Source organism: Vigna angularis, chromosome 3 (genome assembly GCF_016808095.1).
Source record: "Vigna angularis cultivar LongXiaoDou No.4 chromosome 3, ASM1680809v1, whole genome shotgun sequence".
Lineage (NCBI taxonomy): Eukaryota > Viridiplantae > Streptophyta > Magnoliopsida > Fabales > Fabaceae > Vigna > Vigna angularis.
This window is the reverse complement of record NC_068972.1, coordinates 38549564-38621652: the sequence shown is the minus strand read 5'-3', so window position 1 is coordinate 38621652 and position 72089 is coordinate 38549564. Positions and strand designations below refer to the sequence as shown.

At 31.8% G+C, this 72089-nt stretch overlaps 3 protein-coding genes, 1 non-coding gene and 1 pseudogene across 4 annotated transcripts; all 5 read left to right on the top strand.

Annotated features, from left to right (window-relative positions):
* Positions 1 to 25656: 25656 nt before the first annotated feature.
* On the top strand, positions 25657 to 28495 carry LOC108324417 (putative disease resistance protein RGA3). The gene is made up of 2 exons (XR_008247662.1): positions 25657 to 28293; positions 28462 to 28495. It is a non-coding gene; the product is annotated as a putative disease resistance protein RGA3 (transcript).
* Positions 28496 to 37699: 9204 nt separating this feature from the next.
* On the top strand, positions 37700 to 40515 carry LOC108324418 (disease resistance protein RGA2-like). The gene is made up of 2 exons (XM_017557367.2): positions 37700 to 40353; positions 40463 to 40515. The coding sequence occupies exon 1, from the start codon at positions 37733 to 37735 to the stop codon at positions 40289 to 40291; it is 2559 nt and encodes an 852-aa protein (XP_017412856.1). The 5' UTR covers positions 37700 to 37732; the 3' UTR covers positions 40292 to 40353; positions 40463 to 40515.
* A 7768-nt stretch (positions 40516 to 48283) lies between these two features.
* On the top strand, positions 48284 to 50736 carry LOC108324419 (putative disease resistance protein RGA4). Its single transcript, XM_017557368.1, has 3 exons — positions 48284 to 48614; positions 49722 to 49933; positions 50032 to 50736. The coding sequence occupies exons 1-3, from the start codon at positions 48284 to 48286 to the stop codon at positions 50734 to 50736; spliced, it is 1248 nt and encodes a 415-aa protein (XP_017412857.1).
* A 2684-nt stretch (positions 50737 to 53420) lies between these two features.
* LOC108324421 (disease resistance protein RGA2-like) lies at positions 53421 to 55952 on the top strand. Its single transcript, XM_017557370.1, has one exon. The coding sequence runs from the start codon at positions 53421 to 53423 to the stop codon at positions 55950 to 55952; it is 2532 nt and encodes an 843-aa protein (XP_017412859.1).
* A 2513-nt stretch (positions 55953 to 58465) lies between these two features.
* Positions 58466 to 66763, top strand: LOC108324422 (disease resistance protein RGA2-like; annotated as a pseudogene).
* Positions 66764 to 72089: the final 5326 nt, after the last annotated feature.

Below are 72089 nucleotides of genomic sequence, written 5' to 3'. Positions count from 1 at the left end.
TTTAGGCCAAATTTACATGTTCAAGATGAATTAAACTGCAGATACATTGTCCATTGTATTCATATATGTATGATATTTTATGGTTGTGTATATAGCAGTCAGAAGTTAATACTTAGAAAAGTATCACTAGCTTACTTATAGACTACTTAAATGAAAGGTAATAATTTTAGGAAAACATTTCTTTAACAACTAATTTTTACCAACTTTTTTACAACGCCACATGGTACGTATTGATTGGTCATTTTGAAAGGTTTTTTTAAAAAGATATAATGTGTCGTTGAGAGCATTTTAGGAAGGGAAAAAGGGTTTTGTGATTTCATTTGAGAAAACCCTATGTGTTTTGTATCTTCTTTCCTCTCGCGCTCTTACTCTCTCTTCACCATTGCTTTCACGGGTCTCTCTACTGAAGTTCTCTCTCTGTCTTGCTCTTCCTCTCCCCATCGCCAACGAAGTTGGTCTAATAAGCACAGTTCTGGCTCTTTTCTTCTGCCATTTCCCCCCTTCATGCTCTCTCTCTCTCTCTCTCTCTCTCTCTCTCTTTGTTTTCATTGCAGCAATTTTCTCCTCTCCCTCTTGCGATTTTGACCTCCCCCAATGTGTCAAGGTTGGTAGCACCATGAGAAAGTGTGAAGAGAACAAGTGTTGCAGGACTTAGGATTATTATAGGTTTTCAATTTATGTTAATTACATGTGTAGAGATTTTCATTGTATGAGCCTTGTACATGTTTTTAGTATACAAAAGATTATTATTATAGATGTTGGATAATATGTACTTATCTGATATTATATGAATAAAATTTCAATTTTGATATATTTTGTCTGTGTTTTTAGGTGACCTTTTCCACTTTTTCGGATGGATGATTGAGTTTATTGGTCATGGGTGGAGTTTACTTAACCAATGAACAACATAAGTCATTCAATTGTTGAGAAAAATGCCCATTTAGGTGGTTTGCACCAAGTTAGGTGAAGTCCATGACTATTAGTGCCCATGTCATGCCCTCGTAATCGATTACAGGGGTCTTGTAATCGATTACCAGAGACTTGGGGGACAATTGTACAGAAAGTTCAATGTGACTCCCTAGTTGGAACAACAACACTCCCCATGATGGTTTTTGCTTTGTTTTTGTTGAATGTTTCCATTTTTTGAGATGGGTGAGTGAGTTCAATGCTATTGGGTATGTTTCTTGCATCAATGATGATGTTAGGCCATTTATTTCTTCAAAAACAAAGTTCCATTTAGGTGGTTTTCACCAACTGAGGTGAGGTGCATGACCATTGTTGTAACACCCCTTCTCGGAGTGTCACAGAAATTTTTTTTATTTTATTAATTAAGAAACATGTCATCTAATGTTGTTACAGTGCATAAATTTTAAAAGAAAATTTCAATAAGTAATAGATCTATGAACAAGAGGGAAAAATATACGTATAAGATAACGTGTTGTCAACTTTGACCTTTGTTGACTATTTTAATCATAACTTTTCTCATAGACCTCCAAATGATGTGATTCTTTTTTTATTAGAACCTAGACTCAAAATGCTTTCCAATGACTACTAATTTGTAATTTTTGGACATCTGAGTAGGTACAGTTAATTCCTTAAAGTTAACGTTTTACATATTCCTGTCAACTCTCACCTTTGTTGGTTGTTTTGCTCTTAACTTTCTCCACCGAACTCCAAATGAGTATATTCTTTTTTGTTGGAATCTAGACTCAAAGAGCTTTCAAATGACTACTAACTCATAAATTTTAGACCACTGTACTAGGTGCAGTTAATTTCCCAAAATCGTTGTTTTTGTAAGCTTCCTAAATGGTCAAAGACTTCACCTACCTTGGTTCAAACACCTATATGCATTGTTTTGTCCCCAATTGAGTAGGGAAAACTGTGTTTTGATATACTTGACACCATCAATGATAAGAAACAAGAGGTATCCGTGAAAAAATTGGAAAAAATCACCCATAGGAACACAAAAATGACCTTGGGGAGTCAAGTTCTCCCAACTGGGAGTAACGTGTAAATTTTCGTACAAATAAGCAATTGGCCCCTGATAATTGATTACCAGGGGCTGAAAATTTACACGTTACTCCCCAGTTGGGAGAACTTGACTCCCCAAAGTCATTTTTGTGTCCCTATAACTGATTTTTTCTATTTTTTTGCATGGATGACGCACGTTGCTCAACATTGATGGTATCAAGTGTATCAAAACACAGTTTGGCTCACTCAATTGTGGATGAAACACATGTTGCTCATCATTGATGGTGTCAAGTGTATCAAAACACAATTTTCCCCACTCAATTGTGAAGGAAAAAACTCCTATAGGTGTTTGAACCAAGGTAGTTCAAGTTCATGACAATTTTTGCACAACTCATGTCCTGGTATGCCATCTAATGTTGTTACAGTGCACAAAATTTAAAAGGAATTTTCAATAAGTAATAGATCTGTGAACAAGAGAGAAAGATATACGTATAAGATAACGTGTTGTCAACTTTGACCTTTGCTGACTATTTTAATCATAACTTTTCCCACAGACCTCCAAATGATGTGATTCTTTTTTTATTAGAACCTAGACTCAAAAAGCTTTTTAATGACTACCAATTTGTAATTTTTGGACATCTGAGTAGGTACAGTTAATTCATGAAAGTTAACGTTTTATATATTATTGTCAACTCTCACCTTTGTTGGTTGTTTTGCTCTTAAGTTTCTCCATCGGACTCCAAATGAGTTGATTCTTGTTTTGTTGGAATCTAGACTTAAAACTCATAATTTTTAGACCATTGTACTAGATGCAGTTAATTTCCCAAAAACAACGTTTGTTTAAGCTTCCTAAATGAGTTTACTTTCAAGTTATTGTTTCATGTTTCTTATTTTATTTTATTTCTTTATAAACTTGCAACCATCAACCATGACCAACACGAGTCATCCATTGAAAAAAATGGACAAAAATACTTAAGCAAAGAAAAATCATCATGGGGAGTCACGTTCTTCCAACTGGGGAGTGACTTGCAAGTTTTTGTACAAATAATCGTTAAGCCACTAGTAATCAATTACAGACACCATGTAATCGATTACCAAGGCATGTATCGGCTTCAAGTGTTGAGGGACTTTAACTACCTTACTGAAATACTCACATGGGATCTTTGCTCCATAATAGGCTAGACAAAGATGAGTTTTGATGCACTTATAACCATCAACCATGACCAACAGGAGTCATCCATTGAAAACAATGGACAAAGGCAGCCTTAAGCACAGAAAAATCACCATAGGGGGTCACGTTCTCCCAATTGGGGTACCTATTAAGCCACTAGTAATCGGTTGCAAGCACCATGTAATCAATTACTAGAGCATCTCTTGGCTTCAAATGCTGAGGTACTTGAACTACCTTGCTGAAACACCCACATGGGTCTTTGCTCAACAATGAGTTGAGCAAAGTATAGTTTTAATGGAGGTTGGAGAAAGGACCGAAATGAAGGGGGAAAGAGGAATGAAATCTGAGTTGAAAATGGAGGGTGCATAGAGGGATAATTTCGGAATCTCAAAAAGGTAAATCTACATCTCTTTTCATCACAGCGACCTGCAAAAAAAAAAAGAAATCCTACGATTCAATGAGAAGCTAACACGTGACCTTTGTTAAATTGTTGTCAAATTTTAGTTGTTAACATATTGCGATCCATAATTTTAATCCTTTCACTTTTCTATTAGATTATTATTTTTGACGAGTTATCTTTCTTTTTTTTTATATATTTTTAAGGAAAGAATTTTTTATTTTTCTTTTACACAGGCTATACCACTTTCTCGGTCTCTCCACCTCATAAGGGACCAATCTAGCAGCTGTAAAATATCTTATTTACATATAAATTTTATAAACGTGTACAATTTCTTTTTTCACTTATAAACTTTCAAAACAATGTTTTTTTTTTTATTCATAAAGGGTTGATAAGGTCAATATTTTGTAATAGTAGTGCAAACATCTACTGTGTATCAAATAAAGAACAATATTATATGTCTCTTTTAGATGTTTCTTGAGATCCTAGTTGCTGAAAATGTGAACATTCGGAGACTCAAACAAAACTTTGGAAATACCCTTTCATTTGAGATCTTTTAAATTAGTTTTTATAAACCAATTTTAATAAATCAAGTCATATAACCCTTTATCTAAACTAGTTTAAGACACCAAAGAAATATATAATACAATTTGTTTATAATATGTGAATTGAATTTGACATCATCATAAATAAAATTATTCAACCCAATTTCATAAACATTCCTATTCTTATATAATTTATATTAAAGGTGATTAAAAAATATTTTTAAATATTTTTCTAGACTAATCAAATAAAAAAGTTTCATTTTTAAGTTGATTTTCGAAATAACCAATTTAAAATATAAAATTTTTCTTTTAATTATGTTTAATTATTATTTTGTTCATATTTTCAGAATCTGTAAAATGCAATTATTTTTCTATACATTTTTCTAAAATTTTAGTTATTTATAAATTGAATAAAATTTATAAATATAAAATTAAAACATGTTCAACTTCTACATAATTTCATCTTTTCATATCAAATACACCAAAATCATTATTTTTAAAATGAAAATAAAAATTAAAACAAAATGATTATAATCAAACAATATGATAATATTATTATCGTAACCGAAATTGTGACGATACGGTAAAGAAAAAAAAACCTATATACAAAAAAAATTGAAGAGGAGTCTCTTCTATATTTTATTAAGAAAAAATATGTAAAAACCTAAAATAAGAATGGTTTTAAAACCGGAACTAGTCTATAAGTCAAATTATGTATGAGATGGTATAAGCACCGACCACATTCTTTCGAACACAATTCCCTTTAATTAGGTATAAAAAAATTAATTTAATTTTTAAAATATTTTTCTTTTTCAAAAATCAAACTAAACAAAAAAAAATTTAAGCTGGTTGTTGGTTGAAAATTTTTTAATTTTTTAATTTTAATATTTTTAGATTTTTTTACTTAAGAATTTTAATTGTTGAACTGAAATGATAATTAATTTTTAAAATTTTAAATATATAAAAGTTTTCATTATCAATTAAATCCCAAACTTAATATGATAATTAATTTTTTTAATTTTAAATGAATACAGATGTTACTTATTCAATAAATCCAAAATTTAATATGATAACTAATATTTTTTAAAATTTTAAATGAATAAAATTTTAATTATCAAGTAAATCTAAAATTTAACATGATAATTAAAATTATTAAATTTTAAATAAATAAAAATTTTAATCATCAAAGTCCAATAATTGACACTGATAATTTTCAATATTATTATAAAATTTTGTAATTTATAATTTTAATTTTTAAAAAATTGTGTAAAATATAGATTGTAATTAAAAAATAGGGGTAATAATGGAATAGAATGTATGTAGAGTGGGTAAAAACGGAACAAGGGATGAATGTATGAATAATAACGTAGGGGTGCATAAAGTATATTGGGTGTCAACAATCTTTGGTGTACAAGGTAAATGTGAGGTGTAAGGAGAAAAGTGAAATGTGCTTAGCCCATATCCCATCTATTCTTCTCGATAAACTATTTTCTATTATTATTTTGTTTTATTATCAATTTTTTTATATTTTTTATTTTTCTTAGAAGATTCATCTTTATTAGAGCTGTCAAAATAGGTAATCTGTCTCGACCCGGCTTGACCCACCACGGGTTGGTCACTTAGTGAGCCAACTCGATCTGACTCACTTATTAGCATGCTGAAAAAATTCAAACGCGACTAGACCCACCACGGATTGGTAGGTTAAACAGGTTGACTCATTGGCTAACTTAATTATAAGTTTTTTTTTTAAATAAAAAAAATTATAATTTTTTTCATTCAAATCTAAATAAATTTCACTCTACCCAAAGACAATTCAAAATAAAAAAAATATCATACAATCCAAGCATAATCCAAAAAATAAGCACAAAAGACGAACAAATAAATTTTTATTGATAATTTTTGTATCACTTGTCCATCTATAATATTAGAGTCTTAAATAGAAAAATCTATAATATTTTTCTCTCTTGAAACATATATTTTTTTCATCTACAATATAATAAAAAAAACCCTTACTAATAATATTGAAACAAAATGATAAATAATTAAATTAAATTATGTGGGTTGGTGAGCCAACTCGGCTCACCACGGGTTCAACCCGGATGAGCCGGATTCTAAGTGAGCTGGGTTGAAAACTAACCCCAATAAAAAAAATTACATTTTTTTCAAATCCAACCCGGCTCAAACTCGTGGTGGACCGAGTTGGCTCACGGGTTACAACCGAATTTGACGCACTAATCTCCATCATGGATTCTCTGTTGAGCACACCAACATGTTAGATCTTGCATTGTTTTGCCATGTTCAAACGGTTGGATACTAAAGTAATATTACAAGTACTCAACAAAAATAAAAAATAAAAATAAAAGGAACAAAGCATATAATAGGTAAATAATGTAATTTTTTTTAAAAAATATTACAAATCTTTTTCTCTAGTCCTAAAGATAAAACAATGACAACTTTTCTCTTAAAAATAGAAAAAACAATTACAAGGAGAACATTAAAAGAGAAACTAACTTTCTCTCTCTTAAAGGAGAAACTAATATTCTCTCTTAAATTTTCTCTCAAGCAATAATAGCAAAAGGAAAGACAAGGAAAAGACTTTGGAATATGTTCCTAAGGAAACATTGGGCTCCTTTTATAACATGAAAGTAAGTCCACAGGTAAGTTCCCATCGATGTAGGGCTTCTTTTCTCACATTTTTCGACTTGAAGATTTTGATGAAATTAATCAAATATTCAAATTATGTTTAATTTTTTGTCATCATGTTTCAGCACTTTAATGTTCTTCCCTCGAATTTGTCATGAACCTACTAATGACTCTCAATGCTTGTGTAATGTTTGGTCTTATGCGAATCATAACATACACATAAGGCTACCTGTCGTCGATGCATACGATACTTGAGATATCTTCATCCTCCTTCCTTCATTGCTAGGACTCATACGTGAGGATAACATACAATTGATAAAAAATGAGGTAGAAATTGGTTTCAATCTTGCATGTTAAAGTGTCGTAAGATTTTCAATAAGTAATTCTTCTAAAAAAGACAAATCTTCCTATCTTTTCTATCTAGCATCAATAAAGAGGTCGATGGTAAAGAATGGAAGCTATAAAAAATAGTGTCAGCCAATGATGGATGCAAAGTTGCATCACTATCTGTATCCACTACATTAACGCTAAGATATAAAAGAAAATAATAATTCTTTACAGCGGCATTGGCTAAGCTGACGCAACCTACAAAAATAAAAAATTATTATATTATTTTTAATTTAGCATTGGTGTAGCATTGGCTTAGCCGACACTATTTTGCCTCATATTGAAAAGGTAGAATATGAATGTTTTGAGTCATCTTAGTACCTGCCTCAGTCATCCTAGTATATGTTAATTCACAATTCAAGGTGTTCATTCATAATTCAAATTGCAAACAACAAATAATTAAATCACACTATTACTTGAAAACTAATTAAAGGATCAAATTACAATGTAGGCACACACAATTCCCAAACTTTAATACAATTTAATCCCCAAACTTTAAAGTAAATGGATATGGTCTTTGTAACTTAACGACATTAAATTTGTGTTGATGTGGCAAATGGCACTCCGAGTTGGTGTTTGGGTTATAAAATTATATCCATTCATGTGATGATAAGTGTCACACCAATTTTCTCTCTCCCAACCAATCATTCCCTTCTTCTACAAGCTCACTTCAATTCATCTATTTTCACTCATAGAGCCTCTTGTAAGGCATTCCAGCCATTGACGTGTGTAGTGGAAGACAACTAGGTTTCGCCAGCATTGATGGCCCTAATTTTTGGCAATTAGTGGTGGATGTTGATGCCCTTTCTATTGCCATTCATTTGCTTCCAAACAATGCGTATGAGTGATTATTGGTGGAAGAGGAAGATGAAGTGTAGAGAGAACAATGAAGTGCCCCTAGTGTAGAGAGAAGGTGAACATGAAGTTACTAGTGTAGTGGTGGAGGGCATTGATTTTTGTGAGGTCATAGGAGAAAGATGAAGATGATGAATGACCTTAAGGATGGAGAGGAATGAAGAGGAATAATAGAGTTTTCGTGAGTGTGATTGTTGAGTGTAGATTCTGGAATAGAGATAAAGATGGAGTTGGAGAGGAAGAGGGAGTTGATGGAGGTGGAGTGGGTTCTATGAATGGAGATGTGTAGATTTTAAGAGAAGATAAAGATGAAAGTTTGAGAGCCTAAGGGAAGAAAAATGGAGACGTTGATGGCTTATGAAGATGGTGAGAGAGGAAAGATGTTAGGTGTGTAGATTGAGGAAGATGGAGTAGAAAAATGTGTGTGGGTGGAGCGGCAAAACTTGGACAAAAACTTAAAGGATGCCAAATAAGATTTTTTATAAATAAATTATTTTTTCTAATTAAAGAAAAAAAATCTTTATTTCCTTTCTTATTTTTTAAAATAAGAACACATGATAATAGAATCCAAAAAAATATTACTATCATTCACTATCATATCATAAAATAACCATAGAAACTAACATTAAATGTCATATTAAATAGCATGAAGCGAACTAAAGTAGTTGAAGTAATCTCCAAGATAAGTTGTAAACTTGTCTTCTCCTATATCCAAAATAATACTGACATATGTCAAGCTACTTGTATTGTGTAGTATCACCTGCATGCTAAGAAATTGTGCAATGCAAGTCAAGAAAAAAATCATTTAAAAGTCAATAATTGTTCATAGGTGAGCCAAATTTCAAGAACAACTACTTAAATTAAATGTGACATTATTATATACCTCTAAAATTTTATATGAAAGTGTAACATAAAGTTTATCATCAAAATAATATATAAAAAAAACAAAAGTTACCTTTAGTCAAAGTGTTGTTTTATGCACTTTTAATGACTTGAAATCTTCAATCATTAAATTAGAACTAAAGCTTATGGCAATATCCCTTTCAATATAGACTATCATACTACTTGCTAAAACCACCTTGGTTCCTCGATTAAGTAGTTTCATCATCATGACCTTTAAAAGCACAAACTTGAAGTGATAAAAAAAAGAGTCATGTCAATTGAAGTCTTGAGACAAAACTGATTTTTCGTAATTTGATTTGAGATTTTTATTTCAAAAACATTCCAAATATGGAAATTTTAATTTAAAAAGTCTTGGCACTCTCATTGCAATATTGTGTGGCAAGCAAGGATCATTTCCTACGTGTTTAAGAAAAGTACAATTTTTTTTTATTAACTTTCCTTCGACTTTTAAAACCTATAAAAAACATTCAAGAAAGTTAAAACATGTTGATGACAGTGAACTCATTGCCAATTAGAAGTCAAATTCAATTACTTGTGATATTGAAAACATTTAAACTAAGATGCCTGATTGGTTTTTTACTAAAATGTGTTAAGATCTCGGCAAGCGTACCGAATCGTATCAAGTAATAGACTGGTAAGACCGGATATCGTATCCCAAGAGACTCGTGTGATACTAAACAATCGTATAATTACTTAACTAATTTAGATTAAAGAATGACTCCATTTAATGTGATTTCGGTGCAATAAAAAATAAACATAGTTCACAAGTTGTAAATTGAACTTTTTGGGGTTAAACCACTTGGAAATTGAATGATTAAAGATGATATGAAATGGAAATGTTGGAGAATGATTTTACCTACTACACTCTCATGCAAATGCATATCACTTCTTCTTCATTTAAGTGTTCATGTCAACCTACTAAGTTACTCAAACCCAATCCCTTGGTAGAGAGAGCCTAGACTTACTCATTAAACTCCAATCCCTTGGAAACCTAACAAGTTCATTTGCATTAAGAAATTAGGTTTAAGACAACTAAAGGTCCAAGCTTTATCCCTAGATACAATTTCCTTTAGGTGTTTAGTCCAGTTCAAGGTTCACACAATATTTCCCAACATTAAGCAAACCAAAGAATCATGTTATGGTTGTTCAAGTCACAACAAGCTTTAAGCAAAGGAAATAAACATTAACAATCAATGAAAGAAGCTTGTATTCATTCAAGACAAATGCATTTACAAGAGAGTTTCATAGTTACATCATTCCCCAACAAAATGAACTTAGCTCTCCATTGTCATGGAGAGCTTGAGCTTACAATGGAAGAAAATGGAAGAGATGGAGACCCAAGGAAGATGAATGGAGAGCTCCGCTGCCCAAAACTAGCTTCCAGAGGTCCAAAATGGTGTTTTCGTGCTTCAGCCGCCAAGAAGATCCCACCTTCGTTGCATGGTAGCTTTAAATAGGTCTAGGGTGCCACATCAGCAAGTGTCGCGCTCAGCCCCCTTTTTTGGGGCGCCCAGGCGCGAGGGTTGCGAACCAAATGGGGCTTAGTCCCTCTTTTTAGGGCGTGCGGGCGTGAGAACTGCCTTTGTGTGTCTTCTAAACAGTTGCTTTTGCAGCTTTTCCCCAGGTTTCATTTCTTGATGGTTTTGATACTCTTCCAATGCACACAATTTGCCTACAAAAATTTGAGGGAATTAGTGATGAAAACCCCTCAGTGTAACCTAAACTAAACTTATTCACAAAGTTAGATAAAAGAGAGGATTAAGCAGATTTCAAGCTTCAAGAGAGTTGATTTGGTATAAAAATGCACCACAGATAATGGTAAGAATTACCGTTATCAAAATGATAAAAAGGTAAGCAATATACAATATGCAATATGCAATATTGTTTAATAGCGAATACTCTAGCCATGAAGGAAATAAGCTAAACCAAGTGTATTGGAATCTTCTTGGATGATCATCTTACCAGACCATAAATAATTTTCTAAATGCATTTGATATGGATCCCTTTTTAGTTAAGTCCTTCGTACCTCATCAATTTGATGTGGTAGGTATTGTCCAATTGATAATGCTAATTCTTACCATTATCTAAGCATCATTTTAGTAGCAAAATCAACTATTCTTTAGCTTATTACTTGCTTAAATCCTCTCTTTTATTTTGTTTTAGTATTTATCTATATTTTGAGCTACATTACGTAAATAATACTCTAATCCCTTATTTTTTTGATCTATTTCGATGTTAGGAAGATCTTCCATTACATTGAAGAGCCTCGGTGATCCAGGAAGTCATTGATTTAAAAGTCATTTTCGCTTAAGCGAGAATGACTATCTTCTCCAAGAAGTTTATTCTCGCTTAAGCGAGAATAATTTAGCTTAAGCGAGAATTCGGACAGTATATATACTCACGAGGCAGAAAGAAAAATGGTCTTTGGTTCTTTGGGGGCGCGATTTCACGTCTGGAGCTCACAGAGGGCGCGAGGAGCTTGTGGGAACATCTCCTCCTCTTCCTTTGGGTCTCCTTCTTCTTCCATCTTCCATGTTTGTAAGCTTTAGGGTTCTCCATGGAAATGGAGAACCAGATTCATCTTGTTAGGGTTAGATGTAGCCTATGAACTCTTGTGTAATAAATGATTGTTTCGTATTTATAAATGCCTTTTCTATCTATTACTAATATTCTTGTTTCTGATCCTAAAACTTGCATGTAATGGGGACGTTCATGACTTGATTTTGGGGTTTCACTGAGCCAGGGATGGGATATGAAATCTTGAACTGAAATAAGAGTCCTTGTGGGTCATTGAGTCAGGGATAGGATATGATTCACATGTTGTCTTAGATCCTAGTTCTTAATGCGAGTTTGCTTGTTAGATTGTCCAAGGGATTGGAGTTTGATAAGGAAAACCTAGGCTCTTTCACCTAAGAGATTAGGGCTAGAGTGTTTTAGTGGATTCACTTTAGTAAATTGATAGAGAGGAGATGAAATTGGTTATACACAAGAGTGCATTGGTGAAAACTAACCTTAACAATGTCATTTCATACCATTTCTAGTCTTTTCCATTTCCAAGTGCCTTCAATACCAAAGTTCAACCTTGTAATTACTTGTGAATTTATCTTTTTGCACATATTCTTAAATGATGAGTTGTTCTTAAGTCTAGATGAGTTGTTAATTGTACAATTTTCTAGTATTCTGAGTCTCTTGGGAAAACGATACATGATCTTACCACGGTTTATTACTTGAACGATTTGGTGCACTTGCCAAAGAGATTAACACCAATTTTAAGACATTTTCCTCAATCACGTTCTAAAGAATTTTCAAATTCATTATATGTAATTTTGTTTTTCATTTTCTTCAATTCTTGGATTCTTAGTTAATGTAGATGCATTTTTTTCATCTTTGTCACAAGCCTTCATCTTGAAAAAAGATTCAATTCTTTTACTCTTTATCATAATGTTTCTAATATAAATTTATCAGTTCTCACCTATTTAGAAAAAGATAAATTTATCACCACATGTGTTCTCTTTCATGCAATTGAAGAATTTGTCAACACTCCAAATTAAATCTTAAAACCAAGACTCATTATTTCAAGAAAATTAATAACTTCTAAATTATTATTTTCTACCTTAAGGTAGATTCTGATACTGTTTTTTCATTACACAACTTCAAAGTCTAAAATAGCTCTATCTATACAATGAGTTCGATCAATCATTAGAGCATGATTTTATAAGATTTAACAAATAGAGATTTGCTAAAATATGGAAAAGCCACGTGCAAAAGAAGAAATTGTCTAATCCAAAATATTTCTTAACTCCTCAATTTCATCGTGGTGCAATTTAATTTCATAACCTTCAGGTTACGGGTTCAAATTTCATGTCTCCGCAACTTTTTGAATTTTATAAAAACAAGGTTTCAAGAAAGGTATTATATGTAGTAAATTCTATGGGATTTTTTAAAATATAACTATTAAATACATAGGGTAGATAGCGGGAATCGAATCGCACTTTCAGAGGAATTTTACCATTCAACTATATCTGTATTTTCATTATACTTGATATATGATTTTATTTGTACATAGATGAACCTAATACTCTATTAGGGATAATTAGAAAGAAATATATATAATAAATATTGTCTCTTGTCTCCAAAATAAAATATTTTATATTATTATTCATAATTCTCATTTCTATTATTATATTTTTATTATTATATTTTTTTCTATATATCTATAGAATTTAAAATGATGAGAGATTAATAGTGAAAATTGAGATAGAAAAAAAAATATTAGAAAATGATGGATGTAGACAAGAAAGAAACCAAATAAAGAGGAAAAAAATACAAAAGGACTCCGTAGTTTTATAGGTTTTAAGAAAACTTTTTTAAACTTACTATAAATAATATAATAATATATAAATATGATTTTAAAATATATATAAAAATGTAAAATGAGAAAACTTTGGGAAGCATGACTCCTCCTTTCATAACGAAGTACTGTCCTTGTGTGGATGGAATATCTATTTACATTTAATTATTTAAAAACAATAAAAAAATCAAATTTATTTCAAATGTTTTATTTACAAAATTACAACTAATCATATTACTAAATAATAATATTTCAAAAATAACGCATTTTTTTAAAATGAATTCCCTTAAATCATCTTATTCTTCATTCTTATTTTATTTAACATTTACTACTAACTTATTCTAAAAAAAATAATAGAACTACATAAAAGCATCTTCCTAATTTTTAATTTTACGTTAAATTTCTTTTGAAATAATTTCACCTCCTATCATAATATTATTTAATTTTATTTTTCTAACTTATTACACCTAAATTTCTATTAAAAAAATCATCTTAACTAAATAAATATACATTTATCAAATTTAATTTATAAAAAACCAACCATAATTATAATATATTATTATCTTAATTTTCCTATTACCATTCAAATCATCTTATTTATTACTTTTATTCTTCTAAATTTTTTACTTCTAACTGAATTTTTAATATTAATTAAATTTATTTATCGATTTTAAATTTATATTTACTATCGAAATTTTAAATCTATCACTTTTTTTATAAATGAATATATAATTTAAAATTTTCATTCCAAAATAAAAACGTAAAATCGAATTTCATAGCTAGACGCCTGCTGTGAAAATAAACATAAAAAAGCGTGTTACGTCAGGAAAAAGAAAATTCGGTAAAATCTGCAAACAATAGAAAAGCGGTTTCGCGACCACATGGTTAGACACGGTACTTTTGGGTAGAAAGAAAAAGTTTAATCATGGATAATTTCAATTTCAGTGACTTTATATAAATAGGTTTCTCATTTTTTTGTCTTTATTTTAAAAAAATTAAAATAATGAGGTTCTTGCAGTTAGTTTCTTATGAATACGTTAAAGAGATGTGACGTGCTTATAATTTTTTTAATTTTTTAAATACTTTTATTTTTATTTTTTATTTTTTCAATTGTTTTTTAAAATAAAGAATTTGTCACGTATTATTGTCAGATTGTTATTTATCTCAATTTTATTTCTGTATTTTTATTTTGTTTTAATTTAGTCCATGCATTTTTATTTTATCACAATTTAATCCCTCTTCAAATTCAAACAAAATTTAATTTTATATAAATATATAAATATTTTTAATAAAATTGATTGTTTACGTTTTTATATAGTTTTGTCTTAAAACTTAAATAATTAAAAAATTAAATTAAATATAGTTTTTGTTAGAAAGGATTTCGAGAAAGTTGACACACAAATAATTTTAAAAGATTTAACTAAATGAAATAACGATATTTATGTTTTTCAAATTATTGTCTTTAAATCTGTTTATGTTAAGTCAATTTTTAGTGATGATGTATTTCAAGTCTTAATGTTTAATTTTATAAACTTTTTGTGAATTGTTGAGGTAGTAATGAAATAATTTTTTTCTAGATCGCCTTCACACAAATATTTATTATTAAAATGTTAATTTTTATAGTTTGATCATTCAGATTATTTAGGTTAAATGATTTCATTTGTTGTTTAATTTTGTAGAAAAATTTTAAATGAGTTTTTTTTATTTGTCTCAATTTAGTTTTTGTTTTGAAAACTTTAATGAAATTAATTTATTTTGGTTAATACTATATAAATAAAATTGTGTCATATGTTAGCTCATAATTTTTTTTAATAAAAAAATATCAATTTATATAAAAAATTTTGTAAAAGATTTATATAGAAATTAAATTTTGTTTGCATTTGGGGAGGAATAAAATGGTTTAATTTTTTTAAAATATTAGGACTAAATTTAGAAAAAATAAAAATATAGGGATCAAATTGGGAAAACATAAAAATATAAGATCAAATCGAGACAAATGTAATGATATATGGTATGATAGTGACACATGACACTGTTAGTGCTACATCACACTATCATTTCCACCTGACAAAATTTTAGTTTGACAAGTGACAACTTTTTTTATTTTAAAAAAATAAATAAAAATAAAAATTATTAAAAAATATTTAAAAAATTAAAATAAAAATTACAAACTGACATATGACATCTCTTTATGGTGTTAATATGAAACTAACGACAAAGACCTAATTGTTTCAATTTTTTAAAAATAAAAACTCAATTGAGAAAAAAAAGTAAAGAACTATTTGAGAAAAATCATAAAAAATAATAACTGAATGATTAAACCTATAAATAAATTATTTGTTCTGAATGATTAAACCTATAAATAAAATAATCGTGAAACATAATTTATGAAAAAAAGAAATTTACTCATAGAAAAAATCTATCAACTTTTTTTATTGTATGTATCACCTATAATAACCAGTGTTATATAGGAATAAAAACTAAAAATCTAATGAATTTTTTATCAAAATTTGTTTGTTCTTTTGTAAATTTTACCATAAAATTTATTAATTGAAATTAAGAATCATTTAAATATTGAGTGACACTGTGATAAAAGAAAAAGATAAAGCCTGCAAAAAGGTAAACTCTCCACATTAATGTAAAAAGAGTTTATAATGTGAACATCTCGGGTAAGTTTTGGTATTAAAAATGTTTGATGGTATTTTTGAAAAACAATTATCTAAATTGATTTTGGTCCTATTTATAACGGATATCAATTAGTTATTATCAATTAGCCATTTGATTCAGTTATAAGACTAACAAATGTTAAATCATGTGAGACTATGGTACGACGTCATTTAACGTAGGCTGATTTTAAAGAACTAATTGACATCTGTTGTGAATATATCTGACGTTAATTTTCACTTTAAAATCAGTGTCCTCATCTTTCTTTTTCATATTTGCATGAAATCTCCAATAAAAGTACAACAACGATACTAAATTCGAAGGAGCAAGTTCTTCAACTTATTTTACTTTATCTTGTTAGTGTGGTGTTTGCTTTCGTTGATGTTTTCATTTTTCCTTGTTACATTTTTCATTAAGATTGGTGCTTTTATTCACTAGCCATTATAGTGTGTCTTAAAAGTTGCTTTTTTGTATTTTTATTTTAACCTTGAGTTTTGTAAATTTAAAATTTTCATAACTTTTAGTATGAATCTCGAATAGAGACACTCCAAAAATAAAAGTTGTTATAAATAGGGTAACAAAAACACTAACCATTGTTGAATGTATATTTTTTAGAATGTTCTAGAATTTTCAAAAATCCATATGTTTTTCTATTTTATTAGTATTTTTCACTATTTTTTCTATACACTTTTATTTTATATAATTATAGTATTTTTAAAATTTTGTAAATTTTTATGGTATATTCTTATATTATATATTGATTTTTCATGATTTTAATAAAAAAAAATATTGACAAAAAAAAACTCAGAATTTTATATCTATTATTCCTACAACATATTTTAATTAATACATGTTATAAATACAACTTACATTAATTAACCTTTTATTAAAAAACAATATACATCAATTTTGACATCTCCCACTATAATGTCAAATTTGTTTCTGACATAAAAAAATCTAAAATAACATAGGTTAAAAGTTTTCTTAACAAGTGTAGATACCATCAAATGTTGTCCAGCACAATGATGAAAATAGATGCATTGATGAAGATAGATGAACTTTAACATCAAATAATCTTGAAATATAAAATAGTTTATAGCATCAAACAATTTGTAAACCTTATGAATGTTTCTTCACATTGCCTTTCCAAGAATGAAAAAAAAATGAAGAATTTAAGATCACATGTTTAATGATTACATATAATAATATTTGACTAAGATTGTATAGGATGAAGATATTTGTTGTATTATTCAAACAAACAAAAACATATAATAGAGAACAATTTGATTTGATATAAAAATAATTTGTATTATAGCTGGAACTGGATTTCCCTCGTCGCAAGAATCGCGCATTCATTCCTTACACAATCCTGTTTAATTGTTTTAATATGGCTTTTATATTAACACTATGCATCAAATATAATAGGTGTATTTTTATTTTTGTCTTTTAAATCTCTAAAATAATTTTAAAATATATAAAATCTAAAATAACATAACTTAATTAAAAATAAAAAATATTCTAAAATATAATAAATTTAATTGTATTTAATATTAGAGTAAACGAGTACTGCTATATTTCATTTAGTATAATAAAAAAATTACAATTTCAATGCAAAACTTTAATTCCATTTATATTATTTGATTTCTTGGCATATTTGGTTTAGTAATTATTACATGTGTTTATTAAAAAAAATTAATGTTAATATTTGTTAAAAAGTATAAAATTTAAATAAAATTAATTAATTTAACATATAAACAGAGAACTATAAAATGCAAAAATAAAATATAAAAAATAAATTGGGTTAAGCTGACTATAAATTAATAAAATTTCATTGATAGCCAACACCAAGTAAGATAGATTAAAAAAACATTAATGATGGATAAGTGTAACCACCACTAATCACTTATTTTTTTTAGGGTTAAATATGTTTTTAGTCCTTAAACTATTGGTCGTTTCTGGTTTTCGTCCCTCTTTCAAAATAAGGTACAATTTGGTCCTCATTCTTTTCGAAACTTTGGTTTTAGTCCTCGAAAACTAACACCGTTAAAAATGTGCTGACGTGGCTAACGGTAGACTGACACACGAATTTTTTTTCAAGTGTTTCTCACCTTTTCTCCCCTTCTCTCTCTTCCTTCCATCTTCCACCCAGAATATTGTATGGTTTCAGATTGGTTTTCTTTGGACTCCAGTTTTGGAATTTGCATCCTTCTTTTTGGACCTGCTCACACCCTTTGGAATGTAACTTGAATAGATGCACCAGAATTTTATTTTATAGATTTATAAATGTAATATGGGGTGGAATTAGTTTCTGTAGTGTATGTTCTTTTGGTGTTAGGAGTTTCGTTTTGCCAATTTTTAGCTTGAAGTTTATGCGAATTGGAAAAAAATACATTTTATTAGAACAACCATTTTAATAGCCAATTACTTTGGTTGAAGCCCTTTTTTATTGCTGAGGAACTTGGTTATTAGGCACAGGTAATATATGGATGGAACTTATGGGATTGAAATTGAATTTCTTTTATCACCTATTCTGAACGCACCAGCTGAAATTTCATTGCTTGACATGATTGTACTCTTTTGAGTGTAGTTTGTTCAAGCAAGCTAATGTTTTCAGGCCGGAGTTTTGTCTGTAATATGCTTCCCTTGGATTTTACCTTTGCCACTATAAGCTACATTTTTTTATATGATTCTTGGAGTATTTGAGGTTTGGAGGTTGTAGATATGTTGTGAAGTTGAGCTCAGAGGTGTTATTACCACCATAACTGTTAAGCTTTCATTGCCTACTATCTCTGTGCCCTTTGGTGCTAAATGTGAATTTTATTGTTTCTTCATGGATCTGCAACTATTCTAACCAAAGCAACTGTTTTCAGGTGATTCAAATTCAATTGCTGAAAAGCCAGAGAAGAATGATGACAACAAGAAGCTTTTGCCACCACTTACGCCTATGCCACCACTGGAAAATGTGGGCGGATACTGTGTAATTAAGGAAAGGATGACACAAGCGTTTCGATACTTCAAAGAGTTGACTGAATTAAATGTTCTGGCTCAAGTTTGGGCACCTGTGCCGAATGGTAATCAGTATGTGCTTACAACTTCAGGTCAACCATTTGTTCTTGATCTATACCTTTTCTTGAAAGCATTGTTGTCTGGGTCCCAGAAGAGTCCTCTGGTATCGGTGTGGGTTCTTCTCTCGGGGCTGGCGTTCGTGGTTTTGATGATGGTGGTTGTCTGACCGGTGATGGAAAATGCGAGAGAAAAGCTTGACCGGAAGATTTTACTGTTTTGTGTTTTGGGATTGAAGGAAGAGACGAGGGAGAGATAGAGGAAGAAAAACTGATAAACTCTGACAAAAAAAAAATTGTGTCAGTCTACCGTTAGCCACGTCAGCACATTTTTAACGGTGTTAGTTTTGGAGGACTAAAACCAAAGTTTCGAAAAGAATGAGGACCAAATTGTACCTTATTTTAAAAGAGGGACGAAAACCAGAAACGACCAATAGTTTAGGCACTAAAAACATATTTAACCCTTTTTTTTTATTAATATTAGAAGGGTGTTTCACCCTGCACCTCTCTTCTTTCATCTGCACCTCCAAAATTACAAATATGACATTAAACTTTTTATTAAATATTGAAATGAATATATACAGTGAGTTGATAGGGAAGGTAGCATTTGGGGATGTTATAACAGCCCGGGAAGGCTACATGTTTCGTTATCACATTTACATCTTGAAATATGAGTAATAAAATTTTGTCTTATTTCTATCTCTATCAAATAATAGATATAACCGGTTCGTGTTTATATTCATTTTTTATTATTATTTTAATATTAATTAAATAATTTTTATAAAAAAATTATAAAAGATAAAATATGATATTATTAAATATTTAATATAAAAGAAACATATTTAATGTTAAATATTTATAAACATATGATAATTGTATAAATTTTAAATCCAATTAACAAGAATAAGATAAAAGTGTGATTGTTTGTTTACTAAACCTATCATTTTAGTCATCCTAAAATAATGTTTCATAGTGACAGGATCTTTTTGACGTCGAGAACGTCATGACGTATAACATAAATAGAATTAAAATCAGAAATATTAACGTTATGTTATTCACAAAACAATATCACACCTTTAACTATCATCTCTAGTTTTGAATAAAATTTTAGTAGAACAAACCAATTACGTAACATTAAGTAAAATTAATATAAACTTAAATGAAGACAACATATTAAAATGCAACATCAACATTACCTCTTTGAAAATAAGTTGATTCATCAACAATAATTTTTTAAAAAACCAGACAAGATGCACTGTATAACTTTATCATACTATAAATAAAATAAAATTGTGAACTCTAACTAGTATTACCAACTCGTTTTAAAGTGTCAATTTAGTTTTTTCTTTTACAAGTTTCAAATTCACCCATTTTTAACAACTGAATTATTTCATCTAATCAAACAACTTTTAACCAATGAGAAATCAAGAAAAAAAAATGGTCTAACTTTTTTTTTTTTAAAAAAAGAAAACGTGTGAGAGCGAGAGATGAGTATAATATGTAAGAAACTCAAAAGACCATGAAAAGGAAAATAAAAAATATCTTAATAAATTGTTTTATTCTTTATTATATTTAATTTTATGTTTTATTATTTATTAACATTAAATGTGTTTTATAAAATAAATAAAAAGATACCTAATTTAATTTTCATAAATTCTCATTATATACTATATATAATTAAATTTTTTTAAACATATAATTTAAAAAATTTCATAAAATTTGGATGGCCATGGTACCCCTTCAATAATCCGCCACTGTTGAAGAAGAATATTGTCCTTTGTCAATTTTGTAAATATAGTTTGTATATGTACTCTCATTTTTCATATTCTTTTTTGGTGATAAAGGAAAAAACGAGAGAAGACTTAAAAAAAGAAAGCCTAAAGGAACTTGAACACCATCAATTTGTAATATTTCAGAAATATCTAGAATATTTTAGTACCTTCTATGAAGTAGTTTGTAGAATGTTGTAGTGATTTATAGAAAGTTATAAAGGGTTTGAAGAAGTGAATACATGAACTCACTTAATTAACTCATGATTGAGGAGGTTAAACAAGTTCATGCATCTAACTACCTTATCGTGTGAAAGTTATAATTTCCTCCACATGTCACGTTCACAGGTACGTGTAACATATCACTATGAAAGGTTGCACATGTTTTTTTTTATATATATATAAAGGTGTTCCCTTCATATATTTTTTACACTTGAAATTGAATTAAATGAAATTTTGTGAGATTTTTAGATGTCTTGAGAGTATGAAGCCTTTTTGTATGAGTTTTTATCTTCGAGTTGGTGGATCCTCAATGTTTCTGTCCTTGGAAAACTTAGTGGTGTATTCTTTCCATTTTTCTCGTTTTTCAATTTTACCATGTTTATGTTTGTTCTTTGTGTAGCTAATAACTTGATACCCCGTTTATGAAATTTTTTTTTGTTCAAAGCTTTGAATTGATAGATCTAATTCAAGGAAGACTCACAGGAAAACATTAAAGAATATAAGGTAAGAGAAGAAATGAATTATAATGAAACATTTTCTCTGGTAAAATTATGACAATAGTACTTCATTTTGATTTTAAGTTACATTTTGTGTAATAAATATTCCTTAACAATGATTTTGAAGAAGTTTAAATAGAACAATTCACTATTACAAACCTTTCCTCTCTCTTTTTCAGGTTATCCTCTCTGTTTTCTCGTTCTCGGACACACTCTGGAGGTTTCTTAGGGTTTTCTTCTTCTCCTTTGTCTTGGTTAGGTATCGTCTTCTCCTTTTCTGGTTACGGATCGTGATTGACTATGTTGAATTTGGGTTCTATTATTTAAAGTTGCTTCTCTATAAGTTTTGATCTCGCGATTTGGGACTAAAGTTTTGATTTGATTTCTGTTATTTGGGGTTTCTATTCTTAATTATTGTCTACAAGTTTTGATCTTGTGATTTGGAGCTAGGATTTTGATTTGGGTTTTGTTATTTGAGATGTCTGTTTTTGATTTTTCTATACAGGTTTTGATCTCGCGATTTGAGGTTAGGGTTTTGATTTGAGTTCTGTTATTTGGGATTCCTGTTCTTGATTCTTCTCTACAAGTTTTGATGTCGAGATTTGGAGCTAGTGTTTTGATTTGGGTTATGTTATTTGGAATATCTGTTATTGATTCTTCTCTACATGTTTTGAACTCGTAATTTGGAACTAGGGTTTTGATTTGAGATTTTGTAATTTTTTTCGTTTGGAGGGTGATGGTTGCAAAAAAAGTTAAGACCACTTTGAACAAACTTAACAAACTGAGAAACCAAAATAGATATTAAACCAAAACATTTTTCTCAAATAAATTTTTTTCTCAAAGGCTTTGATTTGATAAAAGCAATAATTAAGTATTTTAGGTTTGTCTTAAGAAACTTATATGAACAAGGTTTTTAAAACGGAAAATTGTTTACAAAACGGTGATAGACTAAAATTGAGTAAATGTCTAAACAAAAACCTTCCGTTTAGAAAACATATACTCTCTTAATGGTTGAAGGATTGATGACGTGAAAGTCATAAGAGAGTATCTAACAATTTTTCAAAGAGAGTACTAAAAGTTATGTGTTGTTTTACATTAATCACCGTATCATTTTTATATTAAATAATTGTAAGTTCACATTTCTTAATGCTCCGTCAACAAGATAATACATTGTCATGTCTCACGTTTGATCGGAAAATATTAAACAAGATATTTAATTGAAAATATAAAAATTGAGTACTCTATAAACTAAAAAATAAATAGAAATTCAATTGGATTATGAAAATGATTTTAATAATCAATATAAAATAATTAATAAAAATTCAATTAAAAATATCTAAATTTATGATAAACTTGAAACTTAATTAAGCCAATTAAATATAATATTTATTTTATCTTTGTATCATAATATCTATTCATAAAAAAAAGTCGTGTTTTTTCATATTTCATACACTAGTACAGTCGAAGGAAATGACATCGGTTATTTTTGGTCATAGACAGCGGTTTCTCAACCGAGGCATATACTGACGAGGTAAAAAGTCTTCCTTTTATGCCTCGGTTTACAACCAAGTTAGTATTTTGTTCTCTACTGTCTCTGTTGAGACCTAAACCGAGGCAGTAGAGTGGTTTTTACTTTTTTTTTCTGGCCACACCTTGTGGAGCATGGGGAAGTAGAAGTGTGTCTAGAGAGTAGTTACAGAGTGATTCACAAACATTGGGAATTTATTATGAAGCTTTGAAGAAGCTTTGAAGACAACAAACAATTGATCTCTGGGAGGCAGACCCTCTTTGATGACAGGGTGATTCACAAACTCTTGGCTCCATTTATATAACGCAGCAATATCTCAACCCAATATCTTGACAGCAATAACTTGGCAAACAATTTCCTACAATATTTCAACCCAATATCCAATGAAATTGGCAGCAATATCTACCAATCCTATGCTCTCTCCTCCAAAGAACCTCTTCTCCTTCAGTGCTTCCTGCAGGATCTCCAAAGCTTCCATGGCTTCCTCCGTGGTGCCTTCTCTCGCCCCTTCTCATCACTCCAGCACGCATTCCATATTGTAGGCAAAATCTACAAAAATAAAATTGAATGATGAGTTTTGAAATTGAAGGCAAGGAACCCAAAAACGAACCCAAACGTAGAAGAACCCTCGCTGCCAAACGCAGAAGCCCTCGTCGTCGCACCATCAGCTCGCCCTTATCGGTCCATCCCCTACGAAAGTGAGATCCACCGCCAACGAAGCCTGAGTCGCGCCTCCCACAGTGTCGTCAAGCCCCAAATCGAAACCCTAAATCGAATCGCCAACGCCAAGCCCCAAATCGAATCGACGCCCTGCTGCCACCTCCACGAATAGGGACCGTCACGCCACGGAGACAAAGTCGCGCCGGTCGCCCCTCCCTACTCGAAACCGCGTTTGAACCTGGAAAGAAAGAAGGGAAGAAGAGAACCCAAAGACGAACCCAGAACGGAAAAGAAGAAGAAGAAGAACGACCTATGCGCCACCGCGAGCCACCACGAACGTCGCCTGGTTGCGCATCTCCGTACCGTTGCCTGGTCGCCTGGTCGCCTGGTTGCAAGAAGAAGAAGAACGGCCAGGGTTTTGAAAATGAAATATGATTACCCTTACCCCTTTCGGACCGAAAGTATTGGAAAGACAAGGTATATTGCCTCGGGTCCCAATGGACTGAGGCATTTTCAGGGTGTTAGGCATCGGGTGGGGTTTGAACCAAGGTCATATCGTATATATGCCTCGGTTTCCCTTAAATCAGGTCAGAAAATTTAACTTAAACTATGAAAATGTCACCGTTTTCTTATAGATTTCGGTTCTGCCTCAATCAAAGCCTATTGTGCGATTTCAAATCCAATTTTTTTACTAGTGATAATTAATTATAAGGTTACATAATAATATATTTAATTTTAGTATTAATTCAAAAGTGATTTATATACTCTAATATTAAATAATTGAAAAAATTTAGTGGAAGCAACGAATGCCCTATTCTCGCCATTTGAGAAATCCAGGTCCAGCTACTGAAAATGAGTTTGTATGTCAAATTGCACTCTTTTATATGTCTTTGACTCTGTGTGCCAATACAATATACCAAACATCCATAATCCAGCTCATCGTACAGAAGGCATTCATACTACGTACATATATATATATATATATATATATATATATATATATATATATATATATATATATATATATATATATATATATATATATATATATATATATACCACACTAAATCATAATTAATTATCCAAAAATATATTTTTATCACGTAACTTTTCAGCATCTTACCTATTTTTATTCTCATCCTGGCATTAACCTTCTTAGAACGATAAAGTTATTATATTTTTGCACCAACTTTGTTCTCTCTACCCGAAACTACACTAACACAAACATCTTATTATAATCATCTATAATTAAATAAATCATGATCAATATATAACATTCACTTAATTAAAAAAAATATAAAATTGAGTAGTAAAAGCTCAAATTTAAAAGGTAAATAAAACTTAATTAAACCAATTTAATGTAATAATGTCTGATCTATTTTACATAATAACATGTTTATTTTTTTTAGTATTAATTAATGAATAGTGATTTATACTCTAATATTAAAGAATTAAAAGTATTTAGTGGAAGCAAGGAACGCGCGATGCTCGCCATGGCGGAAATCCAGGTCCAGCTACTACAAAATGAGTTTATATATCAAATTGCATTCTTTTATATGTCTTTGACTATGCGTTCGAATACAATATACCAAACATCCATAATCCAGCTCATCATATAGAGGACATTCATACTACATCATATATATATATATATATATATATATATATATATATATATATATATTTAAAAGTTGCAGATCAAGAGAGTATATGACACATAACAAAGATAAAACATAATAAGTAAAAATAAAATAAAATAAATTAATCTGTAAAGAAAAATTATAAAAATTTAAAATTAATGAAAACTAAAACATAATTAACTACCAAAAAATACAATTTTGTCGCGTAACTTTCCAGCTTCTTACCTATTTTGTGCTAGTTTTTTCATAAAATATTAGTCGTATTCCATTGACCAAACTACAATCATTGCACGTATTTTACTAAAACAAATAAAGTTTTTAAGCATACTTTTATAAATACCATAACATAATATAATGACGTGAAATGATCGATCAAGCCACTATTCTAATTACCAAAGTTCCAACTGCATTCCTTTTCTCCCTAAACTGATGGCCGCATCACTTCTTTTCAGCTTCGCAGAATCAGTGTTAGGGAAGCTTGCTACTGCTGCCGTTCAAGAAGCTTCTTTGGCGCTTGGTGTGCATAGCGAGCTACAACAGATGAAAGAGAATATGGAAATCATCAGAGGTGTTCTATTAGATGCTGAGAAGAAGACTACGCATAGCAGTGGGTTGAGCCAATGGCTGAGACAGGTCAAGCGCGTGTTTTCTGATGCTGAAGACATAGTCGATGATTTCCAGTGCGAAGCGTTGCGGAAGCATGTTGTCAACACCTATGGTAGCTTCTCAAGGAAGGTACGTCGTTTCTTCTCGACAAGTAATCCTGTTGTTTATCGTCTTAGAATGGCGCATCACATTCAAGACATCAACACCAGGTTGGCCAAACTTGAAACTCAAAGAAGCATGTTTGGCCTTCAAATCATTCACCACGATACACGTGTGGTGCATGTGAGGGATATGACTCATTCTTATGTAAACCCTTCCAATGTTACAGGAAGGGAAGATGATAAGAATGAAATAGTAAGGCTTTTGGTGCAAGATGCTGATCACGAAAGCCTTTCTATTATTCCCATTGTGGGAATGGGAGGCTTGGGAAAAACCACACTTGCTAAGTTGGTCTTCAATGACACCAATATTGACGCATGTTTTTCATTGAAGATGTGGGTTTGTGTCTCTAATGATTTTGACCTTAGGAATGTTCTTCTTAAAATTCTCAACACTTTTAAAAACCCAACTAGGGAAAACTTCAATAACTTTGACATAGAGCAACTTCAAATTCGTTTGAGAAATACACTTCAAGGGCAGAAGTTCTTGCTCGTGTTGGATGACGTGTGGAACGAAGATCGTGCAAAATGGGATGAGTTGAAGGAAATAATAGATGTTGGTGCTGAAGGGAGTAAAATCCTAGTGACTACTCGTAGCCATGCAGTAGCTGCCATGATGCACACTAAACCCTCCGATTTGTACCTTCTAGAATGCATCTCTGAAGAGGATTCTTTTTCTCTTTTTGTGAAATGTGCTTTTGCAAAGGGGGTTGAGAAAAAGCATCCACAACTATTGGAGATTGGGAAAGAAATAGTGGAAAAATGTGGTGGGTTACCTTTAGCAGTGAAAACGGTTGGGAGTTCATTGTTCTCAAGGTTTGATAAGAAAGAGTGGGAGTCTATAAGAGACAATGAGATTTGGAATTTAAAACAAATTGAAAATGAAATTTTGCCTGCTCTCAAACTAAGCTACGATCAACTCCCTTCATATTTAAAACCATGTCTTGCTTCTTTCTCCTTTTACCAACAGGATACTGATATTATGAGTTCTCACATTTCTGCCCTGTGGGAAGCACTTGGTTTTCTTCCACCACCAAAGGAAAATGAATCGGTGATTGATGTTGCCAGTCAACTTTTGCATGAGCTATGGTCAAGATCTTTTCTTTCAAATTATGTTGACCTGGGGAGCTATTCTTGGTTTAACTTACATGATTGGTGCACGATCTTGCAATTTATATTTCAAAAGGCGAGTTTCAAAGAGTAGATTTTCGCAATACAAAAATCTCTGGGAATGTCCAACATTTAGCATTTATGGCAAATAATTTGCCTGCTCATGTTGTTCCTCCCACAGGTCTGAGAACTCTGTATTTCCCCTACGGAGTCAACAACGAAGATTTCTTGAATACAGTATTTTCAAGATGCAAATACCTCAGGGTTTTAGATTTAAGTTACTCGGAATACAAGAGTTTGCCTTACTGCATTGGAAAGTTGAAACATTTAAGATATCTTAGTCTCGACTGGAATGAAAAACTAGAGGGACTCCCTGATTCAATCTGCAAGCTTCAAAATTTGCAAACATTGGCTCTTAATGGATGCATAAAGCTACAAAAATTACCTAAAGGAATAAGAAATCTAATTAGCCTTCGTCACCTTGTTATAACCACCAGGCAACCTGATTTTCCAGAGAAAGAGGTTGCAAGTTTGACTTCATTAGAAAAATTATATTTTTATCGATGTGATAATTTGGAGTCACTGTTCAAAGGAATACAATTTTCCACTCTTAAAGTATTGTTTTTCTCTGAATGTGGAAGTCTAAGGTCAGTGTCGTTTGATGCCATTAGAAATTTAGAGGTTTTGGTTATCTCCGATTGTGGCAAGTTAGAATTGTCAATGGGCCTTAGCAACCAAATCCTGGATTCAAGGTTAAAGTTTCTTTCTCTTGAATTCTTGCCACAACTGGTCACATTGCCTCAGTGGCTTCAAGGATCTGTGAACACTTTAATTACCTTATCGATTATAGGTTGCATCAATTTGGATGAGCTTCCTGAGTGGCTTCCAACTCTAATTTGTCTCAAAGTCCTTATCATTCGCTATTGTCCAAATCTGGTGTCACTCCCTCATAACATGCATCACCTCACCAATCTTGAAGAGTTAGAAATGACTGGTTGTCCTGAATTATGGAAAAAATTCAAGCCAGAAGTTGGGTCGGATTGGGACAAGATATCATTCATCAAAGATGTTTTCAACAATGAAGAAGAAGACGAAGAAGAAGACGATGAAGAAAATGAAGAAGAAGAAGATGAAGAAGATGAAGACTCAGCTGAAGACGATGAAGAAGAAGATGAGGAAAAATATTCTCGGAATAACACGATCAAAAGTTGAAGGTACTAATTTTAATCTTTTTGCTTTTCTATTAAATTATTATTTTTGACAAGTTACCTTTTATTTTATTTTTAATTTTAAAAGAAAGATTTTTTTTTTCTTTTACACAGGCTATACCACTTTCTCGATCTCTCCACCTCATAAGGGACAAATCTAGCATTAAGCTGTGAAATATTATTTACATATAAATTTTATAAACGTGTACAATTTTTTTTTTCACTTATGAACTTTCAAAAGAATGCTTTTGGTATACAAAAAGTGTTGATAAGGTGAATATTTTGTAACAGTAGAGCAAACATAAATTGTGTATCAAATAAAGAACAATATTATATGTCTCTTTTAGATGTTTCTTGATATCCTAGTTGCTGAAAATGTGAACATTTGGGAGACTAAAAAAACTTTGGAAATATCCTTTAATTTCGTACCGTTCATTTGAGGGCTTTAAATAAGTTTTTATAAACCAATTTTAAAAAGAATAATAAGAGAACTCTTTTATATCTAATACTTATCAATTCAAAACTAACTTTTTTAGTCAGATTATTGTGTTAATTTATGTAAAAAAAATAGTGAATTCTTTTATTATGAGTGTTTATGGGTTGGGGTTGGTAGAATTTGAGCAAATCCATTATTTAACTTACTAAAAGACTTTTTGGGTTGGGATCTGTTGAGTTTCTACATTTTTTTTTCATATTAAACTCAATCTAACTTACCCTATTCTTAAATGAGTTGGATGATCAATTGATTCAATAGGCTGAATATTTTCTTTTGTTAAATTTTTAATTTTTAAATATCGACATAATTAAAAAGAATAAAATAATTTTACAAAGATAAAAAGAATCATATTAAATGAATTCATATAAGCATTTATGACAAATTTTCACAAGAAAACCAATTAAAAAGTCCACCCAAAAAAAATGACACTATATAGTTATTAGTGTAGATGTTGCTTTTCCAAACATGACAATACATAAGATATGAATGTTAAAACTTCTAAAGTGCACCTATACTAACAATAGCGACTAAGTAAACTAAATTGACCCTAACAAAAATTTGTGGATAACAAAGATGATCTCATTAATTTTAGATGGAAACAATTTCTTGTCCGTTATACGTGATAAAAGCCATAAAAAAACTATGACAGATTTTCGTATCCAATACATTAAAAGTCATTCATTATTTTACATTCATCATACTATCATTTTTATTTTAACTGCAATTCTTAACATATGTAGAGATAAGAAAACAAGATAATATCTAATTAACAGAAAAAACTAAAGAATAGAGATTCAATTGAAAAAATATAAACATAAAAAATTAAATTATGTAATTAAATAGATATTAAAATATTATTCTGAAGTATCAGTCTAGACTACATTTGATAAATAAATTATATAATTATTAGTGCTAAGACACTAAATTAATTGCACTTTTAAATATTATACTTTAGCGTTAATTAAAATGACATTAGCTTTTATTAAATATTTAAAAATTTTAAAATTAATATCAGTTAACCAAACACTAATACAAATTAATATTTAATTTGTTTTGTGTTTGAACAAGCAAGATTCACGGGTTTTTTTTTTACCTTTTTTGTGAACCTTTTGTGATGACTATGTGTCATAAATCTGTACATGAGTTGGTTGAAAAGGATTTTTGATGATAATATTTTAAAAATGATCAAATTAAGATTACATAAACAAAATTTAAGAAATTATCATAATATTAGGATAAAATAATTATTTAATCACATATATTGACTACAAAATTTTTTTTTTTGCTAATAAAATTTTACCAACAATAACATATTCATTGATATATCATCTGTCGTTGTAAATTAGAATTTCTATATTATAATTGTATGTCGGTAATTGCTTATAGATATTTATAGATAAACTTGTAGTCTTCCTTAATTATCAATGAATGTACTGTTTTATTGATAAAATTTATTGAGAATTATTTTATCGAAGAATTTTTTGTTGTCAGTAATTCGATAGTATAAATAAACTTTTGTTATTCTTGGTGAATGTTTTTTGTCGATAATTAAAGATTTTCATGTAGTGATTCAGTATCACAATTGTTTATCTTTCCATCCTAATATCTATTTTAAAATAGAGAAAAATAATTCATACAGTGAGTTATAAATTTGACGTAATAATACTTTAATTTATTATTTTTAATTGGAAAATCATGTTTTACATTAATATTTGAGATAATTAAATTTATAATATTTTAAAATATTTTTATTGTTAATTAATTAATTAATTATAGTAATATTTATTACTATAAAAACTAACATTCACACAGAAATTGGATTAAAACAATTAAACACGATTAGTGTAACGAATGAATGCCGGATTCTTGCAATGAGGGAAATCCGGCTAATACAAATTATTTAATGTCAAATTGTTCTTTATCATGTGTTTTTCTTTGTTTGAATATAATAACAAACACCTTCATCGTATACAATCTATGTCAAATATATTAGTATATATGTAATTGCATTCTATTGACTAGACTACAATGAATACACATGTTTTACTAAAATAATGTTGGGTGTCCATATGTTCACAGAGCGACAATCAGTTTATTATTACCAATTTGATATTTTTTATATGTTTAATTTCAAAATATATGACGAGGGATGATGATCGATTAAGCTATTGTATTAGAAGTTTAGCGGCCAAGCACAACATAGATTTTGGCATAATTACAATATGTGGTTCCACCACTTCTTTCATAATTACAATGTTAATCCTATAATCATGATAAATAGGATCTTGAGGTTCAAAAATGGAATAAAATTCTTTCATTTCTCTACTTGTACGAGTCAAGGAAAAAAACTAATAAATCAAAAATTGATATCCATATCTCTTTTTATAGGTCGATTGAGTACTTAACTTTTGAATAATTTATCTTAACTTTATTTTTATCTTTTGTCTAGTCAATTTTTAAGATAGTTTTGTTTTTTTTCAAAATCATTCGAATAATATATGCAAAAAAACACTCCAATATTTAAGTCAGACAGAATTCAAGTAAAAAAAATATTAAATATTGTTATGTATGTACAACTATACTTTAAATTTTTATTTATAATAGTTTTATGAGTGTTTAGTTTTAGTTTTGATTAATTCATACTTTTATCTTAAAACTTTGTGCTAGAAGCATTGAATACAAAATTATGTTGATTTTTTTTTGTTTTTTAGTAAAATTATAAAAACGAATAATTTATTAAAAAATAAACCTAATTGTTAATATATTAATAAATGTCAGTTGACTTTGGCTCTTACCATGACCAACATCAATTTCATCTCATTTTCACTACTCCGCTCAACCGTGCAATCCTATCGTTCAACGGACATGGACGCCAGGGGTCTTCATGATCAACGTATTTCAACATCATTTTTTTTATTCCGACGTCAAATTGATATTTTTGGCTAAGACGTTCACGTTTAGTCTTATGTCAAAGCTGGAAAATAACATATTTTGAAAGTGGTTTTTGAAGTTATGAAAGAAGTGGGAATTGGAGGGAGGTGAAGGAAGGTGAAGGGAGAAGAAAAAAAATAAAAGGGTAGAAGATGACTGTAACATCCCAAAATACACTAATTACCATAATCATAATTAATTACACTAAACCAGTAAAACAGTGCAGTCTTTACATTTCTAAACGAGAGTCGAAAGCCGAACGGCTTAAAATTACAGAAACAAACGAGCGCGATAAAGACAGGAGTTCAGAGACGAACGGTCTTACAAAACTATGACCGAACGTCCAAAAATAAATCTAACAGACAATAACAGTAAACACGCGAGCGCTCTAAGGCTCGGCTTTAACTTCCACATCCACCAGATTTGCGTCGTCCAAATTTTCTTCTTCTAGCACCTCTTCAAGTGACGCACCTCCATCTGCTCACATCCACAACGGATGATCATTGCAATGACAGGACGAACGTACAAAGACACACCGACAACACAAGGAAAACGAAAGGGTAAGCTTAAGTAATTTAATTCATACATCAACATATACACTAACATTTCAATTCATACAAGCACATAACTCAACATATAACATCATCCGAAATATATATATATATTCTAGACCGACCGTCCGGACTGTATGAATCTGTGTAGTTACAAGCGTCCTTGCACCCGAGTGATGTAGTAACTGGGATACACCAAACAGCTGCCACTCGAGGTCAGTCCGTTCTTACGTCGCCCATGTTAACTTATGGACTAAGGACCTCCTGCCGTTCCCACACATGACATACTTCCTCTACATGAAGATAGTACTCACGGAACATCAGGATGGACAGCGAGTCTTAACTTATCCACAGTCATACTTTACCAAAATTTAATATTCAATAATATATAAGAGTCGTTCCTCCCTGAAACGCTCGTTCAAATTCCATAATCGTATAATCATTCAATATAGTGCTCGCACATCTTAATACTTCCTTTTATTTACATTTTCATTCTTTGTTCCACTTCCATAAAAAGACGAGCGTCCAATCCTCTTCATAACGAGGGCGAACGTCAAGAGTGAGACCGAAAGATCTTCCTTTCAAAAGAATAAAGCTGACGCATTTTACATGACGAACGTGACTACTACTAGAATCAGTTGGATGAACCGACTCTTAGAGATAAAACATAAATGTTCAGAATAATTTAGGTTCAAAGACTTTAGACCAAATTCAAATGGATAAAGATACAAAAAGATGATTATTTAGTTATACTGATGACAATTTGTTTAACAGGATCGACTGCCAGTCAATGACCGAAAGCGAATATTCATTTACTGATAATTTGAGACGAACGCTATTTACGTACGTTATGAAACTAAAGGTATGGACGAACGTTCGGTATAAGACCGTACACTTCTTAGGACGAACGCTAGATATAAGACCGAGCGCTATTTAGGACGAACGCTTGGTGTAAGACCGAGCGCTATTTAAAGTGTAAGGGCATAATTTTGAATTTATTTAAGTTAAGGTATCCGGTATCGCTATGCTGAGCCGAACGCTCAAACATAGTATTTCAAATGAGGACGCTCGTTCTCGGACAGAATTCTTCCCGAATGAAAGAATTCCACTCTAAGTCATTTTCAGAGAAACCGAACGGTATAAGACCGTACAGTGACGAACGTATTTTATCATATGAAAGAATCATTATATTCAGATTTTTCACCTTCATCTAACTCAACATTTCTCATACGATTCATAATCTTATAATTTGATATCCATCGTTAATTCACATACTTTATAAAGTTCATCATATTAACAAATCAAACTATACAACAATCATACATCTTTCACTCTATACGTATCCAAATCAACATGCAGTTAAACCAACAAAAATCATATTCATCACAACAGCGATCGTTCATAACAATTCAATCAGCATACAGTTCATGCATCCAGTTCATCTCATGCTTTCATACAACATACAAGTATAAATTAAATTATTAAGCTTCCCTTACCTGGATAGCAGTGTACTCCCAAAAAGCAAGGTTTAGTTCGTCCTCTAACAGCGTTCTACCCTCAGGTTTCGCTCAACAACTTTCACTTAATCTAAAACACCAGAAATCAGAAACAACTCAGACCTATAACCCATGCATGCAACCAGAACTAGGGTTCGCATGAAACCAAATGGACGAACGGTTAGCGACGAGAACTTACCAGTTTCGATCCCAATTCTGTTCGGTCCAGAATGACGCTCACGTCTCCAGTAACGTTTCTACGGTTCTGAAACGTGATCGGAGAAGAAGGTGATGAGTTACAGTAGAGAGAAGGTGAACTGGTTCTAGAGAGAAGTTAGAGAAAATGAAGGGTTGGGTTCTGAGGAAGAAGAAGAGTGCGTGCAGGTGAGAGAGAGTTTTTCGAAACTCAGTTTTGTTAATTTCCACGCCCAAACGAACGAGCGTCTCCTCTGCTGACACCTGCACTCCCACTTCTGATTTCCGAAACTTCGAACGTGACACGTGGCGCTCGTGCATGCAGTGCAAAGTGCGTTTTTAATGCACTGGACGTGTGACGTGGTGCATTTATGGAAGCGGACAGGTGACTCAGCAGTGTATTAAATGAGATTAGACAGTATAATTATGGTTAAATTTTCCGAGGTCTCACAATGACCAAATATAAGAGAGACAAATTACTACTATTTTCTTTTCTCCAATGTTATATATTAAAATATATATATATATATATATATATATATATATATATATATATATATATAAAATAGTATAAATATCAAATAACAATTAGATAAAGCTTAAATGAGCATATAAAGTAAAAATGATCACATTTATGTCTTAATAATAAGTATCAAACATAAAGACAAAATGTATAAATATATTTTTATTACTTAGTAATTTAAAACATGAACGAGAGATGAAACAAATATATATCTAGTTCTATCTCTGTATCCAACTTAAAACATTGGAGATTATTTGTACTCAGTCTAATTGTCATGTCTAATTACTTTTATCAACAAATTAATTTTGAATAATGACATAACATTAGATATTCATCCCCCGTGTTATTATTGGAACATCGTAACTACACTTTGGCTTGAGAGTTCTTATTGATTGAATTACAATTCCTTACTATTCAGAGGTGGGTGATTCACACGCAAAAATCTCTCCAACGTTCAAGTTAGTAAGAGAATTTAGAATCTTTATTAATACAATAAGTATATGAGTGATTATGAAATGAACATTTCTTAAAAAATACTAGTTATATTTGTAGGATCAACATAGACGGTAAGTCTATGCTCCCATTGGAATAATACTTACTTAGTTAATAATAATAAAATAATAATCATAATATCAAATTGTCGAAATTATTTATTATTTGTAGATATTGTCTCAATAGACATAGATTTGAGTTGTTCTAAAATGAAGAGGCTTAATGAACCTAATTAGGTCGTGCTCTTTAATATATTTATTAAAGAAAAATAAAACCAAATTGAAAATACTCAAAACAGTAGACTGAATTTAGAAAACAAATACCATCATTATACTAAGATAAAAATAATCATATTAAACGAATTTATGTAAGCATTTATGATAAATTATAAGAAGAAAACCAGTTAAAAAAGTCCATACAAAAAGAAATTGACACTAAATGGGTGTAGATCTTGCTTTTGCAAACATGAAAAATACATAAGATATCAATGTTGAAACTTCTAAAATCCACCTATACTAACAATGGCGACTAAATAAGCTAAATTCACCTTAACAAAAGTTTGAGGATAACAAGAATTATCTCACTAATATGGATGGACAAATAGAACTGAATTATACTGCATTACTAAAATCTGTATTGAACTAAAAATTAATTTGTCTAAACTGAACTAGATTGTAAAACAGTTCAGACATACTGAACTGTTTTTTGTTTTATTAAACTAGACTGAACTGAATTATACTAAATTGTATTAAAATACAATATAAACTGAATTAAACTACTAATAACACTATCTAATAACAAAATAACTCTTATTAACAGATAATTAAAATTAACAAATAAACAGTTAATAACATTGTAAGACATCTTATCCAAATATGTCGTAAACAGTTAATAACATTATAAAACAATATATTATTATTATCATAGGTTAAACACACTTAAAATAGTAAAATATAAAATTATTATAAAATATATTTATTATATTTATCAATATGTTATTATATTTTGAGTTATCTTATTTATTATTATACTAATGTACAAAAGTCTATAAATATCATTTATAACCGTGACTAGTCTAACTCAATATTTATTATATATTAAAATATTTATAAGAATATATTTTACTCATTTGAGTGTTAGAATCTTTATACGTAGAATTTTTTTTATGATTAAAAACTCGAATACAAGTTAAGGACAAGTTCAATCACATTTAAGAATTCAAAATCTGTTATAAAATATTAATAAATAATAAATATTATAAAATCTTTTCTTATTTTAATTATTTATTTTATTAAAATATAAAATAAAAATACTAGTAAAATATTAAATTTATTTATTTATTTTATTATTTTCTGTTTTAATTATTTATTTTATTATATAAGAACATGTATTACTAAAATATTAATTAATTAATTTTATTTATCATTTTACTTAATTTTTTTATATAATATAAAAATATATACCAATATAATTTTTGAAAACATGATATAAACATTTTATTTTATATATATATATATATATATATATATATTCAGTTAGACAAAGAGGAAGTTTATTATCATTATTATCTACACTTTATTTGCAAATCAGAGTGTTTCACAGTAAAAAGTTTATCATCTATTTTAATTTCCTTTTTCATGATTTGGTTTTCCTTTTTGCATAAATAATAAATACTTCAACCAAAGGCGTTTTTCGTTAAGACACTCATTTACAATAATTTAAAGATAAAAAAAGATATTTAAAAATACAAGAGCAAGAGAACAACAGTGTGATGGAAATAACTTGTATAATACAGTTAAGATACTTAACTGAAGAAAAAAATATTATAAGTTCAATTTTTAAAAACTGAATCTTAAAACAGTATATTTAACTTTTTAGTAAAAATAAATCAATTTTTTTAGTATAATATAATACAATTAACTATAAATTTTAGAATTTAATAACTATAGCCTATTCATTAATAATAATGAAAACAATTTCTTACTCGTTATGGTGATAAAATCAGTAAGAAAGTATGACGACTTTCTTATCCAATACATTAAAAAGTTATTCATGTTTTACATTAATTGCACTATCATTTTTATTTTAACCACAATTCTTAACATATATTAAGATAATAAAAAAAGATTTTGGAACTAGATAATATCTGATTAACAGAAAAGAATAGAGATTCAATTGAAAAAATATAAACATAAAATTTTTAAATAGTTAATAGATAAAAGAAAATAAAAACTCAAATTCAAAATTGACACAAACTTAATTAAGCCAAGTTAATGTAATAAATTCTTATCTATTTTAAAAAATAAATGAAATCGTGGCTTTCGTTATAATTAACTATAAATTTACATAATGATAAGTTTATTTTTTTAGTATTAATGAAGAGTGATTTATACTCTAATATTAAATAATTAAAAAAATTAGCGGAAGCAATGAAAATGAGTTTATATGTTAAATTGCACTTTTTTAAATGTCTTTGACTCTTGTGCCAATACAATATACCAAACACCGAGAATCCAGCTCATCTTATATATATAAAATTATAATTCCATTGACTAGATTTCAATTATTACACGTATTTTACTAAAACAAATGAAGTTTTGCAGCAGACTTTTTATAAAAACCATAATGCCTTGAAATGATTCATCAACCAACTATTCTACTCACAGAAAATTTCCAATTGCATTCTTCTCTTCCCAAACTCATGGCCGAATCACTTCTTTTCAGCTTCGCAGAATCGCTCATAGGAAAGCTTGCCACTGCTGCCGTTCAAGAAGCTTCTTTGGCGCTTGGTGTACATAGCGAGCTAAAGCAGATGAAAGCGACTATGGCACTCATCAAAGGTGTTCTGTTAGATGCTGAGAAAAAGAATCCGCAGAGTAGTGCCCTGAACGAATGGCTGACTCAGATCAAGCGCGTGTTTTCTGATGCTGAAGACATAGTCGATGATTTTGAGTGTGAAGCCTTGCGGAAACACGTTGTCAACACCTATGGTAGCTGCTCAAGAAAGGTACGCCGTTTCTTCTCATCAAGTAATCCTGTTGTTTATGGTCTTAGAATGGCGCATCACATTCAAGACATCAACACCAGGTTGACCAAACTTTCAACACAACTAAGCATGTTTGGCCTTCAAATCATTGACCATGATACACGTGTTGTGCACGTGAGGGAAATGACTCATTCTCATGTAAACCCTTCCCATGTTACAGGGAGGGAACATGATAAGAATGAAATAGTAAACCTTCTTATGCAAGATGGTGATCGCCAAAGTCTTTCTGTTATTTCCATTGCGGGAATGGGGGGCTTGGGAAAAACCACACTTGCTAAGTTAGTTTTCAATGACAGAAACATTGATGAATGTTTTCAATTGAAGATGTGGGTCTGTGTCTCTAATGATTTTGAACTTAAAAATGTGCTCATTAAAATCCTCAATTCTGCTCCAAATCCAACTCGGGAAAACTTCAATAACTTTGAGACGGAGCAACTTCAAAACCTTCTGAGAAATAGACTTGAAGGTAAGAAGTTCTTGCTTGTGTTGGATGACGTGTGGAGCGAGGATCCTGCACGATGGCATGAGTTGAAGGAAATAATAGATGTGGATGTTGAAGGTAGTAAAGTCCTACTGACCACTCGTAGTCATGCAGTAGCTGCCATAATGCACACTAAATCATCAAATTTGTACCTTCTTGGATGTCTCTCTGAGGAGGATTCTCTTTCACTATTTGTGAAATTTGCTTTTGATGATGGAGAAGAAAAGAAACATCCAGAACTGTTGGAGATTGGAAAAGAAATAGTGGGAAAATGTGGTGGGTTACCTTTAGCAGTGAAAACGGTTGGGAGTTCATTGTTCTCGATGTTTGATAAGAAAGAGTGGGAGTCTATAAGAGACAACGAAATTTGGAATTTAAAACAGAATGAAGAAGGCATTTTGCCTGCTCTCAAATTAAGTTACGATCAACTCCCTTCATATTTAAAACCTTGTTTTGCTTCTTTCTCCCTTTGCCCACAGAATACTATAATTATTTGTTCTCAAATTTCTACCATGTGGGAAGCACTTGGTTTTCTTCCGCCCCCAAAGGAAAGTGAATCAATGGTGGATGTTGCCAATCATCTTGTGTATGAGCTATGGTCAAGATCTTTTCTTTCAGATTATTTTGACTTGGGGGCCGATTCCACATTTACGTTACATGATTTGATGTATGATCTTGTAGTTCATATTGCCAAAGGTGAGTTTGAAAGAATAAATCTCCGCAATCAAAAATTTCCTGAGAATGCCCAACATTTAGTCTTTATGGAAAATAATTTGCATGGTCAAGCTTTTCCTCACACAGGTTTAAAAAGTGTGTACCTTTCCCAGGGAATGAACAATGAAGCTTTCTTGATTAAATTGGTGTCAAGATGCAAATACTTGAGGATTTTAGGATTATATTCATCTGAAATCGAGAGTTTGCCTTACTCTATTGGAAAGTTGAAACATTTAAGACATCTTAATCTCCAGTTTAGTAAAAAACTCAGGAGACTCCCTGATTCAGTCTGCAAACTTCAAAATTTGCAAACTTTGGATCTCTTAGGATGTGTAGAGCTACAAAAACTACCCAAAGGAATGAGAAATCTAATCAGCCTTCGGAATCTTTATATAACCACCAAACAAGTTGATTTTTCAGAGAAAGACATTGCAGTTTTGACTACTTTAGAAAATTTAAATATTAGTTATTGTGATAATTTGGAGTCATTGTTCAATGGTATACAACTATCCACTCTTAAAAAATTAGCCTTAGTGGGATGTGAAAGTCTAAAGTCGGTGCCGTTTCACGCCATTAGAAATGTAAATGTTTTGGCTATCTCTAACTGCGACCAGTTGGAATTGTCAATGGGTGTTGGAAGTCAAATCCCCGATTCAAGGTTAAAGTATGTTGTTCTTAAAGACTTGCCGCAACTGGTCACGTTGCCTCGGTGGATTCAAGGATCTGCAAACTCTTTACAAAGCTTACTTATTTTAGGTTGCATCAATCTTAAGGAGCTTCCCGATTGGCTACCAACTTTAATTTATCTCAAATCTCTTGGTATTTGCGAATGTCCAAATCTGGTGTCACTGCCTGACAACATGCATCAGCTCACAAATCTTGAAAGATTAGAAATGACTGCTTGTCCTGAATTATGGAAAAGATTCAAGCCCGGAGTTGGACAGGATTGGTACAAGATATCACACATCAAACGTGTTTATAATGCTCAAGAAGAAGAAGATGAAGAAGATGAAGAATAAGATGAAGAGGAAGACGACGACGAAGAAGAATATTCTCCAAATAACATAATGAAAAGTTGAAGGTACTAATTTTAATCCTTTGACTTTTCTATTACATTATTATTTTTTAGAAGTTATCTTTTTTTATTTTAAATTTTAAAGGAAAGGATTTTTTATTTTTCTTTTACACAGGCTATACCACTTCCTCGATCTCTTCACCTCATAAGGGACAAATCTAGCAGGAAGCTGTGAAATATCTTATTTACTTATAAATTTTATAAACTTGTAGACTTTTTTCTTTTTTTTCTTATGAACTTTCAAAACAATGTGTTTTTTTATACAAAAAGGGTTAATAAGAACTTTCAAAACAATGTGTTTTTTTATACAAAAAGGGTTAATAAGGTGAATATTTTGTAATAGTAGTGCAAACATCAATTGTGTATCAAATAAAGAACAATATTATATGTCTCTTTTAGATGTTTCTTGAGATCCTAGTTGTGAACATTCCGAGACTCATCAAAAAAACTTTGGAAATGCCCTGTCATTTTTTACCGTTTATTTGAGAGCTTTTAAATAAGTTTTTATAAACAAATTTTTAAAAATAAATAATAAGAAAACCCTTCTATATCTAATACTTATCGATTCAACAACTACTTTTTTTAGTCAGATTGTTGTGTTGATTTATGTAAAAAAAAAAATAGTGATTTCTTTTATTATAGTGTTTGTGAGTTGGGTTCTATAGAATTTGTTACAAATCCATTATTTAACTTACGAAAAGACTTTTCGGGTTGAGATCTGTTGAGTTTCTGCATATATTTTTTTCATGTTAAACTCAATTTAACTACCCTATTCTGAAATGAGTTGGACGATCAATTGAGTCAATATGCTGAATATTTTCTTTTGTTAATGTTGTAATTTTCAAATATCGACATATTTTAAAAAATAAAATAATTTTTATGAAAATTAATTGAAGATTTGAGATAAACTAATAAATTAATAAATCAAGCCATATATAACCCTTTATCTGAACTAGGGCATTCCAGCCATTGGCGTTTGTAGTGGAAGATGACTAGGTTATGCCAGCGTTCATGGCCCCAAATTTTGGCAACGGTGGATGTTGATGCCCTTTCCATTGCCATTCATTGGCTTATGAAGATGGTGAGAGAGGAAAGATGTGTGTAGATTGAGGAAGATGGAGTAGAGAAATTTGTGTGGGCGTAGTGGCAAAACTTGGACAAAAACTTCAGGGATGCCAAATAATAAATATTCAATTAAAAATATCTAAATTTATAATAAACTTGATATTTAATTAAGTCAATTAAATATAATAATTCTTTTATCTTTGTATCATAATATCTCACTACAAGCAAGAAAAATTATATTTACATACGACTAAATCGTATGTAAAATAGTGTTACATATGAAAATTATATATGTCGTAGATAATATTATTCGTATGTAATTGCATATAAATATAAATATATCCGTATGTAATTACTTAAAAAATACCAATAAAGAATTGTTTGTATCAGTAGTAGACGTGATCAAGATTATAACATATAAACTTTGAAGAATACTTAAGTCATAAACAAACATTTCATATTAATACATAAATATTATTTATATGAATATCATTGTCAATTATATAATATCTAAGAATTGTCATTAAAATAAATAATTTCAATATACAATATTTGTATTAGTCCATCATGTGCTATATTTGATAGAGAAGAAATGGCATAGAAAGAGACTGCAGTATCATGTAAGTTTTTCATGATCTTAATTACATGACATTAGGATCTTAAGAATTTATGATTCTCACTAGATTAAACATAATTACATAAGGAAGATGAGAATTTACTAACCTTGATCCATGCTAATTGATTCTTGATTTGCTTCAACTCCTTACCCAATCTATCCCTTGATGCAAGCTTAATTCTCTCAATTCTTTCTTGATGGTGGATTTAATGGGAGAGAGCTTCTTGAAGAAATTGTGTGCATCAGGGACAGAACCCTTCTCCATTCTTATACAACTTCCATCAAGTTGTAACTTTGCCATTAAGTCCCTCAATTATATTAAATCACATTTTGACCCTCATTTATCTTTCACATGAGTCACTTAATAGTTGGGTAATTCTAACATTCTCCCACTTGACTCTTGTGATGTCATAACATTCTGTGATTTAATAAATAGTCATAATGCGCATTTGGGGACTTTACATAATTGGCTTCATCATTATTCATAATTAAAGATATAGAAATAATAAGAGTCATGGCGGTCGCACATCATTCAACTGATATGTCTCCTTCCATGTACTACTATATTATCTCTTTCTCTTTAATATGACGTTATAAAACTTAAATACATAATGGGTTCAAACATAATGTCATTTTAATAACAATAATATAATTTGTTTGTTTTTCTTCATCATAATTTGTATACATAACCATACAGAAGAAAATACAAATACAAATTTCAAAAACTTATACATTAAAGAATTCAAGTGTCACATAACCATTAATAACATTAACATTCAACTTTCAATGGTAGACATAATGCACATATTCTTTACATGATCAACAAATAATTTGGGCGGTAACCCTTTTGTTAAAGGGTCAGAAATCATAAAATCAGTGCTAATATGTTCTATTGACACTTTATGTTTCTGAATTTCTTCTTTAACGACAAAGTATTTCAATTCCATATGTTTAGCACCTTTGGAATACTTGTCGTTCTTAGAAAAGAAGACTGCTGCGGAATTGTCACAATAAATTTTCAGCGGCTTGGCAATACTGTCAACTATTCCAAGTCCTGAAATAAAGTTCCGCAACCAATTAGCCTGAATAGTGGCCTCAAAGCATGCCACAAATTCAGCTTCCATAGTGGATGTAGCAATGACGGACTGCTTCGCACTTTTCCATGAGATTGCTCCTCCGGCTAAAAGATACAGATAACCATATGTAGATTTTCTTGTATCTATACAACCAGCAAAGTCTGAATCTGTATATCCAATCACTTCAAGATGATTAGATCTTTTATAAGTAAGCATGTGATTCTTTGTTCCTTGTAGGTATCTTAAAACTTTCTTTGCAGCTTTCCAATGATCCATTCCTGGATTACTCTGATATCTACCAAGCATACCAACTGCAAAACTAATATCTGGTCTTGTACATGTTTGAGCATACATCAAACTCCCAACAACAGATGCATAAGGGATATTTTCCATCTGTTTCCGTTCCAAATCATTCTTTGGACATTGCATGAGACTAAACTTGTCTCCTTTATGTATTGGAACGGGAGATGCTGAACATTTATCCATCTTAAATCTCTCTAAAACTTTATTAATATATGCTTTCTGAGACAAACCTAACAATCCTTGTGATCTATCACGGAATATTTCTATTCCTATCACATAATATGCCTCACTCATATCTTTCATTTCAAAGTTGTTAGAGAGAAATTTCTTAGTCTCACTTAATAGACCAAGGTCATTAGTTGCAAGCAAGATATCATCAACATATAGAATCAAAAAATATAAACTTGCTCCCACTGACCTTTAGATATATACACCGATCAACAATGTTTTCCTTAAATCCAAAGGATATAATAGTATCATTGAACTTGAGATACCATTGTCGAGAAGCTTGTTTAAGTCCATATATTGATTTCTTTAGTTTATACACCATGTGTTCCTTTCCTTTTTCAGTGAACCCCACCGGTTGATCCATATAGACATCCTCTTCTAAATCTCCATTCAGAAAAGCAGTTTTAACATCCATTTGATGCAACTCAAGATCATAATGAGCTACTAATGCCATGATAATTCGGAAAGAATCTTTCTTAGAAACAGGTGAAAATGTTTCTTTATAGTCAATGCCATCTTTCTGAGTAAAACCTTTGGCAACAAGTCGGGCCTTGTAGCGTTCGATATTACCATGAGAGTCATGCTTAGTCTTAAAGACCCATTTACACCCAACTCTCTTGCATCCTTCTGGTAATTCCACAAGATCCCATACATCATTTTGTACCATCGATTTAAGCTCATCTTTCATAGCATTTAACCATTTATCAGAATTATCACCATTAATGGCTTCTGAAAATGAAACTGGATCGTTATCAATACTTAAGTCGTTTTCTGACTCTTGTAGATAAATCACATAATCATTCGAAATAGCAGACTTTCTTTCTCTTTGAGATCTTCTTAATACTATTTCTTGTGATTGTTCTACAACTGGTTCATTGTTAATCATGGGAGTATTAATGTGTTGTTCTTCTTGATTGTTCTGTGTTTCTACAACATGAGGAACAACAACTCTTGAAGATGAGGTGCCAATTACAGGAACTTGTACTTTAATTTCTGTAATTTCAACCTTTCGTGAATCTACACTCCCACTAGTTTCACCATTTTCAATGAACCGAGCATTTCCAGTTTCAACAATTCTTGTACTATGGTTAGGACAGTAAAATATATACCCTTTTGATTTTTCTGGATAACCAATGAAATATCCACTGATTGTTCTTGCATCCAGTTTCTTTTCTTGCGGATTATAAATTCTTATTTCTGCCTGACAACCCCAAACATGCAGGTGTCTCAAACTGGGTTTCCTATTTGTCCATAACTCAAAAGGAGTCTTTTGAACAGCTTTACTGGGAACCCTGTTTAACAAATACATGGCAGTCTTTAATGAATACATCCACAATGATACAGGTAAACATGAATTACTTAACATACTCCTAACCATATCCATTAAGGTTCGATTACGCCTTTCTGATACACCATTTTGTTGTGGTGTGCCTGGCATTGTGTATTGAGCACAAATACCACGTTTCTCAAGAAATTTAGCAAATGGACCAGGGTGTTGTCCACTTTCATCATATCTTCCATAATACTCACCACCTCTATCAGACCTGACAATTTTCACCTTTCTGTCTAATTGTCTTTCTACTTCATTTATGTAAACTTCCAAGACATTCACTGCTTGAGATTTCTCATGCAGTAGATAGACATATCCATAACGCGAAAAATCATCAATGAAGGTGATGAAGTATTTCTCTTTATTGAAGGTATTCACATCAAACGGACCACATATATCAGTGTGTATAATTTCAAGAAGCTGTGTACTTCTTGTGGCTCCTTTCTTTGTGTGTTTTGTTTGTTTGCCTTTAATACAATCCACACATACATTCAGATCAGTAAAATCTAAATCTGGAAGGATTTCATTCTTTACTAATCTTTGCATCCTTTCTTTGGAAATGTGTCCCAAACGTTTATGCCACAAATAAGCAGATCGTTCATCCACTAAACTGCGTTTAGTGCTAACATTGTGATGCAAGGTCATAAGAGTTTCAGCATATAAATTATCCAAATTCAATTTATATAAACCATCATAAAGTGTACCAGATCCAATCATACAGGCACGCTTAAACAAACTGAAACAACCATTCCCAAATTTAAAAGAGTATCCAGCAACATCAAGCTTAGACAAAGAAATCAAATTTCTAGTGATACTAGGTACATAAAAAGTATCCATCAGGTCTAAGTGATATCCAGTGTCAAGAATTAATCGATAAGTCCCAACAGCTTCCACTGGAACTTTCACTCTATTTCCCATGAAGACAAACTTCTCAGTTGGGTTTATGGTTCGGATTGTAAGGAATCCCTGCATCACATTAGAAACATGAGTCGTACATCCAGAATCAATCCACCAAGTATTATGGGGAACTTCAGTTAAGTTTGATTCAAAACATACGTAAGCATTATGCTTACCTTTCTTTTCGAACCAAGCTTTACGCTTTAAGCAGTCTTTCTGAAAATGTCCAGACTTCTTGCAGAAATGACATTTATCATTTTTCTTCTGGATTTTGGTTGAGGACTCGTCAATCTTTAATGGTCCTTTACCCTTTACATGTTTCTTAAATTTCTTTCCTGCTCCTTGATTCTTTAGATAATGAACAGAGTGGCTTCTTAAGTTCTTAAGTCTGGTCTCTTCTTGAACTAACATACTGTGCAATTCATGCACATTCCATTTGTCTTTTAAGGTGTTATAGTTCATCTGAAATGGACCATACTCAGACGGTAGCGAGTTCAAAATGAACTGCACGAGAAAAGTCTCATCCACTTTCATTCCTAGAGACTTAAGTCTTGCTGCAATATTTGTCATCTCGATCACGTGTTCATGCATAGTACGTGAACCGTCAAACTTCATGGTGGTCAACGTACTCATCAATGTCCCAGCAAGGGACTTGTCAGCAGTTTGGGAGCGCTCTTCCACTAATTTCATAAATTCTTTCGCATTTTCGGTTTTCGGAATAGCAGATTTGATGTTACTTGCAATGCTCATTCTCATAAACATTAGACTAAGTCTGTTTGATCTTTCCCAAGCTTTGTAATGAGCTTTCTCTTCAGTGCTACTAATATCAGTGATAGCAGCCGGTTTCTCAACTTGAAGAGCCAAGTCAAGATCCAATACACCTAAGTGAAATTGGACTTGTTCACTCCAATCAGGGAAATTTAAACCATTAAAGACCGGAACAGACGTAGCGAGCGAGTGTAAAGATACCGGAACGGGGACTGTAATTAATACATGCTAATCATTAGTGCTTTGAGTCATAAATACAGATTCATACTTTAATCATCATTCTATGTATATTAGTGTTCTCCTTTGGGAGATCCATTAATACACAAACATAAGCATAATGATGCTAATAATTATAAATCTTTATTGATAATTAAAATATGCATCAACTAGAATCATCTACTACCTTTGGGTATATAAATAAATCTAGCGAGCATACAAAATTATCTACAATCATACTCATTAATTATAAGATCAAATAATCATCTTTGAATGATACAAAATATCTTATAATAATGAATTTTCAATTAACCCATAAATTAATTATTCATAATTTAGCATCCATACAATGAGTAATTGAAATAAAATCATTAATAATTTGAAATTAAATTAACTTTAAAATTTTGGTCACTTTGGTGACTAACAAAATTTACCATAATTAATTTCAAATAATAATAATAATAATAACCTTTAATTTATTATTAATCATAAATAGCATTCTTGTTAATTTTAATTTAACAATATGCATTTATTCACATAAAATTTATTATGTGTCATAATTAAAATTGAAAAAACCTAATTTCAATAAGTGGGTAAAATTTTTCGTAATGGAGAACATACATAAACTTTAATTCTCCAGTATGCTACACGTTGGAAACTTTCATCTTGCAAAGTTTCAACACCAATTCATATAAAACAAAAAACTTTCCTTTCATTTACGTGTGTGGCAGACCATGTCCAACTTGATTTTGATTTTTAATACTATTCATTAAAAACAAAACTTTGGAAAAGTTTTCAACACACCTTTACCATTCACGGCAAACAAGGTTTCAACATTCATAAAGTTAAACTTAACTTTAATAATAGTTTTGGCATTGCATTCCATTCCCGTAAGCATTATCATCCAACAACTATTCATCATCTTCTTCCTAAAATTACTATTCCACACCATAATTTCATCATTTTTTAGGAAAAAATCATGAATCAAATTTCTTTATTCCAGGAGAATCATAAATCTAACAACCTAAACTCTGATACCACATGTAAGTTTTTCATGATCTTAATTACATGACATTAGGATCTTAAGAATTTATGATTCTCACTAGATTAAACATAATTACATAAGGAAGATGAGAATTTACTAACCTTGATCCATGCTAATTGATTCTTGATTTGCTTCAACTCCTTACCCAATCTATCCCTTGATGCAAGCTTAATTCTCTCAATTCTTTCTTGATGGTGGATTTAATGGGAGAGAGCTTCTTGAAGAAATTGTGTGCATCAGGGACAGAACCCTTCTCCATTCTTATACAACTTCCATCAAGTTGTAACTTTGCCATTAAGTCCCTCAATTATATTAAATCACATTTTGACCCTCATTTATCTTTCACATGAGTCACTTAATAGTTGGGTAATTCTAACATATCAAAGCTACTAATGGTTCATCCAAAAACATTACATGAGGTTAACACTACTCGTAGCCATGCAGTAGCTGCCATGATGCATACTAAATCCTTAAATCCGTACCTTCTTGAATGTCTTTCTGAAGAAGATTCTCTTTCTCTATTTGTGAAATATGCGTTTGAAGATGGAGTGGAGAAAAACCATCCAGAACTACTGGAGATTGGGAAAGAAGTCGTAGAAAAATGTGGACGGTTACCGTTGACACTGAAAACGGTGGGGAGTTTGTTGTTCTCGAAGGTTGTTAAGAAAGATTGGGAGTCTATAAGAGACAATGAGATTTGGAATTTAGAACAAAATGAAAAAGGCATTTTGCCTCCTCTCAAACTAAGCTATGATCAACTGCCTTCATATTTAAAACCATGTTTTGCTTCTTTATTCCTTTATGAATTTGACATTAATGTTTTATGTTATGATGTTACCGAAAATTTTTTAACGTGGAAAACCTTCTTGGAAAAAATCACGTTATCTCGTCCAGAAAATTATTTCCACTATAAAAGTAGGATTATAGTGTTTCTTTCACTCTCTGAGGATCTCTCTATAAATATCTCACCCTCTCGGATGGTATACAAAACTCTCATACTCACAAAAAAACACTCTCTCTAATTTTCCTCTCCTTCACCGTGGCTTTACTTCTCTCACGATGGTTTTCGTTTCTGTTCCTCTGTTGGTTCATTTTTTCTTTGCTTGTTTCTACCTTTTTATAGAAGAGCTTCACACAAAACACCAAACAACAAAGCTGAAAACATAGAGCAAAACATGGAGCATGGAAAAATATTGACCCTTAATTTAGGGTGTGGGTCCCATTTACGTTTATCCAACACTTTCCATGGTGTTGGATTCACTTGGTTTTCTTCCACCACCAAAGGAAGGTGAATCAATGACTAATGTTGCCAATCAAGTTTTGCGTGAACTAAGGACACGATCGTTTATTTCCGATGATCTTGACTTTGGGGTTGATTCTTGTTTTCAAATGCATGATTTTGTTAGTATCAAATATACTTTTATTGAAAAATAAACGCTTTCAGAGCTACAAGAAAGACAAAGTATTATCACTCAAACTAAAATTATCTCGATAAAAGTTCACTCACAAACTAAAACCAAACTACCCCTTCTCTCTCTTTCTTGCTTCCAGGGTAATGTATATACTACACTTTCTATATTACATTCACTCCTTGGTGCATTTCAGGTTCCTCCCCAATTTATAGTTGAATAAAGCACAAAGTTCCAAATCTTAGTGGTAAATTGGTGGATGCAAAAGTACAAGATAAGTGGAGTTGGTGAAGTTATTGGACAATGCACACAAAAATCCAAGTAGTGGTGTAGTGTGGTAACTGTTGGCACAATCATCACAGACAAACAAACAACTTTCTAAATTATTAAAACTGTGAACCCTTTAAAGTTTACCCAACAGATTTGGTAAGTGATCTTGCAGTGTATATTGGGAAAGGTGAATTTGAAAGAGTAGATCGCCGCAATCCAAAAATATCGGAGAACGCCCAACATTTAGTATTTGAGGAAAATAACTTTTATGGTGAAGATCTTGTCCCCACTGGTGTCAGATCTGTTGTTTTTCGTAACGGAGGGAACGATATAGATTTCTTGAATACGAGAGTCTGCCTCAGTGTATGGGAAAGTGGAAACATTTAAGATTTCTCTGCCTTGCAAAAAATGAAAAACTTAAGGAACTTCCTGATTCAGTCTGCAAACTTCAAAATTTGCAGACTTTAATCCTTAGTGGATGCACAAATCTGCGGAAGTTACCCAAAGGAATGAAAAATCTTGTTAGCCTTCGTCAATTGGCTATAACCACCGCACAAGCTGATTTTCCAAAAGAATTGATTGCAAATTTGACTTCTTTAGAAAATTTATCTTTTACTGAATGTGATAATTTGGAGTCATTGTTCGAAGGAGTACAACTTTCAACTGTCAAAAGTTTGATTTTGTCTGAGTGTGGAAGTCTAAAGTCGGTGTCGCTCCATGCCTTCAGAAATTTAGAGTTTTTAATGATCGCCGATTGCATCAAGTTGGAATTGTCAATGAACCTTAGCTGCCAAATCCCCGATTCAAAGTTAAAGTATCTTTTTCTTGATGACTTGCCACAACTAGTTAAATTGCCTCAGTCGTTTCAAGGATCTGCAAACACTTTACAACACTTATCAATTTCAGATTGCGTCAATCTTGATGAACTTCCTGAGTGGCTACCAACTCTAATTTGTCTCAAAGTACTTGACATTGACAGTTGTCCTAAGCTACTGTCACTCCCTAATATTCATCACCTCACAAATCTTGAAAATTTAGAAATCGTTGATTGTCCTGAGTTATGCAGAAGATTCAAGCCAGAAGTTGGACAAGATTGGCACAAGATATCACATATCAAAATAGTTCACATTGAGGATTCAGATACCGAAGAAGAATTATCCGAATGACAGTCAAAAGTTGGAGGTACAAATTTTAGCCCTTTATTTTTCTATATAGTTATTTTTTATAATTTTGTTTTTTCTAATTTTAAAAGAGGTGATTTTCTTCTTTGTACAGGTTATACCACTTTGTGGATCTTTCCACCTCAAATGGACTGATATTTAGCATGAAGCTAGAGAATATCCTATTTACATATAAAATTTGTATCTTCTGTAAGTTTATGCATTTTATTCTTTTAATTTTCAACTTTCTTACCAATATTTTCTTGTATATAAAATAAGGTATTGGCAGGTCAATGTTAAATAATAGTGGTATTAACATTAAGTGTATGTCAAATCAAGAAGAAGAATATATATATATTGTCATGCTTTGAATGTTTCTTGAGATCCTTGCTGTGGAGCTGGAAGTGAAACATAAGCACTTTAAAATACCCTTAGATAACATCGTGTATATTTAGAAGCTTTTAAAAAGTTTGACGACCAATTTAAAAATTAATGTTATAAAATGAGACCCTTTTACTTTTATTATTGATTAATTCAAAAGTAATTTTTTAATTTATTATTGTGTTAACTTTTATACAAAATGTTACTTTTTAAATCATTTGTTTTAAAAATATTTCAAAATAATTTTTTTAATTAGTTTTTTTTTTCAGCTAACCGATTCATAGAAGTTTTCTTTTACCATATTTCCAAAATCCGTAAAATGTAATTATTTTTAGACTTTTGAATTTATTTACCGTAAAATGTAATTATTTCTTTTTACCAAATTTATTTATTTATAAATTTAAAAATAAAAAAATAAACAATTGATTCAATATAATAAATATTAGTATGCTAATAAGAAAATTAAACTCTTAACAACTTCAATGATGTTTGGTTTATTATTAAATTGATAATTAATATTATTGAGAAAAATTAATTATATGTTAATGTTAACTTGCTAAATAAACATATATAACAATTAACAATTACTAAATACTAAAGTCCTCAACCATTAATGAAATTTAAACAAAAAAGATTTAACCTTTCCAATGAATTATTGATAAAATTAAGCTAAATCAAAAGCACAAAAATGGATGGATAAAGAGTCTATAAATTCCTTATAATATTTCGTATATGTAGAGGATTAAGTGATACTAATCAATGTTATAATTAAACTTTATGCTTCATATTATATTTTTCACTCAAAACTGATGATAATAGTAAAGAATTAATAGAAGCATGCATGACTATTAAATCGTGTGGAGAAATTTTGATAACTTTGACATGTATGCTATACTAAAAAGTGATCACTTCCGAATTCTACTAAAATAACATTATTTTGTTCCCATGTCCTTCGCTAATGTGAAGATCAACTAAAAATAATGGAACTTCATATAATGTGTGATACCACTCAAAATAAACAAAGAAAAATGTAACTTTGGACAATAATGGTTCATCGAAAATACAAGCCCTATCAAATGCAATTAAAAACAACATCGCCTCAGTCAGAGATGCTTTACTTGGTTAACAAAATAAACTTCTTCAATAATTCATCCTCACATAATTATTAGTAATATTCATAAACTTAACTTGAACGAAAAACATTCACAATGAAACTATATCTCAAAATAAAACAATTAAATACTCAATGAAAATAGAAAATGTATATTTCAAAAAGGTTTCAATTTATATAATATAACTTTCGTAAATTACACCTAAATTAGGGAAGCAAACACACTAACACTGCTTTTATTATTGAGCTTTAACATATTTTAGACAGTACTGATCTTAGAGAAAATTAATAGTATAATGTAAGGGGTTTTGACTTCTAATTTTTAGAATAATTAAAATCATATATTCAAAAGTTGTGTACATTATTATTATCACTAATTAATAATAGATCTTAACCAAAAATTAAAAAAAATGTAATTATTAAAAGAAAAATATAAATAAGTCACAACTAAAATCAGATTAAAAAAATACTAACATCTGTCAACTTAAAGAAAATAACACTATCATTATTTGTTACGAAGGATTAAATCTGTAACCTTCTAAAAAAAGAAGTCTAAATAAAACAAAGTTTCGAAGAGAAATCAAAACAAAAAATACGTAAAAAAACAAAAAACATAATTAATTATAATTATTCGAAGCTTAAACACTATTAACTCTTTTTATTGCCGCTCTTCATCTATATTTCAGTTAGCTTTATGCATATTTCCCAGGTGTTTTATTCTTATGCATTTATTCATTTATTGAAGCATTTCTGTTTTAAAATGTTATTCTTTTAAATTCTTTTAATACTTTAAATAATATTTATATAAACCTTGCTCATTAAATGAGTGTTGACACGATGCTCAGTTGTCAAGGCCAAATAGTGGCTAGGTACATGAAACCTATACGAAATTTGTGTTAAATTAGTGAAAATAATTTTAATTAGTAATTATAGGACTTAAGTTTATTATTGATTTACTTTAAGTAAGAGCTAACGAGTATTACTAGGAATTGAAATAGAGAGTTGCAGTCTTAGGTTGGATAAAAACAAGTGTGATAAACAAGGAGAAAGATGTATAAATGTCATACATGCAGGCTGTTATATGTCTTTTGTGTGTGTACGAATCACATATACCAAAATGGCCGACGGAATATATATTTCTTTTATAAATATCATAATGTTGTCAAATGATTCACAATTGCGTTCTTCTCTTATACTCATGGCGGAATCACTTCTTTTCAGCTTCGCGGAATCGCTCCTACGGAAGCTTGCCACTGCTGCCGTTCAAGAAGCTTCTTTGGGGTTTGGTGTGGATCGCCAGCTACAACAGATGAAAGCAACTACAGCACTTATCAAGGCTGTGCTGTTAGATGCTGAGCAGAAGAATCCGCATAGCAGTGCACTGAGCGAATGGCTGGTTCAAGTCAAGCGCGTGTTTTCTGAGGCTGAAGACATAGTCGATGATTTTGACTGCGAAGCGTTGCGGAAGCATGTTGCCAACACCTATGGTGGCTCCTCAAGGAAGGTACGCCGTTTCTTCTCAACAAGTAATCCTGTTGTTTATCGTCTTAGAATGGCACATCACATTCAAGACATCAACACCAGGTTGGCCAAACTTGCAGATCAAAGAAGCATGTTTGGCCTTCAAATCATTGACCATGTTACACGTGTGGTGCAACTGAGGGAAATGACACATTCTCATGTAAACCCTTCCAATGTTACAGGAAGAGAACACGATAAAAGGGAAATAGTAAAACTTTTGGTACAAGATGATGATCGTGAAAGTCTTTCTATTATTCCCATTGTTGGAATGGGAGGTTTGGGAAAAACCACACTTGCTAAGTTGGTCTTCAATGACACCACCATTCATGCATGTTTTCAGTTGAGAATGTGGGTATGTGTCTCTAATGATTTTGAACTTAGGAATGTGCTCATTAAAATCCTCAGTTCAGCTCCAAATCCAGCTAGTGTAAACTTCAATAGCTTTGAGACGGAGCAACTTCAAAATCATTTGAGGAACAAACTTCAAGATCAAAAGTTCTTGCTTGTGTTGGATGACGTGTGGAACGAGGATCCTGCAAGATGGGATGAGTTGAAGGAAATAATGGATTTGAGTGTTAAAGGGAGTAAAATTTTAGTGACTACTCGTAGCCATGCAGTAGTTGCTGCGATGCACACTAAATCCTCAAATTCGTACCTTCTAGAATGTCTTTCCGAAGAGGATTCTCTTTCTCTATTTCTGAAATCTGCTTTTGAAGATGGAGATGAAAAAAAGCATCCACAGTTCTCGGAGATTGGAAAAGAAATCGTAAAAAAATGTGGAGGATTACCATTGGCAGTGAAAACGTTGGGGAGTTCACTGTTCTCGAAATTTGACAAAAAGGAGTGGGAGTCTATAAGAGATAATGAGATCTGGAATTCAAAACAAAATGAAAAAGGCATTTTTCCTGCTCTCAAACTAAGTTACGATCAACTCCCTTCATATTTAAAACCTTGTTTTGCTTCTTTCTCCCTTTACCAACAGGATAGCGTGTTTACTGCTGCTGAGGTTTGTATGTTATGGGGAGCACTCGGTTTTCTTCCACCACCAAAGCAAGGTGAATCAATGACTGATATTTCCACTCAATTTTTGCACGAACTATGGACAAGATCGTTTCTTTTAGATTTTGTTGACCTTGGTGGTGATTGTTATTTTAAATTGCACGATTTGGTGTCTGATCTTGCAGTGTTTGTTGGGAAAGGTGAGTTTGAAAGAATACATCACCGCAATCCAAAAATATCCGAGAATATCCAACATTTGGCATTTGAAGAAAATAATTTTTATGGTGAAACTCTTCTCCCCACTAGTCCCAGAACTGTCATTTTTCTTAATGGAGGGAGCGATAAAGATTTCTTGAAAACATTGTTGTCAAGGTGCAAATGCTTGAGGTATTTAAACTTAAAAAATTGTGAATACGAGAGTCTACCTCGCTGCATCGGAAAGTTGAAGCATTTAAGATTCCTCAGTCTTGCGAAAAATGAAAAACTTAAGGAACTCCCTTATTCACTTTGCAAACTTCAAAATTTGCAGACTTTGTTTCTTAATGGATGCATAAAGCTACAAATGTTACCCAAAGGATTAGAAAATCTCATTAGTCTTCGTCACTTGGCTATAACCACCACACAAGCCGCTTTTCCCGAAGAAGTGATTGCAAAATTGACTTCTTTAGAAAATTTATATATTAGTTATTGTGATAATCTGCGGTCATTATTTGAACAAGTACAACTCCTGACACTTAAAACTTTCCATTTATGTAATTGTGGAAGTCTAAAGTCGGTGTCATTCCATGCCATCAGAAATTTAGAGGGTTTGGTCATAAAAAACTGCGACAATTTGGATTTGTCATTAGGTCTTGGCAGCCAAATCTCCAATTCAAGGTTAAAGTATGTTGTTCTTACTGATTTGCCACAACTACTCACTTTGCCTCAGTGGTTACAAGGATGTGCAAACACTTTACGTTCCTTACTGATTCAGCAGTGCATGAATCTTAAGGAGTTTCCCGAGTGGCTACCAACTCTAATTCATCTCAAAGTACTTGAAATTGGTCATTGTCCAAATTTGTTGTCATTCCCTTTGCACCACCTCACAAATCTTGAAGACTTACAAATCATTGGTTGTCCTGCATTATCCAAAAGATTCCACCCAATAATTGGATACGATTGGCACAGAATATCACACGTAAAAAAAGTTTATATTGGTAGATCCTTGTAGATCGCAAGATGAAGAAGAATTGACTAGTCAAAAGTTGAAGGTATTAATTTTTACCTTTTGGTTTTTCTATTAGATTATTGTTTTTTACAAGTCCTATTTTTTTTAAAGAGAATTTTCTACTTACACAGGTTATATTTACCAGTAATGCTGGACCTCTTGGGTATGAAATAGGATTTTGTTAAGAGATTATTCGATCTGCACCTCAAAGGAGACTGTAATCTGAGGCAGGAAGCTAATTAACAAATATGTATTTCCTATTTATGTTTCAAATATCAATTTCCTATAAATTTATACATTTCTTTTCCCCTGTGATCAACTCTTAAACAATGGTTTCTTTTATGCAAAATTAAGTGTTGGTAAGTTTCTTGAGATCCTCACTTTGAAGCTGATACTAATATATTAAGTATGTAGAGGTTCAACTGATACTAATCACAGTATTTTGACTAAATATTGTGCTTCATTATATTTTTCACTTACAACTGATACTATAATAATAAAGAATTAACCGAAGCATGAATGTTACATGGTGTTAAGAAAGTAGGTTTAAGATGGTATTATTAATCTTAGCATATTACAATCATCATATCAAATAAACCTGTAATATACATTCCAATGGACTATGCCGTCATCACCTTTTCCAATCTGTGTATATTTATATTAAACTTTCAATTTTAAAAATTGTATTACTGGATTTCTAATTTTATCGTTGAACTTTTAGTTTCACGAATTTTAGGACTTATTTTTTCAAATTTTATTTTCTGAGTTTTAAAATTACATATATGTTTCTTTAATTGAGAATCAATTTACTGGGTTTTTTTAACACGAATGGGAATGGGGCAAGTCTGTCTTTATTTATAAAAATTGGATAGTTAAAATTTACAGTTAAAGAATAAGAATACTAAAGACTTCAAAATTAAAATCGACATGAGGACAAATTCTTTATTAAATTTCTCCTCTACCTTTATTTCCTACATATTCTTTATTTTGAGACCGTAATTTTAGTTTTGATTGAAAGACATTTTCAACCGAGTCTTCTTCATTCATTTTCAATATTTGTTCATAAGTTTTAAGAGAGTCCATTAGTTGTGTGACTGACAATGTAGTCAAATCTTTTGTTTGTTCAATCGCGGTTACGATTGCATCATATTTTTGGGGAATAGAAATTAAAATTTTCTCAACGATTTTTTTGTCAAGAATATTTTCCCCAAAGGCTCTCATCTGACTAACTATTTCTTTTATTCTAGAATAGTAGTCTTTAATGGTCTCAGATTCTTTCATCCTTAATAATTCAAACTCTCGTCTTAGAGAATGAAGTTTAACATTGCGTACCTCGTCACTTCCATGAAACTCCTCTTGTATTATGTTCCAAGCTTGTTTTGCACTTGTGGCACCAATTATCCTTGGAAAAATTGTGTCATCAACTGCTAGTTGAAGAACAAATAAAGCCCTTGAATCCTTCTGCTTGTTTTCCTTCAACTCCTTCTTTTGAGCTGCAGTAAGAGTGGAGGTGTCTTCTGGAATAGTGAGTGAATCCTTCTTCTATGATGTCCCATAAATCTTGAGAACGGAAGAATATCTTCATTTTGACACTCCAAAAATAATAATTTTCTCCTTTGAAAATAGGTATTGGAATTGATGATGTTTGATTAATAGTAGTCATGAGTGAGAATATATTTGGATGTAGTAGAATGGGTTATAGTTTTGTTTGAGGTAGTTGAAAATTTTTATCTACGCCGAGTAGATGACCAAACTTAGCTCTGGTACCACTGTTAGTATTTTGAGGTTGTGAAAGGAATAGTTGATGGGATAAAGAAGATGTAGAGATAGTTGAATATGAAAGTAGTAGTTGGAAGAAGTGTTGTAGTTGTCTTTAGTTGTAGTAGATGTTAGTTTCATACAAATGGTAGATGTTGTCTACATCTTGCATCAAATGATAGAGTTCATGGGTATTTATAGACCCATAGATTATTCTAGAACATACTAGCCACAACTTATGTGGAATGTTTTAAATTTTTACCTATGTAGAATATTCTTGATTTTTCTTCCTATCTTTGACTTTTCTACAATATTCTAAAACTTATATTACATTCCAATTCTTCTATCTAAGGAGCTTATACATTCTTTTAGAATTTGCATTACACTTTATTACATTCCAATTCTTCTAGCTAACAAGCAAAAGGCATAAATAGTAGGCATTTGAAATTTCACAGGAATAGACTTTGCGTATGTAAGGTTTGGAACTTGAAAGAAGCATAGTATATGCAAGATAGATGTGAAATAGAACCCGATGCATGATTTATCCAAAACGAAACGTCTCAGATGAGGCAAAGGAAGGAACAAAGAATGTTCTGTCTAAGCTTTTGTTTAATGCTACATATCTTCAAGATTCATTTAAGGCAATACCTTTCCCGAAGAGGAGGCATGCATGAGAGTCATTTCTATTGCTCGCTCGGCCACAAATATAAATATCATACTTATCTGATATATGATTCAACTTCAAAAACCCCTTTCCATTCCCTTCCTCTTTCTTTCACTTTTAAAACTCATGGCTGAATCGCTTCTTTTCAGCTCTGCAGAATCGCTCCTTGGGAAGCTTGCTTCTGCTGCCCTTCAAGAAGCTTCTCTGGCGTTTGGTGTGCACCGCCATCTTCAACACATTAAAGAAACTATGGAACTCATAAGAGGTGTGCTTTTAGATGCTGAGAAAAAGAATCCGCAGAGCAGTGCCCTGAGCGAATGGCTGACTCAAATCAAGCGCGTGTTTTCTGATGCTGAAGACATAGTCGATGATTTTGAGTGCGAAGCCTTGCGGAAACACGTTGTCAACACCTATGGTAGCTGTTCAAGAAAGGTACGCCGTTTCTTCTCATCAAGTAATCCTTTTGTTTATCGTCTTAGAATGGCGCATCACATTCAAGACATCAACACCAGGTTGGCCAAACTTGCAGCTCAAAGAAGCATGTTTGGCCTTCAAGTCATTCATCAAGACACACGTGTCGTGCACGTGAGGGAAATGACTCATTCTCATGTAAACCCTTCCAATGTTATAGGGAGGGAAGATGATAAACAAGAAATAATTAAACTTCTGTTGAAAGATGATCATGGCCAAAGTCTCTCAGTTATTCCCATTGTGGGAATGGGAGGCTTGGGAAAGACCACACTTGCTAAGTTGGTCTTCAATGACGCCACTATTAATGCATGTTTTCCGTTGAGGATGTGGGTGTGTGTCTCCAATGACTTTGAACTTAGGAATGTGCTCATTAAAATCCTCAATTCTGCTCCAAACCCAAATAGGGAAAACTTCAATAACTTTGAGACAGAGTGATACGACTGTCGCGGTCATACAAATTTGATTGTAATTAAATTATGCAGTATAACTAGGAAGTGACTCCTAGGTCGTCTCTCAAGGACCAAATGTTGGTGGTTCAATCTCAGATAATTCAAATTAATTAAAATAAGAATTTCTGATCGAATTAAGCACAAATAAGAAAAATGGGAAAATACTGGAAAATTAAGCACAATTCCCTAATTAATTTTAGCACAATAAACTAAGTGAAGTGGAGAAAATAATGATTCATCAAAATAGACCACACTTAGTCTTTTGCACTCCTGGGCAAAATCAAGACTCAAATCAGGGAATGGTTCAAAGGACTTTTAGGAACGGTGACAGAAAACTTAGCAGTGAGAAAAATAAAAACTCGCAAGAAATCAAACAGAATTTACACAACTCAAGAATTCTGGACAAATAAAAGAAGTAGACAATGTCCAACACGTAATCAAGAAAGGCAGATACTCATAGAAATCATCCAAGCAATTCAAAACATAGCAAAATGATTAATCAGCTCGAGAGGTGATTCAAAAGTAACATAACCTTACGGATGCACTATAGTGTTTCTCTCATGTGTTTAAGGTAAATCAATGTCACTCAATGCACTCAAGAAAGCAAACACAAGCAGACTTGACAAACCTCTAATATCAACACTTAAAACATATGCATGTTCAGATCTAAAGGTCTTTACTGGGTTGTAATGGGGCCAAGGACAGGGGAGGATAAAATATGGATAAGTAGGTGTAAACCAGAAGAAAATAGAGGAGCAATGGGGAATAAGTGTAAATACAGTCAAATTACGCCCAAACCTCTAATTCAATCCTCTTCTCGACTCCATTATTCACAAAAATTATATATTTTTTATCATTTTTTTTTTCTTTCTCATCATTTGTTTTCTTCATCCTGTCTATATTTTTTTTCACACAACAGGATATAAATTATCATTTCAAAACATGATGAGGAACCAACTAGCCAATTCATCAGAATTCCCAAGGAGACCACACTTATTCTCAAAATACTTCTATAGCTCCAGACTTTCCTAAGGTTAAGGTAATCATTGTTTTTCACTTAGGTTCAGTGTATGAGCTTCAATCACAAAGAAATGGGGTAAGTATAGGCTCAAAGGGGTTATCAAAGGATAATAACAGGGTAGGCTTATTTGGCTAAAGAGGCTCAAGAATAAAAATGCCTTTATCACGTCTGAACATGTATATCAATCAAGTATATCTAAAAGAATCAAGCCAAGGCATATGTGCAAGCATTCAAGATACATATCACACACAAGAAAGAAAATTAAGTGGCTCAAATCTCTCACACAGGGTGTTTTTGTCACGATTAAATCAACCTCTTAAACACATAATCATCTTTCCAGAGAAAAGCAAGGATTACAAACTATAAGTATTAAGTAAGTGAAGGAAAAATCTACAACTTATACATCATCCAGAAATCAAGAGAAAAATGTAAAATTTATTGCACACAAAACTCGATAAAAATAACTTAAAGTAGAAAAAAATTTTAACACTCAAAAACAAAAAAATTTAACACACAAAATACATACTAACAGAAACTAACAGAAATAACAGAATAATCAGAATTTCTTCCCAGTAGACCACACTTAAATCACACAATGTCCTCAGTGTGTAACAATCATCAGATTATCAATTTCAGAGCAGTCAAATAATATAGACAAGTGCAATAAAAAGTAGGAAAAAGGGAAGAAATTTTTCAATAACATCCATCAGTAGATGTTGTCAATGACATCCATCAGCAGATGTCTAAATCACCTAGCATCCATCAGTAGATGCTAAATTTTTTTTTAATTTTTAATTTTTTTTTATTTTTTTTCTGAAAAAGGAGATGACCGGCACTGTGACAACAGTTTCGGTGGCTATGACCGAAACTGTTGCTACAGTGGAAAGCAATCTGGCTATAAATAGGCCATTATCGGCGTCTGAGCAGCATTTCCTGACCTAGCCTCTCTCTCGACTCCTCTCTTCTCTCCTCTCTTCTCTCTCTACTCCTCTCAGAGCGTCTGGAGCTGCGCGGAGCCTCTGCAAGCCCTACTACTCCAGGTAAGTCCTCTGAACCTGGATCTCCGTTTCTTTCTGCTTGCTTTACATTTTTTTTTTCTTCTCTGCTTTCCTCTTTTCTGCTTCCCTTTCTTTTCCTTGCCCCTTATTTTTTTCTTGCCTGCTCTCCCTCTCCCTTTTCTTGCTTTCCATTTTTTTTCTTCTGCCGATTATTTTCTATTTCCTGCTTCTATCATCTCCTTTTCAATTTTTTTCATTTTTTTAAACATAAAACACTTAAACACATAAAACACAACTGTCTTAAAACTTAAGGGGTATATCGGCTGGAAACCAGACGTTAATCTCCCTTCGATTGAAGGTATGGCAGAGACAATCGGGTAGAACAACGCCACGTACCCCACTTAAAACTAAATAAACACAGAAACATAAATATACAAGAACAATATGGACAAGGACAATTGGACGTAGATCCATTTAGGACCCCTTTGCAAGGACTGTGAAACAGATCTGAGACCAGACACAAAAACAATCAAAGACAGACAGGACAAATAAATCTAAAAGGAAACAAGAACAAATAAAGAAAACACTCAACTAATCTAATTTTTTTATGCTTTTTATTTTTCTGTTTTTTATTTTTTTTTTATGTTTTTGTTTTTATATATTTTTTTTAGAATATATTGAGAGGAATGATGAGTGAGATAGAATCAGAGAGATACACCAGTCAGCGGTGGCGTCCAACCGAAAATCAGACCCAGATGATGACCAGAATCTACAACTTTGGGGTCACACACCCAAGCCGAGCGCAAGTCGTCGAGATCACGTCTCGACTAAGGATCTTCGGAGATGCCAGCGAATACAACGTGCACTGCTGGTTCAACAATCACGGCAATCGGGTCAGGCGCTGACAAGCGGAGATAGACCCCACTGGCACTCAGTTTTCACAACTGCCGCTATATATGTACGGTAAGACTCTGATCAAATCTCCATTTTTATTGATTCTTTATTTTTTCTTCAATTATTAACACAAGTTTTTTTTTTGTTGAAAGAATACGACTGGGTGATAATGAGGGCACCGAGGCTGCTGAATCTGTTCCCCGTTCCGATCATCATTGACGATGATAGAGATGAGAGACAAATCCCTCCACCCATGCTTCTCACATTCCGAACTAGAGCTCCCTCAACGGAGCTCTCCCTTAGACCACCACAACCAGCTCGAGAATTCTTCCAATTTTAAATTTTATGTTTTTTTTTCTTTTTTTGTTTTTGTTGGCCGAGTGTGGCCAGAATATTAATGAGGCATGTAATCTGAACAATTATTATTTTTTATGTTTTATGTTTTTTTTTTATGTGTTTTTTTTATGTGTTTTTTTATTATGTGTTTTATTTTATTTGGTCTGTAATATTAACGATCATGGAAGATCGAACCCCGAACAACTATATTTATGTTTTTATGTATTTTATTATATTTGTTGTTGCTTTTTTTTATTATTAATAAAAACACTTAAATTAGCATCTCTGCTCAAACTATATACCTCTGCCTCATTACTACAACTTTACTCTCTGATTTTTTTTTTATAACAAAAAAAACTAAATAAATAAAAACAGAACACATATTAACGAAACAAAATACCTAATACCGAACACAAAATATCAAAGCACGCAAAACGCAAATGTCATAAACAGCAGGCAAAACATATATTTACAAAACATAAATTAACAAAACAACAAATCTGAAACATAACACACATTTTTTTTTTATTTTTTTATTTTTAAAGAAAAATAATAATAATTTGTAAACTAAGAAAATCAGAATGCTCCCCTAATTCGTAAACTAAGAAAATTAAGGGAAGAAGGAAAAAGAAAACTTTCCTGGTTATGGTGGCAGTTTCCAAACTTGGACAAGTAGGGAGATGTTTTTCATCTCAGGATTCAGCAAAGAAAATTTGAGGAAGAACTGCTTCATCAGCATTGCCCTATCATCCATAGCAAGATGTTTCTTCTTTCTTTTCATAGCAAACTGTTGCAACAATATCCCTCCTTCCACTAGCAGTTGTCGAGTGTGTGACACCAGAATAGATTTCTCTAGCTCGCTCAAAAAAGTAGCAGTATACTCTCCTTCATTAATCGTGCATTCCTTAATGTCAGCACCTGCATTCTCTTTTAACTCTGCATTCTTGTCATCAGACTCACATTTGATAGCATCAATCTCTAAGTCATCAGCTGCATCCTCAGGGATATCAGTATCAGAATCCAGAACAGGCTGCTCAGGTTCTTCCTTTGCTACCTCAATTGGACTTTCACCAGCCAGCTTGCAGAGCAACTTCCTCGCTTCTGTTGGGGTTATATCCATCAAACATCCACCAGAAGCTACATCCACAAGTATCCTTTCACTGTCCAGGAGCCCTTCATAAAAATAAATCAAGAGCAAATGCTCTAGAATTTGGTGGTTTGGACAAGTTGTGCAGAGCCTGTTAAACCTCTCCCAATAATCTGCTAGGCTTTCTTCTTGAAACTGCTCAATGGCAGTGATCTTCATCCTAATGCTGGTCACCTTTGCTGCTGGAAAGAACTTGTCGAAGAATTTTTGTTGTGTTTCCTGCCAACTATTAAAAGGATACTGGTATATGAACCAGTCTCTTGCTTCATCTTGAAGGGACATGGGAAACATTTTTATCAACACTGTCTCCTTTGAAACACCAGGAGGCCTCATAGATAAACACACCAAACTAAACTCCTTGAGGTGCCTGTAAGGATCTTCATGTGCCAACCCAAGGAATTTGGGAAGACACTTGACTAGATCATACATCCAGTCTTGAGAATCTGTCATCTCCTCTATTGTAGTTCAAAACCTATCTCAGACCTGGACTTTCACTTCAAGCAAAGATTATATAAAAAAAAAAAATACGAAAGCATAACATGAAGTAAAACTAACAATTACAGTTTTTTTTTTTTTAGAAACAACAGCTAAATACAAAATACAACACAATAAAAATATAGAATACTAAACATATATTAACACAGTAAAATTCTACAAGCACTAAGTTAATTGAAACTTTCAAAAATAACCACTAAACAAAACATAACACATTTATACATGCTACAAGCAGACACAAGACAGAACATCAATAGTAAAAAAAATTTTAATTAATTTTTTTAATTTTTTTTTTTTAATTACAACTAAATACAGAACATAGCACAAATAAACACATATATACACAATATATATTAACACAGTAAAAACCTGGAACTGAAGTGACAACGCCGCCAAAATTTGCTGAAGGTGTCGTTGTCGCCTACAAAAATACAAAACACAAAACACACATATTAACAAAACAAAAATTTACACAACAAGAATCTAAAACCAAACCTTCATTGGTCCCCGGCAGCGGCGCCAAAATTTGATACGACTGTCGCGGTCATACAAATTTGATTGTAATTAAATTATGCAGTATAACTAGGAAGTGACTCCTAGGTCGTCTCTCAAGGACCAAATGTTGGTGGTTCAGTCTCAGATAATTCAAATTAATTAAAATAAGAATTTCTGATCGAATTAAGCACAATTAAGAAAAATGGGAAAATACTGGAAAATTAAGCACAATTCCCTAATTAATTTTAGCACAATAAACTAAGTGAAGTGGAGAAAATAATGATTCATCGCAGAGCAACTTCAAATTCATTTGAGAAATACACTTGAAGGGAAGAAGTCCTTGCTTGTGTTGGATGACGTGTGGAACGAGGATCGTGCAAGATGGGATGAGTTGAGAGAAATAATAGATGTGGGTGTTGAAGGGAGTAAGATCCTAGTGACTACTCGTAGCCATAAAGTAGCTGCCATTATGCACACTAAATCCTCAAATTCGTACCTTCTAGGATGTCTCTCTGAAAAGGATTCTCTTTCTCTATTTGTGAAATATGCTTTTGAAGATGGAGATGAGATGAAACATCCACAACTATTGAAGATTGGGGAAGGAATAGTAAAAAAATGTGGAGGGTTACCATTGGCGGTGAAAACGGTGGGGAGTTCACTGTTCTCAAGGGTTGACGAGAGAGAGTGGGAGAATGTAAGAGACAATGAGATTTGGAATTTAAAACAAAATGAAAAAGACATTTTGCCTGCTCTCAAACTAAGTTACGATCAACTGCCTTCATATTTAAAACCCTGTTTTGCTTCTTTCTCCCTTTACCCAGAAGACACTGTTATTTTTGGTACCCAAGTTTGTATGTTATGGGGAGCACTTGGTTTTCTTCCACCACCAAAGGCAGGTGAATCAGTGAGTGGTGTTGCCGGTCAATTGTTGCATGAGCTACGGTCAAGATCTTTTCTTTCAGAATATGAAGAGTTGGGAGGTGATTGCGTATTTAAATTACATGATTTGGTGATTGATCTTGCAGTACATATTGCGAAAGGTGAGTTTGAAGTAATAGATAACCACGATTCAAAATTATACAAGAATGCCCATCATTTGAGATTTGTGGCAAATAATTTACTTGATCAAGCTCTCCTTCCCTCAAGTCTAAGAAGTATCGATTTTCGTAGTGGAGCTAATAATGAAAATCTATTGAATACATTGGTGTCAAGGTGCAAATTCTTGAGGGTTTTAATCTTAGAATTTTGTGAATACGCAAGTCTGCCTCGCTGCATCGGAAAGTTGAAACATTTAAGATATCTCAGCCTTTCGAACAATGAAAACCTTACGGAACTCCCTGATTCAGTTTGCAAACTTCAAAATTTGCAAGTCTTGAACCTTAACGGGTGCATAAAGCTACAAAAGTTACCCGAAGGACTAGGAAATCTAATAAGCCTTCGTCACCTGTTTATAACCACCAAACAACCTGTTTTTCCAGAAAAAGAAGTTGCAAGTTTGACTTCTTTAGAAGATTTAAGGTTTTATTATTGTGATAATTTGGAGTCATTGTTCAAAGGAATACTACTACCCACTCTTAAAGGATTGACTTTAATTGATTGTAAAAGTCTAAAGACGGTGTGGTTCCATGCCATAAAAAATTTAGAGGTTTTAGTGATTGCACAGTGCAACAAGTTGGAATTGTCAATGGGCCTTAGCAACGAAATCCTTTATTCAAGGTTGAAGCTTCTCATTCTTAGAGGCTTGCCAAGTCTAGTCAGATTGCCTCGGTGGCTTCAAGGATCTGCCAACTCTTTACAGTCCTTAGTTATTGTACAATGCATGAATCTTGAGGAGCTTCCCGATTGGCTACCAACTCTAAATTGTCTCCAACGACTTTCAGTTCTCTATTGTCCAAACCTATTATCACTCCCTCATAACATGCCTCACCTCACAAATCTAAAAGTGATTAATGTCACTGGTTCTTTTGAATTATGGAAAAGATACAGGCCAGAAATTGGACAGGATTGGCACAACATATCTCATGTCAATCTTGTTTGGGATGATTATCAATCGGAAAATGAAAAAGAATTAACAGTCAAAATTTGAAGGTATGCCAATTTCAACCATTTAACTTTTTTTATATTATTATTTTTCAACAATTCCTTTCTCTAAGACAGGATTTTCTTTTTGTCACGGGTTATAGAGTTCTGTCGGTCTCTCCACCTCATATATGTGTTTACTTAGTCGAACATAAAGCTATGCAATCTCCTGTTTATATACAAACTATGTATTTTCTATAAACTCATACATTTTTTTTCACTTCTGAACTTTTGAAACAATAAGTGTTGGTAAGCTATAATATTCGATAGTAGTTGTGTCAATATCGAGTATGGATCAAATAAGAAGAAGAATACATGTCTTTTAGAAATTTATTCAGTTCCTCGTTGCCGAATATATCAACATTCGGAGAAATAAAAAAACTTCGAAAAATACTCTTTAATTTTACATTGTTTATTTAACAGCTTTTAAATAAGTTTTTATAACCAATTTTTTCAAAAAAAAAATATAAGAAAATTCTTATATATTTATCAATTCAAAAAGTTACTTTTTAAACCGATGATTGGGTTAACTTGTATAAAAATAGTTAAATGGTAAAAGTTAAATTAATATAGGATATTTTTTGAATAAAAAAAATAGTGGAGAGGTGTAGGGAGCACTTGGAATGGTGGAGGGAGCAACTCTCAATACCTGGTTGTCGAGCTACTAGACTGAAGAGATCAACCCGATCGGCTTTTTTGGCTAGGATGTCGAGCTAGCCCACTTGGCTTAGCCTTTTTATCACCCCTATATAGTTTTTCTTATGTATAAAACTAAGTAAAAAGAAAAATACATATAGTTTTCTAATAGAAATATGTTTTTCTTTTAACTTAACAAATCGACATAAAATATCTACATTATTAATTGTGATTTGAAAAACGAAAAGGTTGCATTGCTAGTCAAGTATGCATCATGTTTAAATGTGAGAAGTTAGAAAAATGTTTTAAAGGAAGTAGTGACATTTAAAAGAAAGATACGATAATATTTTAATAGTAAAAGTATAAATAGATTTTTTATTAATGAAAGTTCATTTTATAAAAACTTATATTTCTAAACTTTCTCTCTACCCTCTCAAGGTTTCTTACCTCAATTTTCATCTTTTTGAATATCAAAGACAGTAGAAACGTTCCTAACAAAGAACTCTACAAATTCACCTTATTAGAAGGAAGAACAAAGTAAGTTTACTTTTTATTCACTTTTTAGGTTGTTTTGCTTTTTGAGTTGCACATGGACAAAGATGTTATGCATGCGGCTCAAATTTACTCAAAATGAATCTATGTTCCTATATGATCATGGTGATATGATTATTTCGAATCAAAGTATTATATGTCTAGTTAAATTAGGTTGTGGGGGAATAGAGTTGTAAGGAGTAACTAAGTAAAAATGACACCAATAATTGAATTAATCATTACAAAGTATTATATGTCTAGTTAAATTAGGTTGTGGGGGAATAGAGTTGTAAGGAGTAACTAAGTAAAAATGGCACCAATAATTGAATTAATCATTACATCAAGCAAAAGAGAAAAATAAAAGAGGGGAGAAAATGAGAACATTAAAAAATATATATAAATATATATATTTATAATAAACCTTGTTTTGTTGCAGCACCAATAATTGTGTTTCCCCTATTTAAATTCTGAAACAAATATCAATTTTGTTTTTGTTATGTTTTTTTTTTTAAAAAATAAGTTCATCACGGTTAAAGGAGTATAGGAGAGAGAAAAATGCAGATTTTTTTTGTCACGTTACTACAGAATTAATTCCATTTTTGTAAAATTAACATAATCGACTTGATTGATGCAATTATACAAAGTAAGGACGAAATTGATACCTTTTTAAAAGGGGAACGAAATTGACACTAACCTGGAATTTGAACACCAATTAAACCTTTATTTTATATTTTGAAAACTTGGAAGATGATAAATACAAATTTTATATTTTAGTGTATACTCATACTTAATACCAAGTCTATAATACTCTATTCAATGGTGTAATCATCCTAATATAGAGTATAACAACGTCATCAATGAATCTATGTAAGAGATTTGTTTCAAAGCACAAACCTCTCTCTATGTAAGACTTTTATTAATTGGAAGATAATATTGTTTTTTAAGTGGGTATACATCAAATCCTAAGTTGAGTAATATAAAGAAAGAAAAAGTAGAAAATTATTATAAAAAATGGAAAATTTAACTCGATTTTGTCACATAATTTAATAAGTAGTTTAATATATAAAAATAGAAAATTTATCTCAATATCGTCACATAGTTTAATAAGTAGATTAACGTATAACATATTTAAATAATTTGGTGGCTTGAGAAAGTTTACAATTTTTCGTCAAAAAACAATTGTGCAATAAAGTTTGCAGTTTTTGTGAAAACAAATGTTATATATATATTGATTAATTATACTTTTATATTGCATGATTTTAAATAAAACTAAATTTATTGGAAAAAATATCAATTTTAGATAATTATTTAAAATATAATTTTTAATTTATACATTTTATTTAAACTTATGAAATTAAAATTATTGCTAAATTCATTAGTTTTACTTTTATGTACATTTTATAGTCTAATTGATTCAAATTTTTATTGAAACTAATTTTATTTCTTTTTAATATTTCAAAAAGAATTTTTTTATAGTATAATTTAAAATTAATTTTTTATTTGAATTTATATTTTAAAAAGTTAAATAGTTTTATTTAAAATTGAGTATATGTGTGCGTTTTTCCGTGGACACGACCCAAGTTTTTCAAGCTGATGATAATTCTTTCAAACACGCCAAAACCATTATTTTCAAAATGAAAATGAAAACTAAGGCAAAACCAAGATAACACATTAAATTGATTATAAAATAAGAGAAATAAAGCAAAAACTAAAAGGAACGAAAAGTGATCTTAAAAGAGTGATTACCCTAATATATTATTGCTAAATTAGAATGCTATGAAATCGGTGGATTAGGAAAAAGACAATTGTACTATACAGATGCACCAGTCGTCCTTCGCAGAAGTTAATTGTTACCTACATGCAGTTGAGCGGTTATTGTTTGAATCAACCGAACGACTGAGCGATATTAACACTAGTAGATAGGTTGGGAGAGTACACCGATCGTCAGGTTGGGAGAGTGCACCGATCGTCAGGTTGGGAGAGTGCATCGATCGTCCTTCATAGAAGTTAACTATTACCTTGTGCGTGTAGCCGAGCGATTATTGTTTGAATCAACCAAACGGCAAAGCGACATTAACACCAGCAGATAGGTTGAGAGGTTTTAATGGCTAATTATTGGGCTTGATAATTATATTAAATGCAAATATACGCGATTTATGAGTGATTGACAGGTTATATTGCTTAAGAATCTATTGTATTAATGGGAAACTAATGGGCTTGATGACGGCGAAGCCTATAAGTATGAGGTTAATGACTAGGTAAAATCATCTTTTCCATAATCACACTTAGACTTTTTTGAGTCATATCTGACTTGAGCGTCGGAGTGTTTTCTAAAGGTCTATCCTATTCAAGATTGGACAATCGGAGGATTACAGCGAGTGACCAAAGAAGTAAAGCCGAGAAGACGATCGACCTCGGACCCCTTCAACCGAAACATTTGGTGCCCATTATGGGGCCCGAAGAGTGCGGAAGAAGCCCAATTTGAGACCAGAATGGTATAGCAGCTCCAAATAAAGGTACCAGCTTCAAGGGGGTAGGTAGTGACTCTAAGAGTCGAATGTGATGATGGTCAAAGGGAGCAGTCGGTGGTACCGACGCAAGAGCGCCTGGTAGATAATGGTCAAAAAGAACAAGCAAAGAATAGAGGCCAGGAGGCAACCAGTGTCGTGGCAAGAAACGTTCAAGATGCTCAGCATAACCTTGTGAATCGTCCTGGCCGTGAGGATAGTACAGTCGTTGGCAATCGTCCCAACCAGGAGGACAATCGTGCATTGGTGGAGCGTCCGGATCAAGCAGAGGAGCTTCATCCCTTCAAGCGATAGTGATGAGGGCTCTTATGCCCGAAAACAAAATTCTTCCCCTAATCGACAAGTATAGTGGAATGACTGATCCGGAGAAGCACCTGCGATATTTTATAAATGTCATGGCAATCTACTCGTCGGACGACTTAGTTTGGTGCTAGGTGTTTTCTCTGTCTTTGTAGGGAGAAGCCTTAGATTGGCTCCACTCTTTGGCACTAGGTAGCATTGACGGATTTGGCACGTTGCATGATTTGTTCGGTCAACAGTACGCGTCCAGCAGAGCAGAGGGTCTGATGTATCTCGCTTTGGTGAAGATAAGGCAGGGAAAGGATGAGAAGTTGAAGGACTTTATAGACCGATTTAACAAAACAGTGCACCAAGTGAAGGATGTGGGGAGAAAGTTTATTCTAAGTAGTCTGACAACTGCATTAAAGCTTGGACCTCTCGCTAACAGTTTATATGTCGAACCTCCGCAAACATTGGGCGAATTACATAATAAAGCAACCAAATTCATACGTGTTGAAGACATGCAGGCTTTTCAGAAAAGCCAAAAGCACGAAGTTGCGTAGGTGGGGAACCCCAATCGTGAACAGAAAGAAGGGAAGAGACCATTCGGGTACAGTGAGAGGAAAGGTAGCTCGGGACAACGGGATTTTCCGAGGGGGCCTAAATTTACAAATTATACACCTTTGAGCATGACTAGGACCAATGTATTGAAAGAAGCATTGCGAGCTGACCTATTACCCGTTGGGGTCACCTATCAACGCTTGATGGACAAGGCTTTTCATCAACAAATAGGGAAATGTATGGAGGTTTACGTGGACGACATGGTCATAAGAAGTTTGTCAGTAGAGGAGCACGTCAAGGACCTGACAAAGGTGTTTGGGAAAGTGAGAAGGTATGGAATGCGTTTAAATCCTACCAAATGCACTTTTAGAGTGTTGGTTGGGAAATTCTTAGGCTAAATGATGACTGCACAGGGAATCAAAGCCAACCCCGATAAGTGTAGGGCAATCCTGGAGATGCGAAGCCCTCAGAACTTGAAGGAAGTGCAGCGCTTGGTGGGACGGTTGATTACTTTGTCCCGGTTTATCCCTAGGTTGGCCGAACGGGTTAAACCTATCATCAAGATCATGAGAAAAAAATTCCTTGTCAAAGTGGGACACCGAGTGTGAGAACGCCTTTCATGAAGTGAATAAGGTATTGGCAAGCCCACGGGTTATGGGAAGACCGGATGCAGACCATAATTTGCAGCTTTTCTTGGTGGTAACAGAAGAAACTATTAGTGCGGCTTTGATACAGGAGGTTGTAGAACTTAAGCTTATTTATTTCATACGCAAAGTTCTCAAAGAAACGGAAACATGA

Coding starts and splice junctions, on each gene's coding strand:
- LOC108324418 (XM_017557367.2), top strand. CDS start 37,733: ATGGCCGAATCACTTCTTTTCAGCTTCGCAGAATCGCTCATAGGAAAG.
- LOC108324421 (XM_017557370.1), top strand. CDS start 53,421: ATGGCGGAATCACTTCTTTTCAGCTTCGCGGAATCGCTCCTACGGAAG.
- LOC108324419 (XM_017557368.1), top strand. CDS start 48,284: ATGGTTCATCCAAAAACATTACATGAGGTTAACACTACTCGTAGCCAT. Junction 48,615..49,721: donor TTTAGAACAAAATGAAAAAG/GCATTTTGCCTC, acceptor TTTACCCAACAG/ATTTGGTAAGTGATCTTGCA. Junction 49,934..50,031: donor ATACGAGAGTCTGCCTCAGT/GTATGGGAAAGT, acceptor CAAAATTTGCAG/ACTTTAATCCTTAGTGGATG.